The sequence below is a fragment of the Hemiscyllium ocellatum genome, chromosome 34 (genome assembly GCF_020745735.1).
Source record: "Hemiscyllium ocellatum isolate sHemOce1 chromosome 34, sHemOce1.pat.X.cur, whole genome shotgun sequence".
Lineage (NCBI taxonomy): Eukaryota > Metazoa > Chordata > Chondrichthyes > Orectolobiformes > Hemiscylliidae > Hemiscyllium > Hemiscyllium ocellatum.
In genome coordinates, this window is record NC_083434.1 from 12,658,006 (window position 1) to 12,730,094 (window position 72,089).

Consider the following 72,089-nt stretch of genomic DNA (forward strand, 5'->3'; position numbering starts at 1 on the left):
GAACCAAGAACCTAATGAAGTCCAGAGTGAATGGTTCTTCATGAACACTGAGCATTGATAAACAGCGCTGTTACCTAAGTGGCACAAGATAGTATTTTCAACAGCAACGGCTCTGATGATTGAGATGGAGCACATGGGACTGATGGGACAGGAATTAGCCAGGTTGGGTTAATTCAGAGTTTTGTGAAGTGGTCATAACTGGGCATTTTTTTCTCGCTGTCAGGTGGATGTTAAAGTTATAGCGGTTCAAGAATACCTTGGCTAGGGGTGCAAATAGTTTTGGAGTCCTCAACAGAACAGCAGAGGTTTTGCTGGAGTCTATTGCTATACACAGGGGGCTAAGCAGTTTCTTCATTCTTTCTTGGAATGAATTGAGTTGGTTGAAGACTGGCATTTGTGACACCAAGTCTGACGAATATGGGGATTATAATAATGAAGTAACCAAATATTTAAATGAGATTTTATATATTTGCATTCTGGAATATGGATGGATGAAACAAAGTCAATTGTAAAATAAGAAGCTGACTTATTTGATATCCAATGGAGTACATTTCTTCACCAGTGCAAAAAAAAAGAAGGCACAGTTATACATCTTGCCACATAGCCTCTGAATTTTTCATTTCACTCAAAAATAATGCAGAAAATAAAAAAATAGTCCATCCTATTTCTGTTAGCAGTTAAATACATTTTCCTGACTAGTAAGTTCTCTGAAACTGGTGGACACTAAACATTAGTAACGAGTTTGCACTTTCTGAGTCTGACTTAGATCCCAAGCTTCTACAGACTTGGGCTGCAGCTTTACCAGTTTGGAACGAAAGTTAAAAAGCTTAACTTCTGATCTTCCTCCACCTCTCAATGGTTTGCTCATTTGCATTGGCAAGTTAATCTGCTCTTATCCTCCTTTGTCTGCACTCCAGGCAGTCAAGTTGGCAAACTCACTTGTATTGGGCCACCTCAAAATAATTATCTGAAAGTTTACTAGTACGTTTCTTTTAACAAGTCTCCTTTGTGTCAAACTGATGTGGGGTCACCATTCAGGATACAAGAATCTTCTCATCTAATCTGAATTCTGAACAGTATTGCTAGTAGGACTAAATCCTTTCTTAGCAAAATTTAACTTAATAGCAATATCTTGCTTTACTTTACCCAAAGTTCCTCCTTCTGTTTGACATGAAATATTCTTTCCCCACAGATCTATATGTTTTCTCTGATACAAAGCAATATTCATTTTACTAAGTTTACAATTCAACCTAGATGTGAAATCCTCAATTTCAAATTTAGATACTCCCTATTCAGAGCCGTTCCATCTCACTCCATGTAGCTGAATTGTACTTGCTAAAACAGGCAGAAGAAGTTGAAAATCTCACTATCGCAAAGTTACTTTAAAAAATGCCTGTACATACATTTTCTAAACAGGCATAGAGTCATAGAGATATACAGCATGGAAATAAATCATTCAGCCCACCCTGTCCATGCCACCAGATACCATAAATAAATCCAGTCCCATTTGCCAGCATTTGGCCCACATCCCTCTAAACCCTTCCTATTCATATACCCATCCAGATGCCTTTTAAATATTGAAATTGTACCAACCTCCACTTCCTCTGGCAGGTCAGTCCATATACGCACCACGCTCTGTGTGAAAATATTGTCCCTTAGGTCCCTTTTAAATTTTTCACCTCTCACCCTAAACCTATGCCCTCCAGTTTTGGACTCCCCATCCTACGGAAAAGACTTTGCCTATTTACCCTATCCATGCCCCTAATGATTTAATAAACCTCCATAAGGTCACTCCCCTGCCTCCAACACTCCAAGGAAAATAGCCCCAGCCAACTTAGCCTCTCCCTATAACTCAAACCCTCCAACCCTAACAACATCCTTATTAATCTTTTCTGAACCCTTTCAAGTTTCACAACATCCTTCCGATAGGAGAGAGACCTGAATTGCACGTTATGTTGCAAAGGCAGCTGAACCAATGTCCTTACAGCTGCAAGATGATCTCCCAACTCCTATACTAAATGCACTGACCAATAAAGTCAAGCATACCAAACACCTTCTTCATTATGCTATCTACCTGCAACTCCACTTTCAAAGAGCTATGAAGTTGCACTGCAAGGTCTCTTTGTTCAGCAACACTCCCGAGGACCTTACCATTAAGTGTATAAGTCCTGCTAAGATTTGCTTTTCCAAAATGCAGCACCTCGCATCTATCTGAATTAACTCTATCTACCACTCCTCGCCACATTGGTCCATCTGATCAAGATCCCTTTGTATTCTGAGGTAACCTTCTTTGTTGTCTACTACACCTTCAAGTTTGGTGTCATCTGCAAACTTACTAACCACACCTCATGTTCACATCCAAATCATTTACATAAAAGACAAAAAGCAATGGACCCAGCACTGATCCTTGTGGTACATCACTGATCACAAGACTCCAGTTTGAAAAACAACTCTCCACCATTACCCTCTGTCTGCTACCTTCAAGTCAGTTCTGTATCCAAACGGCTAGTGATCTGACCTTACTAACCAGTCTCCTATGGGTAAGCTGTCGAACGCCCTACTGAAGTCCAAATAGATCACATCCACCACTCTGCCCTCACCAAATCTCTTTATTACTTGTTCAAAAAACTCAATCAAGTCAGTGAGACACGATTTCCCATGCACAAATCCATATTGACTATCCCTAATCAGTCTTTACTTTTCCAAATGCATGTAAATCCTGTCCTTCAGGATTCCCTCCAATAACTTGCCCAAAAACGATGTCAGTCTCACCAGTTTATAGTTCCCTGGCTTCTCCTTATAAGTTTTCTTAAATAGTGGCACCACATTAGCCAACCTCCAGTCTTCCAGTACCCCATCTGTGACTATCGTCAACATAAATATCTCAGCAAAGGGCCCAGCATCCTCTTCCCTTGCTTCCCACAGGGTTCTAGGGTTCAAGTCCCTGAGATTTATCCATCTTTATGTGTCTTAAGACATCCAGCACCACCTCCTCTGCAATAGGGACATTTTTCAAAATGTTGCTATTTATTTCCCTAAGTTCTCTAGCTTCCATGTCCTTCTCCACAGTAAACACTGCTGCAAAATACTCATTTAGCATCTCACCCATCTCTTGTTGTTCAATGTGGTGAAAATCATTTCATCTGCAGGAATAAAGAACCATCTACCTTTTGTGGGCTTGCTTTTGCAAGTAATCAGATGGCAAAGATTAAATCTGCCCACCAATGAAAGGCACAAAGGCTGCCTTGCTAATCTTTATGGGGCCCTATTCTCTCCATAGTTACCCTTTTGTCCTTAATGTATTTGTAGAATCCCCATGCATTCTCTTTAACCCTACATGCCAAAGCTATCTCATGTCCCCTTTTTGCCCTCCTGACTTCACTCTTAAGTATATTCCTACTACCTTTATACTCTTCTCAGTATTCACTCGAACCCTGCTGTCTATACCTAACATATGCTTCCTTCTTTTTCTTGACAAAAACCTCAATTTCTCTCATCATTCAGCATTCCCTACACTTATCAGCCTTGCTCCCTCACCTTAAGAAGAACATACTGTCCCTGGACTCTCGCTGTTTCATTTTTGAGTGCTGCCCATCTTTCAGCCCTTTACCTGTGAACATCCACCCCAATCAACTTTGGAAAGTTATTGCCTAAGTCAAAATTGGCCTTCCTCCAATTTAGAACTTTAACTTTTAGATCATGTTTTATTAAACTTCACCAACATTGCTTCCGGTCGTCATTATTATCGAATCCCTACAGTGTGGAAACAGGCCATTTGGCCCATCATGTTCACACTGACTCTCCAAAGAGCATCCCACCCAGGCCCACCCCTATCCTGTCACCCTGCATTTCCTGTGACTAATCCACCTAACCAAACATCCCTGGACACTATAGGCAATTTAGCAAGGCCAATCTACCTAACCTGCATGTCTTTGGACTGTGGGAGGAAACTGGAGCGCATAAAAAAAATCCATGTAGACGCTGGGAGAATGTACAAACTCCAGGCAGACAGTCGCCCAAGGGTGGGATCAAACCCAGATCCCTAGTGCTGTGAGGTAGCAGTATTAACCACTGAGTCATTGTGCCACTACTTGGGGGCATCAATAAGATATGGTTCAATGGATCTCCATCCTTCATTCAAATTATCATTATCAGTGAGTAAAACGGAGAACTGGAATTTTCTGGGCTTTTGTCAGAAAATATGGCTGTGCATGATTTCCACAGACTCAGGTAATTCTGCTGGCATCTGACTGCATTTCTCTTGGGAGAGATTGGGGAGTCTCATTTAAAAAGCAAGATAGGAGTAGAGAAGGAATGTTGCTCCTGGGTGGTTGTCTATCGCTGTGAGGGTGGAACATTGATCCAATGGTAGCAGACAACAGGCTGCTGTAAGGACCAAAATAACAGATGGATGAAGAAGCGACAAGCGAGGCGCTGGGGACGCGAAGAGTGGTGGAGATGGAAGTGGAGGTGGACCAGGCCTTCCCAAACAAACAGAGTTTAGGCTCGCAGTCTCCAAAGTTAAGTGATGACAGCTGCAAGGTTATTTTATATGTTTTTTTTCATTGGTGGGCAGATTTAATCTTTGCCATCTGATTACTTGCAAAAGCAAGCCCACAAAAGGTAGATGGTTCTTTATTCCTGCAGATGAAATGATTTTCACCACATTGAATTCAGTCTCCATTCATGTCCCGAGCTCAACAGCTGAAGCCACCACCCTTCCCTCACCCCACTATCCATTCCCTGGGCTCACAAACACATATGTTAAAATGGCATCCCCACCAGAATATAAGTGAGAGGCACTGAGGTGGAATATCACTTAAATATCATTTTAGAAGTAACAATATCAGAAGACTTTATAGTAGCTAAAACCCCAAACTCTTAGAAGGAAAAACAAGGTGAGAAAGAATATTTGGGGTGGATATCTGTAATTTGGGCTTCACCCATTTCTGATGTTACACTGTCCTTACTGCCATCATTTCACCCTCTATGTCCTTGTGATTATCTTGCCAAAAGAATTGATATAATATAATCACAAGACGGAAATCCATTATGTCTAAAAAGGCAGCTCAATTTAAATTTTCTACTCAATTCAGCAAGTCTCCTGTATTGTAGCCTTCATCTGGAACATTGTTATCATGTGCAACATTGCACCTTCTGGACTAAAGTGGTGCTGGAAAAGCACAGCAGTTCAGGCAGCATCCGAGGAGTAGGAAAATCGACGTTTCGGGCAAAAGCCCTTCATCAGGAATAGAGGCAGAATGCCTGCAGGGTGGAGAGATAAATGAGAGGGGGATGGGGATGGGGAGAAAGTAGCATAGAGTACAATAGATGAATGGTGGTGAGGAAGGAGGTGATAGGTCAGAGAGGAGGGTGGGGGTAGGTAGCAAAGTGTACAATGGGTGAATGGGGTGGGGATAGAGGTGATAGGTCAGAGAGGAGGGTGGGGGAGGGTAGCAAAGAGTACAATAGGTGAATGGGGGTGGGGATGGAGGTGATAGGTCAGAGAGGAGGGTGGAGTGGATAGGTGGAAAGGAAGATAGGCAGGTAGGACAGGGTGGTGCTAAACTGGAAGATTGGAGTTGGGGTGAGGTGGGGGAAGGGGAAATGAGGAAACTGGTGAAGTCCACATTGATGTCCTGGGGTTGAAGTGCTCCAAGGCGGAAGATGAAGCATTCTTCCTCCAGGTGTCGGGTGGTGAGGGAGCAGCAGTGAAGGAGGCCCAGGACCTCCATGTCCTCTGCAGAGTGGGAGGCAGAGTTGAAATGTTGGGCCACAGGGCGGTGTGGTTGATTGGTGCGGGTGTCCCAAAGATGTTCCCTAAAGCGCTCTGCTGGGGGGTGTCCAGTCTCCCCAATGTAGAGGAGACCACATCGGGAGCAACGGATACAATAAATGATATTAGTGGATGTGCAGGTAAAACTTTGATGGATGTGGAAGGCTCCTTTAGGGCCTTGGATGAAGGTGAGGGAGGAGGTGTGGATGCAGGTTTTGCAATTCCTGTGGTGGCAGGGGAAGGTGCCATGATGGGAGGGTGGGTTGTTGTGGGGGGGGCGTGGACCTGACCAGGTAGTCATGGAGGGAATGATCTTAGCAGAAGGTGGAAAGGGGTGGGGAGGGAAATATATGCCTGGTGGTGGGGTCCATTTGGAGGTTGTGGAAATGTCGGCAGATGATTTGGTTTATGCGAAGGTTGGTAGGGTGGAAGGTGAGCACCGGGGGGTTCTGTCCTTGTTACGGTGAATCCCACACCTCCGCCCTCAGATCCCACCCCTCCAACCGTAACAAGGACAGAACCCCCCTGGTGCTCCCCAAATGAGCCTTCCATATCCATCAAAGTTTCACCTGCACATCCACCAATATCATTTATTGTATCCGTTACTCCCGATGTGGTCTCCTCTACATTGGGGAGACCGGACGCCCCCTAGCAGAGCGCTTTAGGGAACATCTCTGGGACATCCGCACCAATCAACCACATTGCCCTATGGCCCAAAATTTCAACTCCCCCTCCCACTTAGCTGAGGACATGGAGGTCCTGGGTCTCCTTCACTGCCATTCCCTCACCACCCGACGCCTGGAGGAAGAACGCCTCATCCTCCGCCTCGGAACACTTCAACCCCAGGACATCAATGTGGCTTTCACCTCATTTCCCTTTCCCCCACTTCACCCCAGTTCCAAACTTCCAGCTCAGCACTGTCCCTATGACTTGTCCTACCTGCCTATCTTCCTTTCCACCTATCCACTCCATCCCTCTCTCTGACCTATCACTTTCATCCCTACCCCCATTCACCCATTGCACTCTTTGCTACCTTCCCCCACCCTCCTCCCTGACCTATCACCTCATCCCCACCCCCACTCACCTATTGTACTCTATGCTACCTCCACCCTCCTCTCATTTATCTCCTGATCCTGCAGGCAATCTGCCTCTATTCCTGATGAAGGGCTTTTGCCCGAAATGTCGATATTCCTGCTCCTTGGATGCTGCCTGAACTGCTGTGCTTTTCCAGCATCACTGATCCAGAATCTGGTTCCAGCATCTGCAGTCATTGTTCTTACCAACATTGCACCTTCCCAATTCTTTCTGATCTCTTCTAATCCCAGCTGATCTTATTCAGCTAGGAGCCTGGTTTAATAGATCACATTTTGATTTCTTTTGCTTTTAACAGAGTAGTCTCCCACTGAAACAGAAGTGAAAGTGAGGACTGCAGATACTGCAGATTAGAGTCGAGAGTGTGGTGCTAGAAAAGCACAGCAGGACAGGCAGAGTCCAAGGAGCAGGAAAATCGACGTTTCGGGCAAAAGACCTTTCCTGCTGCAGATTTTGGCTTAAAAATAAACCTAAGTACATTAACAAATGAAATTAAGACAAAATAATATCAACTAAGCTATCTACTTCAAATACAACTTCAAGAATGGTTAAACATAATAAAATATATTCCTCTCAATCCCAAAATACTCCTTCATAAACTGAAAAGAAACAAAACAGCTTTTGTACCATTCTGAAAACACAGCCCTGGTCCAGTGCCCAAATAAACCACTTGTACAATACTCACACCATAATCCTTGTATCAAACACCTCAGTAGATTTAAACAAATTGCATCTTCAACTTTTAGACTAAAACAACGGGTAGCTTCTTCTTAGAGCTTTTGTAGACTTGAGCTTCAAAATATCAGTTTCAAAGGTTTTATGATAACATTCTGGTTGAGGCTAACTCCTGGGTAACTGTGTCCACTATAGCGACATCTCTTCTCAGGATCATGGGTTTGTACAGATATCCTATTCCAAAGACTGCACAGGATGATCCCACGGAAAACTGAAACACAAAAAACTCCATTGCTAAGCCTAAGAAGACAAGTTCCAGATGTCTCTGACATCTCGAGGGCCCGTTATTTGCCATGCTGGGTTGCAAGACAATCTTAAATAAGCAAAAGTTTATGATGGTGCACAAAACCAATTCACTCTCAAGCCAAGCATCAGAACAGCTTTAAAATAAATGGCCACGGCTATATAAATACTTACAAATCACTTATCAACTTCAGGAAACCCACTGATTATAAATTCTAAACCCAAAAACCCAAATTTTGCATAAATATAATCCCAGTTTCCATGACACCTCCCCCCAAAACTGTAGCTGAAAGACAATTTCCATTATTCATAAGTAATAATCTTACCACTAATACTGTGACATACTAACACAAATTACATGTCAATATTGATTATACACTGTGCCCCAGAGTCATAGTGTCATAGAATTATAGAGATGTACAGCACGGAAACAGATCCTTTGGTCCAACTTGTCCATGCCGACCAGATAGCCGAAATAAATCTAGTCCCAATTGCCAGCATTTTGCCCAGATCCCACCAAGCCCATTCTATTCACATACCCATCCAAATGTCTTTTAAATGTTGCAATTGTATCAACCTCCACCACTTCCTCTGGTAGTTGATTTCATACACACACCACCCTCTGCATGAAAACGTTGCCCCTTAGATCCCTTTTATATAGTTCCCCTCTCACCCTAAACCTATGCTCTTTAGGTTTGGACTTCCCCATCCCAGGGAAAAGACCTTGCCTATTTACCCTATCTTTGGCCCTCATGATTTTATAAATCTTGATAAGGTCACCCCTCAGCCTCCAACTTTCCAAAGAAAATATCCCCAGTCTAGTCAGCCTCTCCCTATAACTCAAATTGTCCAATCCTGGTAACATCCTTGTAAATCTTTTCTGAACCCTTTCAAGTTTAACTACATCCTTCCTATAGGAGGGAGGCCAGAATTGCATGCAATATTCCAAAAGTGGCCTCACCAATGTCCTATACAGTCGCAACATGACCTCCCAACACCAACACGCAATTCTCTGACCAATAAGGGCAAGCATACCAAATGCTTTCTTCACTATCCTATCTACCTGCAACTCCACTTTCAAGGAACTATGAACCTGCACTCCAAGGTCTCTTTGTTCAGCAACACTCTCCTGAACCTTACCATTAAGTGTGTAACTCCTGTCCTGATTTGCCATTACATAAATGACAAAAAGTAGTGGATTCAGCTGTTGCACACTGCTGGACACAGGCCTTGAGTCCGAAAAGCAACCCTCCTCCACCACCCTTTGTGTCCTACCTTCGCACCAGTTCTGTATCCAAATATCTAGTTCTCCCTGTATTCCATGTGATCTAACTTAGCTAACCGGTCTCCCATGAGGAGAATTGTTGAATGCCTTTCTGAAGTCCATATAGATCATGTCCTCTGCTCTGCCCTCATCAATCTTCTTCTTTACTGATTCAAAACTGAAATTAAGTTATTGAGACATGATTTCCCACACACAAAGCCATGCTGACTATCTCTACTGAGTCCTTGCCTTTCCAAATACATATTAACCCTTTCCTTCAGGATTCTGTCCAAAAATTTACCCACCAACAATCTCAGGCTCACTGGCCTATAGTTCCCTGACTTTTCCTTAGCACTTTTCTTAAATAGTGGCACCACGCTAGCCAACCTCCAGACTTCTGGCTCCTCACATGTGGTTATCAATGATACAAATCAGTAAGGGGCTCAGCTGCCCACAGTGTTCTCGGGTATACCTGATGAGGTCTCAGGGATTTATCCACCTTTATACCTTTTTAAACATCCAGCACCTCCTCTCTGTAATATGAACATTTTTCAAGATATCGCTATTTATTTCCCCGAGTTCTATATCTTTCATATCCTTCTCCACAGTAAACACTGATGCAAACTATTCATTTAGTATCTGCCCCATCTCCTGCAGTTCCACACAGAGGCAGCCTTGCTGATTTTGAGGGGTCGTATTCTGTCCCTAGTTACCCTCTTTCTCTTCCTGTATTTGAAGAGTCCCTTTGGAATATCTCTTGAAGCAATCTCATGACCTCTTCTTTTGTTTCCTTATTTCCCTCTTAAGTATACTCCTACTGTCTTTATACCCTTCTAGGGATTCACTTGATCCCTGCTATCTGTACCTAACATTTGCTTCCTTCTTTTTCTCGACAAAAACCTCAATTTCTTTTAACATGCAGCATTGCTTACACCTACCTACCTTGCCCTTCACCCTAAGAGGTACATATTGTCTCTGGACTCTCGTTTTCTCATTTTTGAAGGCTTCCCATTTTCCAGTCATTCCTTTACCTGCAGAAATCTGACCCTAATCAGCTTTTGAAAATTTTTGCCTAATACCATCAAAATTGGCCTTCCTCCAATTTAGAACTTTAACTTTTACATCCAATCTATCTTTTTCCGTCACTATTTCAAAATTAATGTAATTTTTGTCACTGGCCCCAAAGTGCTCCCCCACTGACACCTCAGTCACCTGCCCGGCCTTATTTCTGAACAGTAGGTCAAGTTTTGCTCCTTCTCTAGTAGGTACATCCACATACTGAATCAGAAAATTGTCTTGGACACATTTAACATATTCTTCTCCATTCAAGCCCTTAACACTATGGTAGTCCCGGAATATGTTTGGAAAGTTAAACTCCACTACCATAACCACCCTATTGTTCTTACAGATAACTGAGATCTCCTTACAAATCTGTTTTTCAATTTCCTACTGACTATTGGGGCATCTATAGCACAATCCCAAAAAGATGATCATCCCTTTCTTATTTCTCAGTTCTAACCAAATAACTTCCCTGGATACAGTCCCAGGAATACCTTCCCTAAGCACATCCGTAATGTTATCCCAAATCAAAATGTCACTCCCCACTCCTCTCTTGCCCCACTTTCTAACCTTCCTTTAGCATATATACTCTGGGACATGAAGCTGCCAGTCCTGTCCATCCCCGAACCATGTTTCTGTAATTGCTATGATATCCCAGTCCCATGTTCCTACCCATGCCCTGAGTTCATCTGCCTTCCCTGTTAGGCCCCTTGCATTGAAATAAATGCAGTTTAATTTATCAGTCCTACCTTGTTCTCTGCTTTATCCCTCCCTGCCCTGACTGTTTGACATGCTTCTTTTCCCAACTGTACCAGTCTCAGATTGATCTCTTTCCTCACTATCTCCTTGGGTCCCAGCCCTCCACCTTACTAGTTTAAATCCTCCTCAGCAGCTCCAGCAAATCTTCCTGCCAGTATATTAGCCTCCTTCGAATTTAGGTGCAATCCGCTCTCCTTATTATAGGTCACCTACCCCAGAAGAGATTCCAATGATCCAAAAATGTGAATCCTTCTCCCCTGCACCAGCTCCTCAGCCACGCTTTCGTCTGCTCTATCCTCCTATTCTGACCCTCACTAGCTCATGGCATTGGGAGTAATCCAGATAGTGATACCCTCGAGGACCACCTTCTTAAATTCCTGCCTAACTTCCTATTTTCATTAGATTAGATTACTTACAGTGTGGAAACAGGCCCTTTGGCCCAACAAGTCCACACCGACCTGCCGAAGCGCAACCCACCCATACCCCTACATTTACCCCTTACCTAACACTACGGGCAATTTAGCATGGCCAATTCACCTGACCCGCACATCTTTGGACTGTGGGAGGAAACCGGAGCACCCGGAGGAAACCCACGCTGACACGAGGAGAACATGCAAACTCCACACAGTCAGTCGCCTGAGTTGGGAATTGAACCCGGGTCTCAGGCGCTGTGAGGCAGCAGTGCTAACCACTGTGCCACCGTGCCGCCCATTTTCTCTCCTCAGAATCTCATTCTTTTCTTTTCCTCTGTCATTAGTTACAATGTGTGCAATGACCTCCTGCTAGTCCCTCTCCCCTTTGAGAATATTCTGCACTCTTTCTGAGATATCCTTGATCCTGGCACCAGGGAGGCAACACACCATTCTGATGTCTTGCTGTCAGCCACAGAAATGTCTGTCTGACGACAGATACCCCTGTCACAATCGATTGCTTGGAACTTAATGTATCCCTCATTACATTAGAGCCAGTCTTGGTACCAGAAAGCTGGCTGTCAGTGCTACGTTCCCCTAAGAGTCCATCAGCCCTTTGTTTTCCTAAATAGCATACTTATTTGAGATGGGGATAGCCACAGGAGACTCCTGCACTACCTGCCTCCCTCTTCTACCTTTCTTGAAGGTAACGCATCTACCTGATTGTATTTTCAGTTTATCTCCTTTCCTGCAACTGCTATCCATCACACCCCCTAGCTCCTGTAAATTCCTCATCGCCTCTAACTGCTGCTCCAACTGATCCATGCGATTTGTTAGGATTCGCAATGAAACACACTCCTTGCAGACAAAATCATCAGTAACTTGGAGAATCTTCCTAATCTCCCACATCCAACACAGTAGTATCACTCTACTAAATATCATCTTTGCCCTTTAACAATCTAGAGCAATCATTTTGACATATCACACAGTTTCTGGCTTGTGGGCTTTCAATAAAATGGCCACAATTACATTTTCTTTTCCAGGCACATGAATGTTTTTTCAAACTATATGGTTGAAGAATTAAGCTCCATTGAAATAATCGTAAGTTATTATCCCAAATGGTTTACAGAAAGATCAAAGTATTATAGTTGATATAAACAACAGTTTGTCCATTATTTTTGGCAATATTGCAAAAGAACCAGTACAAGACTCAATGTCTCTTTTTCATTGTTTGAATATTTGTCTTAATATCCAGTAAATGTCTTTGACAAATACTAAACAGGCCATTTAATCCATGTCTTGCCCTCTTGCAATAAAACAGCCTCTGTACTAATGTCTGATATCAATAGTCAATTTGAATGGCTTTGCATAATTTAATGTGGCTAAAACTGGTGTTGTTAGTCCAATATTCAAACGTTCAAAAGCAATTTGATACATTCTGTCCATTCAACTGTTGTGCTTGTTTTAATCAAGTTTGTTAAGTGTGCAACTGAAGTTTGGAACCACTCATAACAGAAGACTTCACATTTTGTCTAAGGCATGGGAAAATACAGAAATGTTAGCAATTTTATGTTCCTAAGAGTAACCTTTCCTCACAGTATGGACCAAATAAGCCATCTTGGCCTGAGCAAACTCATTTTTGGCCAAATTGATAACCAAATTGGCTTTTTGTAGCCAGTCAAAGAGTTCTGTCAACTAGTATAAATTCTCTTTCTAGGCATTATTTCCCAATTTATTTTTTCTGATGCATAGAGCTCTGAGGTCCATGTACAGTAGCGATTTCCAGAACTGGAAGTCAATTGGTCAATGGCGGTCCATTGAACATCGGAGTGGCTGCCCAGTTTTGTAATTTAGTGGGAATGTTGTTCTTCTGTTTGGCTAAAATATACCAAATCATCAATGCAAACAATATGTTTCCCAATCCCTTTGATGACTTTATTTTCTAACTGCTGAAATGTTCCTTGCTCATTTTACATTCAGAACAATGTGGCTTTTCACTGATTATGTCCATCCAGTGTAACAAAGGATGAGATTTCTTTAGGTTTCTTGGTTACAAGACCTTGCCAATACTCCTTTAGCAAGTTGCTTTTTGTGACAAACAAAGCACATCCAATTCAGTCAAAGTCCAGAATATGAGTCCCCTTTCTTTACCAAGTTGAGTTCATGATAATCAATGCTAAATGTTTGTGATTCGATTGGTTTTGGCACCATCACAATAGATGAATTCAGCTTCTTTGACCTTTTCAATAATGTCATTGTCCATCATAAACTTAATCTTTATTCTCACCTGAGCTCATCTGACTGCATTAACTCACTACAAGTGTTGCTTTATAGGGAATTTTAGATTGCATTCCCCACTTGAACAAGAGGAACAGCCAAAACTATTTCTCCTGGCCTATTCCCACAAATTGTTTGATAACTCTATAATAGCCATTACAGGTTATCTCAATAATTTTCTGGAAGTTAGGACATAATGCTATTTAATCTTTTGAGTACCTCTGTATTTTGCAACCTGATTGTTAGAAAGTTAACTTTTGAATTTTCCATTCCAGATTCAAACTTTTATTACCCTAATGTTTCCATTTCACTCCATACTTCCTTCGCTGCCATAAACACACTTTTATTCTATCACCCCAACATATATTTACAACATGTTAACATGACACTCTCACTGATCCTTTCTTTCGCCTCGACTACTCACTACATAATTTACATCACTGGATTTCTTCTTAATTTTATAGGGTCTGGTGGACTTTGCATTTAATGATTCATAAGATATGTCAAATACGCTGACACTTTGTCTCCTAATAACCAATATTTTGAATAGTGATCTTTTCATCTGCTCCAGCTTACATCACTTGTTTAGGTTCCTTCAAATGTTTTAGCCAATTCACATGCATTGGTCACTTTCGCTCCAAAAAACTGGGATGTAAATTAGAAGCTCTGTTGAGTTTTAGTTTATCACGCTTCTTTAATTAATTTGTGGTCTTCTTACCTCATGTCCATAAATCAGTTCAAAAGGACTAAATCCTATGGATTTACTAGGAGTGTTCCTAATAGCAAATAGTAACAAATGAATTCCCTTATCCGAGCATTATGATATTCCTGGCAATAAACTGTAATGATGGTCTTCAAAGTTTGATATCCCCTTTTCAATACACCTTGAAATTATGAGCAATACAGAGGCAATGTGAATTATTGTAAGTATCATTACTGTAAATATCTGCATCATAACATTTGAGCCCTGATCTGATTGTATTTCTTTGAGTAATCTATATTTTGTATAAACTTGAACTAACATAAGTGTTATAACATTTGCAATCATCTTCTCCAAAGAGTCTGCTTCAGGAAAACCTGTGGAAACATTCATAATCATCAAAAGATATTAGTTCCCATTCCTGGTTTGGGATAGGGGTCCTACACAACTTGTTAACCCCAGTTAAATAATACTTCAGAAGTTGATATTAGAATTAAGAGGCTGGTTTAAATAATGGTTAGTGTTACCCCCCCCACCCCACCTCTTTATTTTAAGTTTTCTTTGGATTTCTAATGTTCTCTAAGCTCCTTGCATCTTTGGAGTTTGAGTTTTCTTAATCTCATCTCGTTTTGCATTTCTCTCTGATTTTTTTTCTCTTCTCTCCATTTTCCTCTTCTCTTACCCCTGAAATTCAAGCCTTTTAATTTATTTTTCTCTGTCTAAGTTGTCTTAAAAATTTTTAAACAACATAAACTTTAATTCTGATAATCCCAAAATACTCTTTTATAAATAAAAAATAAACAAAGCAGCTTTTGTATAGCATCAAAACACACTCTTGGTACAAATTCATCGAGTGCAGAAAAGGCCCTTTGCCCATCAAATGTGCACTGGCATTACTACCACAAAAAATGCTCTAATTCCAATTTCCTGCACTTGTCCACTTTAATGTTATGGTATTTGAAGTACTCATCTAAATATTTTTTAAATGTTGTAAGGTTTCTCGGTGGTACATTCCAGATTGCCATCACCTTCTGAGTGAAAACGTTTTTTTTTCCCCAAATCCCCTTGAATCTCCTGGCACTTACCTTATAACTATGCCTTCTCATGACTGATCTCTCAACTAACGGAAACAGTTGCTCTCTATTCACCCTGTCCATGCCCCTCTTCATCCTAAACAATTCAATCATTTCCCCCTTAGGCTTCTCTGCTGTAAAGAAAACAATCCAAGCCTATCCAGTCTCTCCTCTTGTTCAACTCCTCCATCCCAGAAAACCTCTGTATGCCCTCTAGTGCTACCACATTCACCCTGTAATGAGGTAACCAGAACTGCACACTGTACTCCAGTCACAGCCTGACCAACACTTTGTACAACTCCCACAGTACCCCCTTGCTAGTATATTCTGTGCCAAGACTAATGAAAGCAAATGTCCCAAATGCCCTCTTAACTATCTATTCACGTGCTCTGTTAACTTCAGGGATCTGTGCATTATTATCCCAAGATCCCTCTGCTCCACTAAGCTATCCAGTGTCCTTCTATTCATTAAACACTCCCTCATTTTATTTCTTCTTCCAAAGTGCATCACCTCACACATTTGGTGTTAAATGCCATCAGGGTTAAATGCTACTGGTCATCCCATCTGACCAACCCATCTATATCTTCCTGTAAACTATAACCATCTTCTTTGCTATTAACCACTTTACCAATCTTGGTGTGGTCTGCAAATTTGCTTAACATTCCCCCCATATTTTTATCAATATCTTTGCTGTTGATAACCAACTACAAGGGTGCACTGCTGGACACTGGCCCAGTCACACAAACAGCCTTCTACCACTACTCTTTGTGATCTATTACGAAGCTAGTTTCTGATCCAACTCTCCAAATTTCCCTCAATTCCATGTGCTTTAACCTTTTCAATCCCGTCTTCTATGTGGAACTTTGTCATAACCTTTGCTAAAATCCATATAAACCACATCAACTGAACTCCCTTCATCCACACATGATCACATTTCCAAAAACATTCTAACAGATTTGTTAGGCATGACCTCCCTCTGACAAAACCATGCTGACCTCCTCCCACCCCCACCCCCACCCCCCGATTAACCCATGCCTTTCTAAATGGGTATTAATTGGCTCTTTCAGAATTTTCTCCAATAGTTCCCCTACCAGTGACATGAGACTCACAGGGCTGTAATTTCCTGGTTAGTCTCTACAACCCTCTTAAAACATGGAACATCACTAGCCATCCTCCAGTCCTCTGGCACTTTCCTTGTGGCCACAGAGAAATTAAAATTTGTGTCCCTGCCCCTGCAATTTCCTGCCTCGCCTCCCACTGCAGCCTGAATTAGAATTAGAACCCCTACAGTATGGAAACAGGCCCTTCGGCCCAGCAAGTCCACACTGACCCTCTGAAGAGTAACCCACCCAGGCCCTTTCCCTCCCCTATATTTACCTCTGACTAATGCACCTAACACTATGGGCAATTTAGCATGGCCAATTCACCTGACCCGCACATCTGGGATGCCGTTCATCTGGGTCAGCTGATTTGTCTGTTTTTAGGCCCCACAAAGCCTCCAATACCACTTCATTTCTTATGCCAAACTGTGCAAGTTCCTCACAGTCCCTTTTCCTGAATTCCGTATTAATGTGCTCCTTTTCCAGAGTGAAGACCGAAGAGAAGTATAAATTCAACACCCTTCTAATATCCTGTGGCTTCACGTGCAGGTTGTTCCCTTGGTCCCGAACAGGCCCCACTCTATTCCTGGTTAACCTCTTCCCTTTAATGCATTTAAAAACCATCTTTGGATTTTCGCTAATCCTGTTCACAAGTTCTACTTATCCCCATTTGCTCTTCTAATTGCTTTCGCAACTTCCCTCCTGCACTTTCTGCATTCCTTTGGACAGGCTATAAGTCCTACTCTTCTTCTTTATTGAGACCTGTATTTTCTAAACATTCAGGGATCTCTGAACCTATAGTTCCTACATTTCTCTCTAAAGGATATATGTTGGACTGATGATTTCCCCAATCCCTTTTTGAATGCCACCTGCCTCCCCCCCCCTCCCCCACAATCCCTTGCTCCACTGTAAACTTACCCATAAGTACCCATAAGAGTAACAAGAAGATGGAATACTGGGCTAATGGTCGGATACTTGGTAGTGTGGATGAGCAGAGGGATCTTGGTGTCCATGTACACAGATCTCTGAAATGTTGCCACCCACGTAAATAGTGCTGTGAAGAAGGCATATGGCGTGCTGGCTTTTATTGGTAGAGGAATTGACTTCCAGAGTCCTGAGGTCCTGAGGTGCAGAGGAGGTTTACCAGGATGTTGCCTGGAATGGTAGGAATATCCTATGAGGAAAGGCTGAGGCACTTGGGGCTGTTTTCATTGGAGAAAAGAAGGTTTAGAAGTGACTTGATAGAGGTGTACAAGATGATTAGGGGTTTAGATAGGGTTGACCATGAGAACCTTTTTCCACATATGGAGTCAGATATTACGAGGGGGCATAGCTTTAAATTAAGGGGTGGTAGGTATAGGACTGATGTTAGGGGTAGATTCTTTACTCAGCGAGTCATGAGTTCATGGAATGCCCTGCCAGTAGCAGTGGTGGACTCTTCCTCTTTATGGCCATTTAAACGGGCATTGGATAGGCATATGGAGGATAGTGGGCTAGTGTAGGTTAGGTGGGCTTGGGTCGGCGCAACGTCGAGGGCCGAAAGCCTGTATTGTGCTGTATTTTTCTATGTTCTATGTTCTATAAGGAGCTATTCCCAGCTCCAGTCTATTGTGGCCAGATCCTGCTTTATTTTAATAAATTCTGCCTTCCCCCAAGCCAAAGCCATCCTTTGCAGGCCATCCTTTTCATTGTTCAGAATAAATTTGAACCCTACCATGCTGTGGTTGCTATCGCCTAAATGTTCCCCCACTGCCAAATACATGCCCAGCTTCTTTCCCCAGAACAAGATCCAGCACTGTGCCATTTCTTGGTGAGCCTTTGACACAAAGATTGATACAAAGAGCTCTCCCAGATACATTCCAAAACATCTGACACCTCTAAACACTTTACACTATGACTATCCCAACTTATGTTGGAATTATCATTCTTAAACACCTGTGTGATCTGTCAACATGTTTGAGCCTCTTTTTCTTGTTGACTCTTTGGGGGTTTATAATACACTCCCAGTAAGGGAGCTGCCCCCTTAACCTTCTAAGTTCCACCCACAAAGTCTCATTTGAGGACCCTGCCAAGATATCATCTCTCCTTATTGCAGCAATTGACCCCTTCATTAGTAGTGCTACACCACCACCCTTTTTACACCCTGCTCTGTCTCACCTAAAGATCCAATACTATGGAATGTTGGGTTGTCAGTCCAGCCCTTCCACTGACCATGTTTCTATGATGGCAAATATATCATACGTCCATGTGTCAATCCACGCCATTAACAAAATACTTGTACAATACACACACAAGCATCCCTCTAATTTGTAATATCAAATTTTAACCTGGAGCTGCAGATATATTTTTCCTGGAGCCATTGAACTCCTGAACTTCAATGTATCAGATTTATGTAATTTCTTCAGAGTTTTAGCCTAATACTTTTGGTCTGGAACTAAGACAAACATTTCACTCAACGGTAGCCTAGCTCATTGCATTGCCTTTTCTTCTCAGGAATATGGATCTATTTAGCCCTCCTTCTTCAAGGACTGCATTGGACTGCTGCACTGAAAACTGAAACCTAAAATTCTGCCTATCTAAGCTTTGGGTGTTTCCTTTCATCTTAAAACAAAAACAAGTTACAGAAGTGTACAATAAGGATTATATTCTATGATTCTAAACTTTTAACAAACATTGAAGCACCATTATTTACAACATGCTGGTTTGCAAATAATCCAAAATAAACAAAATAACATTAGTGATGCAAAAAACCCATTTAATCTAAAGCTAGGCCTCATATACATCAACATGAAATCACCATGGTTGCAGAATTACTTATAATTATTAACTTTAGACACGCAGAAGGCCCACCAGTTACTAACTCAAAACCCAAATTTAGAATTAATATTTTTTTTAAACAAACAGAAATCCCATGGCTTACATCACAGACATCATACTGGCTTATCTGGGCAGATGAGTGAGTCATGGGCACAAAATCCACACAAGTAAACATCTAGGAGGGAATGCTCAATGGACAATAGTCTGAAAGTATCACTTCTTATGCTAAGGCAACTGAAACCAATTGAAATCTTCCCCTGCCACAACACAAATGTGAATCAGACTGAGGTCAATCCTTGATTGTAAATCCAATTTAGTGAAAGGAAAAGTCGATTCACTTTTTCCCCATAATTGAATTGACATATACATTACATATGAATTTTAAAGTAATCTACGCCCTTTCATAAAAAATAGTCAATTGGGAGATCACTGTGAGGTGAGTTTAAAAATATTAAACATGATTTTTAAAATGGATATGTGTGCCATTTTCCTCACTTGTAGGTTTTGGCAAGAAACACTTTTTAAAATTCTGTCTATGTGGTGCTAACATGGCCCAGATCAGAATGACATCTGTAAGCAATCTGGTGCTACTTCACCATGATCATTTCCTCAACAAGGCTGTTTCTGAGTCAGAACAGCTGTGGACCCAGCAGTAGCTACTCAGACTGAAAATATGTGAACAAAATACAGATTGGGCATTGCTGCATCACAGACCACAGATAAAAATCTCAAACAGAATCTGTCGCAACTCTTTACCTATCTGACAAAATCAAATTATTTCAGAAGAGGCCTTTTATTTTACAAACAAGACCATTGTTAGAAGACAGACTTATTAACAGTAACTTTCCTCAGCTCCTCACTCACCCACCGAGCCCTCAATTCTGTGCAAAGAGAACAGTGAGCTAGAAAGTTGACGATATTTTTAAAACCATTCAAATGTTTTATGCAAATTTGAATCCCAGGATGCTGAAACTGAAAATGGAAAAAAATACTTAAGGGCCTGAATTTTCCCTTTTTTTGAACCAAAGCTATTATCGAGAGATTCATGACAGCTGGCACACCATGGACTTTTTGACTTATCTCTTACACAATCTTTTGATTTTCAGTTCGTTAATCACACAACTGCTCATGTCAACATATGTTTTGTGGAATTGGGGAACAGAAAAGGCAAAGGTGCTGGCCGCTGCTAGGACTTTGTGACGTCCGTGCTGCTGGTGCCATACTTACACCAAAACCGCTGTGCACTCAGACACTGCCAGCCAGGAACTACCCCTCTTATAGTGGTGTTCCAGTGTTACCCAGAATGCAACAGCCCAGAATGAAAGTTAGCTTCCCAACTGTTGAACAGGGACCTTCAACTTGGATAGAGTGGTGGACACGAGGGCTATCCTTTCTCCTGTTGAACACCAAAGAATGCCGTGACACCAGAAACAGCCAACTTGGACTGACATAACGATCTGCGTCAATGCAGTGCCCGGGGTGGAATGGAATTCACAGAAAGAGTAAGTGTCACTATTTTCTCTCAGGTACCTCCCGCTCACAGGGCCACTTCTCACTTGAACTCTCCCATGGCAAACACCTTTCATCAAAGTTCACAACCTATAATTGTGGTGGCAGCGGTAGCTGGGACATCCTCCTGGCGTTTGGGACTGGAGGCAGCAGCAGTGGCAAAAGTTCCTCCAACGATTGGAGGCGTTGGCGTCTGCAGACCTTTCAAGATGACAGCGCTGGCAAGGTGACATCTCGGAGGAGCGAAACTGGAGCTGGACTGGTGACAAAACGACAGTGACGGCTTGGTCTGGCAGTGGAGCCAAGGCCTCCTACCTGCAGAAGATCCAAAGCGGGGACTCCCGGAGCTGGGATTCCTGGCATCATCAAGGGGACAGCAGAGTCAGGGACTCATGGTTGCGGGGTGAATGTGGGTTCAGCATGGCACCCAGCAAGGGCATTGGTAGCAACAGCAGGTGAGGTGGGCCTAGTTGTAGATGGTGTCTACAGAGTGGCAACCCCTACACTGGTGGGCCAGCAAGTCAGTGGAGGAGAGGTATCGCAACAGATGTCAGTAAGCTGGCTCAGGGCTCAGGACTCTCTTTCAATTATGTAGTTTATCCTTTTTTTTTCTTAAACTATTCTCTTTCAGTTATATCTTTTATTCTTTTTATTCTTAAACTGTTCAAAATGGCACCAGATTCTGGCAACTATTGAAGCTTTGCACTGTATTTTACTGTAGTATTCACTGTAAATGCAAGTGTCCACAAATAAGTTGTTCATCGTAACTCTCACCAATGCAATGCAGCATGTCTACTCAATGGTTCTCACCCACCTCATCATTCCAAAAATATTTCCTGCCCAACAGCCCTTGTATCAGCATGAATGACTCTCTCATCCATGTCAAGCTTATTCAGCCCTGTCTTTATCTTATTAAAAGAAAAAAAAATGCTTTACAACCAGGTCAGGAACAGCAGCGGGTGGGATGGGGGGTGGCAGACATAAAACTCCTCACCCCATATCAGGAGAAAAGCGTTTGATTTGGCCACAGAAGCATCTGGGGCCATGGCACACAAAACCAATCCATTGAGCTTCTCTGTGGCATGCTGTATTACTGTTCCACTAGTGCCAGTGTTAACTCATTCAGCACAAGTTTTCATTCCTCTTTGACTAGTAGTTCCTTCTTTTCTCTTATATAGGCACCAACAGCAGGCAGTGATCCTCAGCCAAAAAAAGCCAGCACGAGAGATCCTCATCTCCACCTCTACCTCTGAGGAGAAACACGCTGAACTCAGATTCACTTGCACTCTCCACCAACTCAGAGAGTTACGCCTTCATGGTTTTTCTATCCAGATTAGACTTAGGAGCATAATCTGTGATAATGACATAAGACATAAGAGCAGAATTAGGCCATTTGATCCATGAAGTCTGCTCTGCCAATCGACTGTAGTTGACGTTTCTCCATCCCATTCCTCTACCTTCTCCCTGTAACCTTTTATCCCCTTTCTAATCAAGAACCTACTCTTCTCTGTCTTAAATACACAGAATGACTTGGCCTCCACAGTTTTCTGCAGTAATGAGTTCCACAGATTCAGCCCCCTCTAGCTGAGTAATTCCTCCTCATCTCAGTTCTAAAGAGTCATCTCTTCACTCTGAAACTGAGCCCTATATCTCATATTACTCTGTAACTGACTGAAGAAGAAACATCTGAAGCCTCTGGCACCCAGGCAGAAGATGATCTCAGGGATTCAGCCATAAATCGTTTTGACAATATACACAAACAGGTACAGGAAGAGCAGGTAGGTTTGTTGGCAGCAATCAGTAAATCGGATTGAAGGATGGAGAAGTTCACTAGTGGTACCAGTACTGTGCTGGCTCTGGTATGTATGAGTGCAGCTGTTTCCATGGACAGGCTAGTTGTTGTCATCGAGACCCAGGTCTAACACCCTCAGAGTCAATAGATGTGAAGCTGGAAGAGCGCAAAGGGTCAGACAACATCTGAGGAGCAGGAAAAGCAACTTTTGCACCCGTAACATTGATTTTGCTGCTTCCCGGGGTCTGTCTGACCTGCTCTGCTATTCCAATTTCACATCTATTGACTCTGACTTCCAGCATCTGCTAACACTCTCAGTTTTGTATGATATGCATGTGGACTCCAGACGTAAATGCTCGGTGTGTCAATGAGAAGGCAAAAGGATGATAAAGGAGATTGGTCTCACTTCAGGTCCCCTATCTACTTGGGTACATAGGCTGGTGCAGCAGGCACCCACAAGACAGAACATAAGAACTAGAGCAGGAGTAGGCCACCTGGCCCTTCGTGTATGCTCCACCATTCAATAAGATCATGGCTGAGTGATTCATGGACTCAGTTCAACTTACCCGCCCTCTCACCGTATCCCTTAATTCCTTTATTGTTCAAAAGAATATCTATCTTGGCTTTCAAAACTAGAGTAGCGTCAACTACTTCACTGGGCAGGAATTCCATAGATTCACTACTCTCTGGGTGAAGAAGTTCCTCCTCAATTCAGTCCTAAATCTGCTCCCACTAATTTTGAGGCTATGCCCTCTTGTCTAGTTTCACTTGCCAGTGGAAACATCCTCCCTACTTCTATCTTATCCAATGCCTTCATAATTTTATATGTTTTTAGAAGATCCCTCCTCATTTTTCTAAGTTCTAATGAATATAAACCAAGTCTACTCAGTATCTTCTCGTAAACCAACCCCCTCAACTCCAGAGTCAACCTAGTGAACCTCCTCTGCACCCCCTCCAGTCCCAGTTCTGCGGTTCTCAAGTAAGGAGACCGAAACTGTGCGCAGTACTCTAGGTGTGGCCTCACCAGCACCCTATACAGCTACAACATAACCTCCCTGCTTTTAAACTCAATCCCTTTAGCACTGAAGGACAAAATTCCATTTGCCTTCCTAACTACTTGTACCTGCAGACTAACCCTCTGTGACTCATGCACAAGGACACCCAGGTCCCTCTGCACAGCAGCATGCTGCAACTGTTTACCTTTCAAGTAATAGTCCTTTTTACTGCTTTTCCTATAAAATGGATGACTTCACATTTATTAACATTGCATTCCATCTGCCAGACCTTTGCCCACTCACTTAAAGTATCTATGTTCCTCTGCAAAGTTTCACAGTCGTCTGAACACTTTGCTCTGCCACTCATCTTAGTGTCATGTGCAAACTTTGACAAACTACTCGTGGTCCCCATCTCCAAATCATCTATGTAAATTGTGAATAATTATGGTCCTTGAGGCACATCACTAGTTACTGATTGCCAACCATAATAGCATTCATTTATCCCCACACTTTGCTTCCTGTTAGTCAACCAATCCTCTGTCCAGGCTAATACATTGCCCATAATGCCATGCATCTTTACTTTACTACCCTTTTCATAGGAATGCATTTCCATTCAAGGCTGGGAGGTATACAATGGAAAGTTCATCTCTCAATTCCCCCTCATGGTGTACGGGCCTGCTGTGAAAAGCTAACTAAAATGCTGCTTGTCTCAAGTTAAATCAGTTAAGTATTTAGGGCAATTTAGCAGTGTACACAATATTAGTTTTCTTTACTTTTGATTGTGGACTAAAATGGGGAAAGAATGTTTTAAAGCCAGGAATTGTGGAAAGAATTTTAAAAACAAGTTACTGGAGCTCATTGTGAGTTGCATTTACACCATTACTTTGTAAGAAGTGGGAAGGAGAGATAAGACGCCACAACGTCATGCACACACGACACATATAGTGTGTGTGCAGAATAAGATTCAGCAGCTGATTGGTTTGTGCAACTGTGACAGTTGTAGTTGCTGTAAATCATCAGCTTGATGACAATTCTGACTGGTTCCTGATCAGGTGAACAGTTTGAATCTTGATGATACAGACGAAGCCTGCAATGCTGAAGGAGCAGATTCTGTGTCTCTCAACTCTTTTCTGTAAAAATAATGAACCACAAGGAAAGCTAACTTTTTCCAATTAGTTGCTATAAGCTGTTGCCTTTAATTAGCATCTAAACAACTTCATAATTAGTGAACCAACAGCCCTACACATCTTCAGAAGAAATGAACGAACCTAGAATAGGATTTCAGAGAACAGAAGGTTGAAGGAAGCAAAAGGAATGTCTCATCAAATCTTGTGGACTGTTGCTATTGGACTGTGCTTCCCACTTTTTCCCTTCCACTCAGAACAGCAATTTGGTTTTTTTTTATCTGTATCTGCCTGCATTTATGTATGTTTTTTTAAAAAGAGGAGGAAGAGTTTTAATATGCAAAGTATATATTGCTAGCACATTGTTTTGTTTAGCTAGAGTCTATTTATTTGTATTGAACTGTAAACCTGAGTCTATCAATCAGGTAGATTTCAGCCTTTGCATACTTCATTAAATCAATAACTTTTGCGGTGATCCTAGGAATAATGGGGCTCAGGAATCACTGCACTTTCCCCAAGAAGGGTCATAGCAGCAAATCTGAAAGCAAATACAGCAGTTGTTTTCCAATGTCAGGTATGAAATATAATACAGATTTAGCAAGCCCAGGTAAAACATACAAGTTAGCTTCTGAATACATTTGCCTACCTGACAAGACAAGGAGGCAATAAGTGCAGTGTATGTAATCGTGATAATTGTCTGAGGCCATCATTTGTAATGCTTTTTTTTGTGAAAAGAATTTCCTGCTAATGAAACGCAATATGAAGTTAGTGGGTGGTATTACTGAATTAGTGGATGCATAACACTCCGAGAAGGGTCATTTTTTAAAAAATTATACTCTACCCCCAAAGAGAAAAACAGTAACCCACATTGCACACTCTGGGTGTGGCGGCAGCCATCTTGTGCTGTTGAAGGTGACAAGGTTCCATCTTCACATCATTGTGATTTCATTGCAGGCTCTATCCGAGGTACCCTGCCCTTCATGTTCTTTTTGGAGTTGTTGTCCCTAAGTCCCCAGTAACCTTTTAGTGTCCCCAGTAACCTTTTAGTGCCACCACCTCTCCAATTTCCATTCATCCTCCATATGATCCCTAATGCCCCTAATTCATCCCCTGAGCACAGGGCTTTGTAAATTATCTGCCCTTGTAAACCATACACTTAGCCAGAGTGATTGTCAGTTGTGAAATCCAACCCCTGCCCTAGGACTTCCTGTTCCCCTCTGAGCTCTATGCTGTTCCACTCTTCTGTCTTGAATTGCCCTATTTCACTGTAAATCATTTCCTCAGTAACCATTATCATTGAAGCCCATCCCAAGACATGAGCTGCCCCCATGTCTCCAGCGACTTTACCCTGATAAACTCCTGATCATTAATATACAAATACCCCAGGACTGACCATGACACACTCACATACTGACTTGGCAGGATAGCCTTTACTGACAGTAGCCCAGCCCAGAGACTATGTCTCTGCAGCATGCCCGACTGACATACCTCTAGTTCCCAGACTGGTACCCAATTCCTGATTCTGGAAGGATCAAATGCCTAACGGACTATAAATCCGGGACAGGAATCAAATGAGACATTTGACTATGATATTATTCCCTGACTGCTCATAGTTGCCCTTCAGCCCATCAAGAACTGCTCCCTTTTGATTTTCAGACATGGCCATTTTGTTGAAATACATGCAGTGTGTTTGCTGCTTAAGATTCTGGCGCATCTTGCAGGTGTAGCATTCACGTAGCTTGATGTCATATAGCAATATGTGCATCCCATTTGACTGTTCAGTGCTCCAAACCATGAAATTGCATCTCACACTCTCAAATATAATTGAGTTTTTGCTTTGAAAAGGTGGCCAAGAAGGTAGGTAAATGCAGCTCAGTAGTAGTTGTCTCCATGGACTTTAGCAAGGCTTTCGATAAGGTTCCACATGATAGACTGATTAGAAAGGTTATACCACATGGGATCTAGGGAGAGCTGTATACAAAATTGTCTTGATGGTAGGAGACAGAGAGTTGTTGTTCTGAATGGAAGCCTGTGACAAACACTGTGCCACAAGGATCAGTACTGGGTCCACTATTGTTGGTCATTAACCTAAATTTGGATGAGAAGAGGAGGCATTGTTAGTAAATTTGTGGATGACACCAAAAGTGGTGAAATAATAGTGAGGAAGGTTATCTAATAGAACAATGGGGGATCTTGATCAACTAAACCAGTGGGTCAAGGAATAGCAGATGGTGTTTTATTTAGATAAATGTGAAGAGCTGGATTTTGGTGAGACAAACCAGGGCAGGATTTACAATGTAATGGTTGGGTCTTGTGTTGTCAAATATAGAGGCCCAGATGTGCAGATACATAGTTCCTTGGAAGTGGCATCATAGATAGGGTAGTTAAGAAGGCAGTTGGCACAATTTTCTTCATTGGTCAGAACATTTGAGTATAGGAGTTAGGATGTCATGTTAGGTCTTTACAAAACATTAGCAAGGTCGCATTTGGAGTACTGCGTACAACTTCTATTCACCCTGCCATAGGAAAGATTTTATTAAACTGGAGAGCGCGTGAAATCAGATATTACACAGATATTACTGAGAGTGGAAAGTTTGAGTTATAGGAATGGGTTGGATCGGCTGGGACTTGTTTCCCCTGGAGAGTAGGAGGCTGAGGGGTTACCTTATGGAGGTTTGTAAAATCATGAGGGGCAAAGATAAGGTCAATTGCCAAGGGCTTTTTTCAGGATGGGTGAGTCTAAAACGAGAGGGCATCGATTTAATGTGAGAGGTGAAAGATTTAAAAGGGACCTGAGGTGCAGAGGGTGGTGTGTATATGGAATGAGCTGCCAAATAATGTGATAGAGTTGGGTACAATTACAACAATTAAAAGATATTTGGACAGATGTATAGATAGCAAAGATTGAGGTATATGGGCCAACCACAGGCAAATAGGACTAGTTCAGTTTAAGTTCGGCACAGATGTGTTGGGCCATAGGGCCTGTTTCCGTGCTGTACGACCCTATGACCAGATGTATGCCTCCTCCTCTGCAATAAAAAGCAAGGCAAACCACACAGCTTACAAATTAGAATCAAAATGTCTAAACATTAAAAAGCAATCCAAACCACAGAGGATGGCAGTTTTCAACTAAATGCAAAGCGAGTGATGCTAAGAAACTAAAAGCCATAAGGTGCACCATGAGTCGATGCAGCAACCTGTCAGGATCAAGTCATATGTGTCCTTCAGTTAAAAAGTGAAGCTGTACGATGATGTGAGAAGATTAGTGGTTTGGTGATGCCCACTTGCGTGAACAAAGGGTGGAAAAGGACTGTGTCTGTGAGCATGCACGGTAATGGTGGTGAGGTGGAGTTGTGCAAAAGGCCCAGAGAAGGAAATGGCAATCTGCTGCTGCCAGGTAACAATGCTAACTTCCACGTGGAGAATTGATGGCATCTAGTTTCTCAGGGAAGTCGAAGAAAATTGGGATCTGCACTGAAGTGCGACAAGTTTTGTTATTAATAAGATTTGAATACTTGGAAATAATATTGTTGCTCATTAGTGAGATTCAGAACATACTGTTTTCAAGGAAAACTAGATTTCTTTTCTCAATGTTAACCATTTGATTTCCCATTTTTACCAAATTTTCCCATCACTGACCACATCGCTCAAGAGTTGGGTAAATTTCACCCAAGGAGTTTGATTTGTTATTGCAATCCACAAAACGATACATTTTTTAAACCAATAGCTTGTCCTTTCTTGTTTATGCATTTATAGCAACCTGCTAAAAATTAATAACATTAAACAAGACTCAGAAATACAATGTGCATTAATGGATTCAAGAAATTACAATGTAAACATGGGAATAATGGGTCAGGTCAGTTCACATTTCCAATTTGAACAGAAAAGACTTGGGGTTCTGTTCATAAAATATAACGAAATCTGCTTTGCTAGTTTTCTCTCAACAAACTTTTATAAGATCACCAAGGGGTTCGAAATGTTTACCGTCGTGAGCTGTCAACACACCCTCGAATTGGATCAAATTGTCAAAACACAGCCAATGGTTTCCCAACATTCATTGGCCTTTTCAAATGTCTTACTCTTGTTCTGAAAGAACCCAGTAATTTTAGAGGGCAAGAAAGAAGCCAATACTTATTTACCCACCTCCCCATCCTCTTCCATTCAGTAAGGCGTCACTGTCACATGAAGATACACACACGCCTACAGCTAGGTTTCCGAGCCCTTCTCCTGATTGGAGCTGACATGCTTTGGGCTATGATGGTTATTTCTTGCCCTGTACAGGTTCCTGCTCCTCTCAGTTTTATTTTGGCTCTCCTCTCCCAACCCTTTTTTACTTTTGGCAGCTCTCCAGTGCCTTGTCCAACTGAGTTGGTGCCACATCAACAGGTCCATTCCATTGTAGATGCTCACAACTGCCCTTACCCAAAATGCACTTCAGTTCTGAATGGAAATCAGGACTGGATCAATAGTCTTCAGTTAAAGATGCATTATGTTGACCTTTGCTCTTGCTCCATATAATCATTACTTTTAAGCAGACCAAGTCAGTTTGATGCTCACGAGTTCTGAATGTCATGGTAAGTTATATTTACTTACTGGATTACAAGCATGTATGCATTTTGGGACTTTTAACAACACTTCACTATCAGATTGTGCCACATAAACAGATACTAAACAGGAAAAAGATAGGTTATAAGGAGTGCCTTAAAGCAGCAGACAGAGCAAGATGGAGAGATTTGGGAGTAGATGGAATTAAAAAGCTAGGAGATAGACAGTTGTCAATGGTGGAGCAAAGGAAAGTGAGAATACAGAAACAGCCAGAATGAGAGGAACACAATTTTTTTAATAAGAGGGGTGATGTTACAGAAAAATGCTCTTAAGGGATTTGAAGACAAAGATGAGTTTCCATTTCAAATTATTGCGCCAGGAGCTATAAAAAGCCAATGAGCACAGGGGTAATGGGTTAGCTGGATTTGGTGATTGCTAAGATGCAGAAAACATGCTGAAGTTTACAAACTGTAGAAGCAAAAGGTCAACCACGAGAGCAGAGGAATGCTTCTTTCAGTTAAGCATCAAATAAACTTTTGATACTCATTTCATATTCCTCTTTTTTTTATGATATTAATTTTCCGTCTCCTTTTGGTTTACCTGACATTGGGCCCAATAAGCAGTGCTGAATAGCCTGAAAAAGCAGGTGCATTAATTGCACTAAATATCACTAAGGGCGGCACAGTGGCTCAGTGGTTAGCACTGCTGCCTCACAGCACCAGAGTCCCAGGTTCAATTCTGGCCTCGGGTAATTGTCTGTATGGAGTTTGCACATTCTCCCTGTGTCTACATGGATTTCATCCCGCAGTCCAAAGATATGCAGGTCAGGTGAATTGGCTGTGCTAAATTGCCCATAGTGTTAGGTACATTAGTCAGAGGGAAATGGGACTGGGTGGGTTACTCTTCGGAGAGTCAGTGTGGGCTTGTTGTCCGAAGGGCCTGTTTCCACACTGTAGGGAATCTAATCTACTAAAGTGTGGTGATCTCAGTCAGGTGATTTTGCAGAGGTGGAGGGTGCACTTCCCTGCTAAAGCTGAACAGTTAATACCATAGAACATTCATCAAACCGCCCAACAGGTCATTTCATTCAAAATGTCACCTTTCCAAGTAATTTCTTCAGTCATATTTTAAATTATGTTTGCCCAATAAATGTGCTTCAGATGAAGTTGTTATTTATCATAAGGGTTCAGCTCGCAGCAAGTCACCATTTGGAACAGCTCTTCTCAGAACTAACTTCACAATGAGAGAAGGATTGCTTTAAAATCAACTTATATACACACTTGGTGAATGTTTTTTTCTTTATTTTACCTTCCACAACTAATGCAAACTTCTCACTTAAGAATAATTTTCATTTTTTGTACCCTACAGGAATATTTGATTGTATAAACACCTTTAACTGACATTCAAAAAGTGAGCACAGCTGCTGAGTTTGTGATGAAGAGTAGTCTTGCTTAGAAACAAAAACAAGCTTTTCATACAGCTCTACAGTACTTTAAATAAACTTTTACTGGACTGAGCAAACCACAGCCGAAGGGCAACAAATCGGTTTATTTTTTTGTGCACATGTTTACTTCACTTGAGATGAGGTCTATTTTGTAAATTACATCCTAACAATTTATTTCAATTACAACTTTTAATTTTACAATGTCTTGTAACAAGCAAAACGTGTACAACGTAACTGGTTAGCAGTAACTGCTGCATTCTTAATTATTTCCACAAAATAGTTCAGTGGATAAACTCAATGCCTGATGTAGGACTGACGTATGAAGGTGTGTGAAAATCTTAAATCAAGCCAATTTCTTACACTGCATTGGTGTCAGTAGACCCCAATGAAGACCATTGACCTTCAAGTCCCCAGATTAAGGAGGAATATTATTGCAGCCAGAGTACCTACTCTGTCTGCTGACTAATAACCCCCCCTCCACTTTTGGATAAGGACAGGATTTGGCTAAGCTACAGATAATTCATCCTCTCTCAACACGTTGCTGATAGTCAAGCATGGATTTTCGCCCTTCTGCATCTCACATTCGGCATTGAGGCAATGCAAAGATTTTCAAAAATGAAAGGACTGTCTTGTCTAAGTTTATTCTTACTGGTAATGTTACAGGACAGGTGCTACAGCAAAACTGCAACTCAGTAAACTAATTACCACCAGGAACCCTTTAAAAAATACTGAAACAAGAACTCCAGAAGATGAGGCATTAGCAGCTCTCAGGGAAATAAATGAAAATAGTGCCCATTGCTGGAATCAATCCCATGAGAAATCTTGTAGTTAATGGTAATACGGTCAAATCTCTTGCACTAACCTGCACATTGATGCAGGAATAGGAGTGATGGCTCAGGAGCACGAGGAGAAAGTGAGGATTGCAGATGCTGGAGATCAGAGTCAAGAGTGGTGCTGAAAAAGCACAGCAGGTCAGGCAGCATCATAGGAGTAGGAAAAATGACATTTCAGGCAGAAACCCTTCATTAGGATTCGCCTGCTCCGCGGATGCTGCCTGACCTGCTGTGCACCACTCTCTCGACTCAGGAGCACTAGTCTGGAGTCAAGACTGAACAAGTGCTGCACCATTAGAAGTATATTGTTTCAGATCAGACATCAAATCGAACCCATTCTGCCATTTTTCAGAGATGTAAACTTTTCATGAGATGCACTTCATTGGAACAAGATTTTTCCCCAGCATACTGGACAATATGCAAACCTCAAACAGTTTATTTTAAGTGATGTAGGTCGTTATCACATTCCTGTTTGTGGGACTTTGTTGAGTGCAATTGGTTGCAATATTTCTTGTGATTTATTGGTTGTGTTTGAAAGATGATATGATTGTGAAAAGCCCTTATTTAAGTATAAAAAGATTTTCTCAATTACAACTTTAAATGGACAGGTTCATAAATGTGGGCTTGACATGTTTTTTAAAAATGACACTGATAACAAACATTGGACAAGCCACCACCTCTTGATCTATCGTAAAATTAATCACAAAGTATAATTCCCAGATACTGCCTGTCACATTTTGATATTTGTATACTGTCGACTTTTGCCTTCTGAATATCTCCATGTAAATTAAATCTTAGGCTCCACTTTATTATTTTTTGGGCACTGACATATGCAAGAAAAAATTATGAAATTTAAACACAGTAACCAATCTTCCTGTTGTGTCTATGCAGTAATGTCCAACAATGTACATTATCAATATTCATCAGTCCCATAAACTGAATTGTTTGAACAGTACATATTATCGAGTTTGAGTTTTCTTTGCAAAGTCCACTTGTTAAACAGGTTTGTTCTTGCTGAAGTGGGTCATCTTGCAACATGCCCTATGGGACATTTTTCTACATATTTCAGCTGTAGTTTTTGCATCATTAATCTGTAAGAGTGACACTTGATACTGGCACAACAAGCAAGTAGTAAGGGCAACAGGATGTCCTCAGTGAGTAGTGGGATCAGCAGCATCTGGCTCGATCCTAAGAAAGGTAAAGATTGAGAATGAAACAAAATTAGGAGGATGAATCAAGAGTACATTAAAAAAAATTAAATAGCACGCTTCACGAGCAGACATCTAGCTCTTTCCAATCAATTAGGTACATTTGATACATAATAATGTGAATGTTGTATCAGCTAATTTCCAAAAGGTAAGCTCTCTCAGAGACTGATTTGGAGGTGCCGGTGTTGGACTGGGGTGGACAAAGTTAAAAATTACACAACATCAAGTTATGGTGCAAGCACTCGGTTTCAAAGCACTGCTCCATGACCTGATGAAAGAGCAGCTCTCCAAAAGCTAGTGCTTCCAAATAAACCTGTTGGACTATAACTTGGTTTTGTGTGATTTTTAACTCTCTCAGAGAGGAATGCGATAATAACCAGATTATTTGGGGTTTTGTTTAGTAAAGTTGATTGAGGGATAAATATTGGCCAGTACACGAGGAATAGCTCCCTGCATTTCTCTGAGACTGTCTTGGAATATTCATTTAAGCAGGCAGTGAGTTAATGCCTCATCCAAACTGCAGCACCTCCAACACTGCAGCTGCCCCTTCAGTGTTTCATCGAATTGTCAGCCTTGACTTTGATGTTGAAGCGCTGCAGTGAAACTTGAATCTGGATTTGACATGGGGGTCACAAGATGCGAATACAGATATTTAAATAAAATAAATCGAGGAGAAAACTCGAGGAAAAAGGTAAAACCAGAAAAAAAATTAAATTACCAAAAGAATCCATCAACAGAAAGAATGAGATTTCAGCCTCAAATGGTTGATTGCCAACGCTTGTATTGCTAGCTAACAGCACTACCTTTCTTAAGCAATTAAAAATAGCCAGGGTGGTTGAGGACTATTTCAATGGCACTTAAATGAACCAGCAAGTTCTGAAGATTCACAACTCATGGTGCATCTCTTAATCCCCTGCATTTGTTATGTGGTTTGCATGTCAATAACAGTGGCTTGTTAATACACTTATCTATCCAGCAGGATTCGACTTGTGAGCACTGTCATCAGTTTCATTAGATACTACTGTTGCCCCATGGCAGCCCATCCTAAATTGTGACTATACCTTCATCGTTCCAAATCTAAACAAAGTCCTTCCCTCTCTCAGTCATTTTCAGATAACATCAAGGACAGCTCAAATAATTAGAAATCAGTAACTGGCCTGCTGACCTATATAGATTAGTCAGAATGTACCAAGGAGACATTTTATCTTCACATTCTTTTCTCATTACAGATCACCTGGATCATGAAACTTCAAATTCCCTCATCAGATCTCTAGCATTGCTATTGACCAAGATAGATAATACCTAATTCAGACAAAAGCCTATTCTAAGCAGTTAAATGGGTGCAATCAAGTAATATTTAAGAGCAATGGGGTGCATTTAGATTAAGACTGTTCAACAGTCAGAAACAGGCAGAAATGAAAAGGGACTTAAATCAGTACATCAGATTCTGGACCTGTTGATAGTGATTATTTTTCACTTCAATGAGAATTCCTCAAGTCCCAGTGATTCTCTGTAATATTAAATTGGAGTATCAGCATTAAAACTGACATTACAGAAATAATGTTACTCTGAAAACTGCAGTGGAGGATCAGAACATAAATGTAAAAATATTTTAAAATTATCGAAATTTCAAAGGTCATCTAATCGAGGCAAAAAAATGATGTACAAAAGAAAAACATCTGCATATCTGATTGCTAGATAATTATTCCACTAAGTTCAATTTTCCCCATTACGGCCAAAATTTCACTCATAACATGGCCCAAGGATAAGATTAGCCTACCTGTCCCTTGAGAAGCTCTTAACAGACAGCTTCATCTGGCTCAGTGTCTCTATTTACATCCTGGCTGCTCTGTGATCAGGACAAGAGAGTGTGATACATCAAACTACATACAGGGAAAGCTCCTCAAAGTGACCCAAATTGTAATCACAAATATAGGGTGAATTTTCACAAAGGTGATGGTAAGCAGGATTTGGGCAAGTTCCAAATTTCACAAACCTACTTCTATTAAGAGGAGGCACCTGCCTACCATATTTTTATTCTGGGGATTCCACAGTGAGATGGATGCATCAGCAGATTAGAATACCTGCCTTCAGTTACTTTGACAGAGCTCAACTGTAATCACAAATGTCAGGCCCTTAAACCCTAATCCACCAGCACCATCCCCATATCTCCCATGTCCCTCCATGCAACCTCCAGACCCACTCTCCCAATATCCACTGTCTAGCCAGGACCAATAAGCCATCGGCAAATCTGGCAATCTTTGTAATGTTCAAACTGACAAAATAAGCAAAGCTTTGAAAAATCTGAGAAGATGCATAGCCTACAAAACGTGTCAAACAACTACAGCCATTCACAGTGCCAATGTCAAAAATCTTTATCCACTTTTACTTTAATCATGTGTAAATAAATATATGAATTGAAAAAAAATTGTTCGAAAGAAATAATAACTTGTGACAAGGTGATAAATGTTTTTGCTTTAGACAAGGGGCAGCTAATCTTATCCTTGGGTTATGAGTGAAACTTTGACCTCTGCAACAACATCAATATGGCCTGCTGAACCAAGTGTATTAGCTATTTTTGGAGATTAGGCAGACACCCATAATGAAGCCAAACATTAACTTTAATTAAAAGAAACGGTTAGAACACATGACCAGATGGCTGCTTTTTCCAAATGGCCATTATGAATCAACCCCAAGTGATCAGTACCAGTGGATCTGCATCAAATACTTCCTTAGTAAGGTGTAGCAATATCCAAATGGCAGTAAATTAGTCTGTACCATAACACCAATTGCAACAGAGTTACTCATTACAAATACCCAATTTGATAATCCTTTTTCTCTCCTGTCTCTGCCTCCCTCTTCCCTTTCCTGGCAACGCTTACAGATCCAAGTGCATTCACCAAATTGTGCAGTGATATATGTGCAAACTCACCTGACAATCCTAGTAGTTGTTCATAATACAAATGCTTTGACAGTGTGGTTAAATCAACTAACTGTAAAAAAGATTCCAGTTACAGCAACCAAATCTCACATTAAAGGCATTCTCAAAAAAATGATAAGATGTGGCTTAGAAATACTTACCAAAATAGATCAATTAAAACCCAAAACAATGGATAGACCCAATAGGAAGAGACAGCATAGTCAGAACTGCAGAGGACAAATTCAAGACAGGAATCAGGGAGGTACATCTTTGCAAATTGTGCGAACACCAAGAAAAATTAACCAAGTACCAGACACTGAACCCATTCACGAAAACACAATGCTACATTGTCAAGATTATCATTAATTATCATCAATATTTCTTGACTATGCAAAATGCACTGCTAATCTACAATGGCTGGAGTGGCGAGGAGCACGTAATGCATTTTCTATGCAGATAATGGAAATATAGGACTTCTTGCTCTGATAAATCAGCTCATTGACAGTGTAGCTCTTTTTTCGGTTACCTCACACATAAATGAACTCTGCAAATATCATTTCTAAAGATATGCTTTGCATTCTTACAGAAGGATATTTGTTGCAGTTCTGATAGATGATAACATCGGATCAGGCTGCGTGTACGATCTGTTCTTTTCCTGATTCATGTTCCATAAATTGAAAAAATTGATGATAGCAACTGTATTCCATTTTTCTGCAGGGAAATAAAAATCACGTTATAGTACAACATTAATTCAACCAGTTTGCACATCAACACTTACCTACAAAGGCCATCGATACTATAGAAAATATGGTGATCTATATGCCGACCAATCACAAGTTGAATATTTAAAACTTAGACCACACTTGAAACTGAATCCTACTGATTGTAACAAGAGTTAAAGACACTGAAGCAGAAACTACGTCAACTTTCAACATGGTTTTATAGACAGCTGGAGGAATATAGAATAGGACTGGAAAAAGCTGAACACAGAATTAAGATAGTACTCTTGTTGCTGTGTATCCACATCAAGTAACAGTTATGCCAAAATATCATTTCTATTTTGTAATTTCTACCCAAGATCAACCTCAATTTGCAACACAACATTTCTGGTCTCCTTTCTATCGGAAGGATATTGTGAAACGTGGAACGGTTCAGAAAAGATTTTCAAAGATTGCCCAGGGTTGGAGGATTTGACCTATAGGGAGAGGCTGAATAGGCTGGGGCTGTTTTCCCTGGAGCATCAGAGGCTGAGGGGTGATGTTTATAAAATCATGAGGGGCATGGATAGGATAAATAGACCAAGTCTTTTTCCAGAGTCCAGAACTAGAAGGCTTAGGTTGAGGGTGAGAGGGGAAAGATATAAAAGAGACCTAAGGGGCAACTTTTTCACGCAGAGGGTGGCAGGTGTATGGAATGAGCTGCCAGAGAAAGTGGTGGAGGCTGGTACAATTGCAACTTTTAAGAGGTACCTCAATGGGTATATGAATAGGAAGGGTTTAGAGGGATATGAGCCAAATGTTGGCAAATGGGGCTAGATTTGGTTAGGACATCTGGTCGGCATGGATGTGTTGGACTGAAGTGTCTGTTTCCACACTGTACATCTCCATGACTCTGTTTGGCCACATATTACACTAAAGTCTGGTTGAAGATTTGTAGCTCGGGTATCCGTTGTTGTGGTTCTGTTCGCTGAGCTGGAAGTTTTTGCTGCAAACATTTTGTTCCCTGGCTAGGGAACATCATCAGTGCTATTGGAGCCTCCTGTGAAGCGCTGGTATTTATAAATACCGGAAGAAACATCAAAGCAGCGCTTCACAGGAGGCTCCAATAGCACTGATGATGTTCCCTAGCCAGGGAACGAAACGTTTGCAGCAAAAACTTCCAGCTCGGCGAACAGAACCAAATCACATATTACACTCACATCCACAACATAAAAGATCATAAACTACAATAAAAACATTGTTAAGAAGTTGATCCACTTCAGACACATAACAGTTTCAAAAGAACTGTTTGCTGGTTGTGTTGTACAGGAAAATAAAAATCCATTAAAAGATTTGCAGACATCTTGTTCCTACTAAGATGTTAAAATAGGGACAAGTGTGACAGCAAGGTTTGGCTGGAATTTAAATCCAGCCTATGACTGTATTATCAAATCTGGAATTGAGAAACAGATCACACAAAGAGACTAGCAAAAGGATAAAATAAAATTTCAGCTGCCACTTGTGCAATATTTTTCCATATATATTATTCCCCATTAAATTTGAAATACTCGTTAGAATCACTAAGGCACCTGGATGGTTATATGAAAATGAACAGTTTACAGAGATATGGGCCAAATGCTGGCAAATGGTATTACACAGCTTAGGATATCAATTCAGCATGGAGGAGTTGAACTGAAGAGTCCGTTTCCATGTTGTACATCTCTATGTAATTTAGTTCTTCTTTGCACATTCTCTCCATGACATTATCACTCCAAATCATCAGCATAACTAAGTTCCTTCCAAACTGTGTACTGCCCTGATGTTTTCTACATGTTAACATAAGGATAGGCCTCTGCCACAGGCCACTCAACTTACATATAAAATTTAAAATACGAAGATACAGAAACAAAAGCACAAAAACAAAAGCATGCAAAACACAATATGACTGATAATATACAATACCATATATAGCACCTTCAAAGTCAAAAATGGTGATGGGGACTTTGCAAAGTCTAGACTGCAAGGTACATCGAGCTGGAGAAGACTGCAATATAGGGCAAGTTCAAGTCACAAGGATGAGAAGTGACTTCTCAAATATTAGGGGACTCGATAGGTCTATGTGCACATGGAGTAATAGCCAAATGTAACGTGTGGGTTAGGATGTATGCAGGGGAGCTTTTGAAGGACAAATATTGATTTCACACTAAAGTTTGTCACAGTAAACAAGGATATTTTTACAATTAAGCCAAATAAAACAAGGTTGTGTGGATGGGTGTATTTTGCCCGCTCAGATTATTTAAAGACAAAAATACACCATTTCCCTCTTCAGATATATGTCACATTTTAGCGAAGTTGCTTCTTTCAGGCAATGTCATAAAAGAAAATCCAACCCTAATGAATCTTAGAAATGGCAACAGCAAAAAGGCAGCCACTTGACCCATCGTTTACATGGCAACTCTATGCAAGAGGACATTAACCATTCCAGCTCCCCAGCCCTTTCCAAAAGTGGGTTTCCCTTCAGATAATCAACTAATTCTCCTCTGAAAGTCACAATCGGATCTAATTAAATCACGTGCTGAGGCAGTGCATTCCAGATCCTGGGGGCGGGGGGGGGCGCAAGAAAGAGTGCAGCTGGAAAAAGCACAGCAAGTCAAGCAGCGTCAGAGGAGGAAAGGAGTCAACATTTCGGATTGGAATCTTTCATCAGGACAGGGGGAGGGGGAGGAGGCTGAGAAATAAGTGGGGACATGGGGCTAGAAGAAAGGTGGGTGAGATGGCAATAGGCGGACGCTGGTAGGCTGTGATTGGTCAACAGGAACAGTGGAATGGATAGGAGCTTTAGGACAGAGGAGATGACCTAGGGGGAGTAGTGGGAGAGAGACCCATGGAGATCGTTGTGGAGAGAGGAGGAAAACTTCTTCAAGTTAGGCATTCTTGGTAAAAACTTTGTAATCTGATGTTCAGCAACTCGGAGACAGTGAGAACTGCAGATGCTGGAGATCAGAACCCAGATCCTAACAACTGGTTATGCAACACAGTCTCTCCCTTTATTGTTGCGTGTTCTTTTGTTATTCATCTTAGTGTCGTATGGTTCTGGTTGTCCATGAGACAATATCCCTCCATCTGTTATCTTTATCAAATCTCCTCATCATCTTCTCCAATGTACCTACCAGCAAATTCATGTTTCCTGTGACCATTCCGGTAAACCTTCCCTACATCCGGTCTAGAGTTCCACAGTCTTCCTAATGTGGCTCCTGAACATTAAATAGAACATTCTAATGAGTTGAATCAGTGTTCAGTATAACTTTCTTGTTTTTGATCTTGTGAGAAGTTATTAAACCTGGATCTTGTAAGTGTGTTTAACCACTCTCTCAATCGGCCTTGGCACCTTCAATGACTTTTGCACACATACCCCTCAGTCTCCCTGATCCTCTGCCCCCTTTAAAACTGTCTCCTTCATTTATACTGCCTCTCCTTCTCCCCAAGGTGGAGCACTTCACATTTCTCTGCATTAGATTTCATCTGCTACAATTGAACTTGTACATCAAACCGGCCATGTTCTCTGAAAGTTTATCACTATTCTAGCTCAGAATACAAAGATAGATAGCAAAAGCTTCCACAAATATAGTAAGCAAAAAAAAAGTAGCTAAAGTAAACATTGGTCCTTCAGAGAATGAGAAGGGGATTCAGTAATAGAATATGAGGAAACGGCTAAGGCATTGAATAGCCCCTGTGTTGGTCTTCACAATGGAGGAGACTAATAACAGGCCAGTAATTGACAAAGGGACAAAGGGAGGTGAGGGCCTGGAAACAGTCATTGTTATGCAAGAGGTAGTGTTGGGCAAGGTAATAGAGCTAAGGGTAGGGACGTCTCCTGGTTCTGATGGAATGTACCCCAGGATGCTAAAAGAGATCACGGGAAAAATTTGGTAATATTCCAAAATTCGCTGGACTCTGCAGCAGTTCCAGCAGATTGGAAAACTGCAAATGTGACGCCACTGTTTGAAAAGGGAGGTAGACAAAAGATGGGAAATTATAGACCAGTTAGTTTAACTTCTGTAGTGGAGAAAATGCTTGATTCCATTATCAAGGAAGAAATAGCAAGACATCTAGACAGAAATTATCCTGTGGGCAGACACAGCATGGGGTTCATGAAGGGCGGGTCATGTTTAACTAATTTTTTGGAATTCTATGAAGACATTATGGGCATGGTGGACACAGGAACCCAGTAAATGTGGTGTATCTAGATTCCAAAAGGCATTTGACAAGGTGTTGCACAAAAGGCTGCTACATAAGATAAAGATGCAAGGCGTTGCAGGCAATGTATTAGCATGGATAGAGGATTAGTTAATTAACAGAAAGCAAAGAATGAGAATAAATGAGTGCTATTCTGGTTGGCAGTCAGTGAGTAGTGATGTGTCTCAGAGATCAGTGTTGGAACCGCAATTATTTCCACAATTTACATAGGTGATTTGGAGTTGGGGGACCATGTGTAGTGTGTCAAAGTTTGCAGATGACACTAAGATGAGTGGTAGAGCAAAATGCGCAGAAGACTGTGAAACTTTGCGAAGGGACATAGGTAGTTTGAGTGAGTATTCAAAGGTCTGGCAGATGGAGTACAACTTTAGTAAATGTGAAGTCATCCATTTCGGTAGGAATAACAGTAAAAAGGACTATTGCTTGAAAGGTAAGAAATGTCAGCATGCGGCTGTGCAGGAGGGTTCTGGGTGTCCATGTGCAAGAGTCAGAGGGTTGGTCTGCAGGTACAACAGGTAATTAGGAAGATAAATGGAACTTTGTCCTTCATTGTGAAAGGGATTGAGTTTAAAAGCAGAGAGGTTATGTTGCAGCTGCATAGGATGCTGGTGAGGCTACACCTGAAGTACTGCGTGTGGTTTGGAGTCCTTACTTGAGAAAGGATGTACTGGCACTGGAGGGAGTGCAGAGGAGGTTCACCAGGTTGATTCCGGAGTTGACGGGGTTGGTTTGTGAGGAGAGACTGAGTAGACTGGGATTATATTCATTGGAATTTAGAAGAATGAGGGAGGGATCTTTTCGAAACATATAGAATTATGAAGGGAGTAGATAAGATGGAAGTAGAGAGGAGGTTTCTACTGGCAGGTGCAACTAGAACAAGAGGGCATAGCCTCAAGATTAGAGGGCGCAGAGTTAGGACTGAATTGAGATGAAACTTCTTCACCCAAAGGGTTGTGAATCTATGGAATTCCCTGCCCAAAGTAGTGGTGGAGGCTTCCTCAGTAAAGGTTTTTAAAGCTAAGATAGATAATTTTTTGAACAGTAAAGGCATTAAGGGTTGTGGTGAGAGGGCGGGTTAAGTAAAGCTGAGGCCACAAAAAAAAAATCAGCCATGATCTTATTGAACACAGGTGCATGCTTGAGGGCCAGACGGCCTAGCCCTGATCCTAATTCTTACGTTCTTTCACATTGTTCACAATAAGTGAACGGTTTGCCTCATCTACAAGGATTTTATCTTATCCTGTACACCCAAGACCAAGTCATTTGTATACATCAAGAAATATAGTGGCCTGATGCCAATGGTTGGAGAGCTCCACTGTATATTGCCCTCCAGTCCAAAACAAATTCACCACTACTGTCTGGCTCTGTCACTCAGGCTAATACATATTCGTATTGTTATGAAGTTAAAGGCGTGTGGTGTACCTTAAAGAGAGGGTGTTCTGCACTGAGAGCTTACAAGCACCGGTAATATGTCTAGCTAGCAATCCCAAAGTGTACTGGAAAATTGAAAAATATGCAACATTTGGCTGTGAAATGGATGCCTAAGTTGGTTACTGTTTTGACAACAATTTGAATTAAACCAATCAGTTTAAATTATGCCTCAGGATTCTAAAACTCAATCGAGTTTGAATATACTGTTCTGCCAGCCTTGAAACAACGAGACGATCCGATGTTGGGGGTATAAAAAAGTCAGGCATCTTGAAAGTCAGACAGAGCAACTGCCATTGAGATTGTTTCAATGTCTTGGGTCTCTCTCTATCAACGGTACCTTTTCATATGAAACATATTTGCAGTAAAAGAATGAAGACGTCCCAGAGAGTCTTCAGTTGGAAGAAGAAACTCACCAGAGATGGCAGCTGCTTTATAGTATTGAAATTAAGTTGATGTAATTCTAATAAGTGTTTTATTGGAACAGTATATTGTTATAGAGTTGGAGGCAGATACTAATTGTTAAAGAGAAAGGGGGGCTTAGCGTTGGGAATAGTTATTGTTGAATGTTCACTTTTAGAGTAAAAGAATAAATTGGTATTATTTTCTTTAATTAGTGGAATTTGGCAGTCCTCTGTCACCATATTTTAACAGATTACAAGGCGAGGTGAACTTTTCTGGATGTTAGGTTTAATTATCAGAGGAGTTCACCCCCGTGTCATAACAATTTGGGGGCTCATCTGGGATTTGGGCAGGCTAAACAGATTGAGATTTGGACACATTTGAACAGATTTGTTGCACAAAAGATCCCATCAGTTTGAAACACTTGATGATTAGTCTAGGTCTTTAAATAAAACATAGGTGAGACAATTTGTTTAATTTCAGTTACTTGTGGTTGGTTAAATTGAAAGTGAGAGCAATGGCTCTTAAGATAGGTTCTAGGGTTTGAGGATGCTTCCCAAATTTGCCAAGAAAGTTTAGAAAAACAGAAGAAGGACATACTTTTAGAATTAGCAGATACGTTAGAATTGGGTCTAACCAGGGACAAAAGGAAAGCTGAAATTGTAATGGAGTTAGTCAAGCACTTAGGTGCATCAGAGAAACAGACAAGAGCAGTAGAGTTAAAGAAACCTAAAGTACAATTGAGGCAAATGGAGTTGGAAGTTGAAGAAAGGAAAAGATGAGCCATGAGAGAAGACAGACAGAGAAAGAAAGAGAGGGAAGGTTTTTAGCTGAGCAAAGAGAGAGACAGAAGAAAGAGAGAAAGAAAAGAGAAGAAAGAGAAATGGAGAGAGAATTTATACTTCAGAAGTTGTGAATTTGTCAGGAAATTCAAGTTAACAGGACAGAAAAGAGAGAAGGTAGTGATGAATACAACTATATTAAAACATTGCCCCACATTTTGATGAGAAAGTTGTCGAAGCCTTCTTTATTTCATTTGAAAAATTGGCTAGGCAGCTGGATGGTCAGAGAACTTGTATGTAATGCAGGTTCAGACTAAGCTGGTAGGCAGAGTTAGTGAGGTATTTGTAGTGCTGTCAGATGAAAGGTCAAGAGATTATGAAGAGGTCAAACAGGCTATTTTGAGTGCTTGTGAATTGATATCAGAAAGGTATAGACAGTAGTTCAGAAACATAAAGAAGGAACCAGATCAGACTTACTTTGAGTTCAAAAGAATTAAACATCATAATTTTGATAGATGAGTGTGGGCCTTAAAAATAGATAAGACCTATGAGGCTATAAGAGAGATTATACTGTTGGTGGAGTTTAAAAACTAACTTCCAGAGATGTTAAGAATTCATGTGGATGAACAGAAAGTTCAAGAAGTGAGAAGAGTGGCAGAGATGCCAGACAAATATGCATTTGTGCATAAGGCAAAGTTTAGCTTCTGGCAGGAATTTCACCCTATGAGGGGTAGAAATTGGGAGAAGGGAAGATCCTACACTACAAAACAAAGAATAGAGCACACTGGGAATAGTTTGCCACAGGAGAAAAAAAGCCCAAGAAGGTGGGAGTGATGACAAGAGTGTAGGTTCCAGGAATTCAGTTTGTTCTTGGGAATGATTTAGCAGGATCCAAGGTGGGAGTGATAGCCCTTGTTGTGGAGAAACCAAAGGAAGGCCAGGAAACTGAGGAGTTAAAAAGGAAAATACCCTGGAATTCTTCCAGTCTGTGTAGTAACAAGATCCCACTATCGTAAGTCACAGTACAAAGCAAAAACTAAAAGGAGATAAGGTTCAGTTAGCGGACACCTTGTTTGATGTAATGGTGCAGGAAAACCTGAATGGGCAGAGGGTCAGACAGACATGTTTAGTTCTGAAAGACTAATGGATTTATAACAGAAAAAGATATATATATTAATGCATACCCAGAAAAGGAATCAGAATGTATTCCTGAGGGTTATTATCTTAAATATAGAACCCTAAGATGAAACTGGAGACCACAGCAGGCTAGTGCAGAGGAGAAATGGGCAGAAGTGCACCAGATTGTGTTGGCGGTAGTACACAGACAGAAGGTGCTACGGGTAATTTTAATGTATGAATTACCAGTAGGAGGTTGCCTAGATGTGAGGAAGACTCAGGCTAAGGTACAAAAGCACTTCTATTAGCTGGAATACACAACAATGTGGTTAACTTTTGCCATACACGTCATACGTGCCAAATGGTAGGTAAGCCACAGCCTGTAATAAAACCAGCTCCTTTGTTGCCAATTCCCGCATTCAAAGAACCTTTCATGCAGGTTACGATTGATTGTGTAGGTCCCCTCCCGAGAACTAAAAGTAGGAACAAGTACTTGCTAACCATAATGGATGAGTCTACCAGATTTCTGGAGGCAATTCCTTTACGGAGTATTAAGGCAAAAAGGGCGAGAGAGGAGTTAGTCACTTTCTTCATGTGGTATGGGCTACCCAGAGAAATTCAGTCAAACCAAGAGTCTAATTTTACTGCTACATTGTTTAAGGATGTCATGGATCAAGTGCATACCATTCTGAATCCCAGGGAGCTTTGGAAAGGTGGCGTCAGATCATGTTAAGAGCACACTGTTTCAGATAAAGGATTGTACCTGTATATGTGTGTAGAAATTCATATGAATGAAGACTAATGTCCTATGTATTTCATTGTAATAGGATTAAGAATTAGAAGAAAAATAATGAAGCCATCTTTTCATTATAATGGTTAATGTTTTTATTAAGGGGGGAGGTGTTATGAAGTTGAAGGTGTGTACTGTACATTTAAGAGACCCTATTCTGCACTAAGAGCTTACAAGCACCTGTTATGTGTCTACCTAGCAGTCTCAGAGTGTACTGGAAAATTGAAAATACATAACATTTAGCTGTGAAATAGATAGCTGAGTTGGTTGCTGTTTTGACAACAATTCAAATTTAAAATTCTGCCCCAGGATACTAAAGCTCAATCCTGTTTTGCCAACCTCAAACCAACAAAACAATCCTATGTTGGGGGTATAAAAAAGGCAAGTCAGTTTGAAAGTATCTGCCATTGAGAAAGACCCAAGATATTGAAACACTCTCTATCAAAGGTACCTTTTCATATGAAACATATTTACAGTAAAAGGAAGAATACGACCGAGGGAGATCTTGAGCCGGAAGAAGAAAGACACTGGAGGTGACTGCTGTTGTATGGTTTAGAAATTAAGTTGATGTAGTTTTAATAAGTATTTCACTGGAACAGTATATTGTTATAGAGTTGGAGGCAGATAATAAGCAGTTAAGAGAAAGGGGGCTTAAAGTTAGGACTAGTTGTTGTTTAACGTTCACTTTTAGAGTAAAAGAATAAATTAATATTTTCTTTAAATAGTGGAATTTGGGAGTTCTCTGTCACTCAAAATTTAACAAATTACGAAGAGAGGTGAGCTTTTCTGGGTGTTTTGTTTCATTAACTGAGGGGTTCAATGTTATGTCTTAACAGTATCCATGCTATCATTGTTAATGTAATTCCATGGGCTTCAACATTGCACTTTATCAAATGCTTCTCACCTCTAAGAGTACGATTCTCACTTTGGAATAATCCGGTGAACAACAGACCAGAGAACCCAGTTTCAATTCCTGGTCAAGTCCTCATTAACTGTCCATCATTGTGCGAGTTGTCAGTTTCATCTTGCTTATAAAAGGTCTGGCTGAACCCTGAAAGTGACAGAATCGGAATGGTCACGACTGACAGAGGTCCAGGCAGAAGGTTGTGATGACTTAGCGTTACATTTGTGTTGCATGATGATGGCCACACTCAGAAATTCAATACAATATAACACTATGAGGAAAGGCAGAATTTTACAGTTGCAGCATCCATCAGAAAGCAAAGTTAACTTCTAAGTTCAAATAAGAGGGGGAATTCCACCTGTAGTACCTTTTCACAAGGTTCTCAATGAACTAATGAGAGTCTATTAACATGTGCTGAGTACATCTGAGGTCAGTGAGCTGCAACAGATGAATTCTAATAAGACATGCATGTATAATTTATATCCTCAAAATAAACAGATTTAAAAACAAATCAAAAATTCAAGTCAGTTAAACATTACTTTCTTTAACAAATCCATGCTGTCTTCTTTCTTTAATTCAACCCCACAAATCCAAGCCACTTAATTTTTTTCCAGACCAAACACTTGAAAAAAAAGTGTTTTAATCTTCGAAGTTCAAATGTCTGGCTTAAACTATCAGGGTTATCTGTTCACTTTTTCTTTGAACAACAATGCAACATTTGCAATTCCCCAGCATTGTTGCACTATCCAAGAAAAACTAACAGATCGTGGTCAGTGTCTTTGTAATTTCCTTACTTACTCCTCTCAGCATCCTCAGATGTGTCCATCAGCTCCTGGTGACTCATCAACTTTTAGGTACAGACAACCACTCTAACTCTTCCACTTACTCAATTGTTAGTCCAGCCAATGTCTAAAACACCACCTCTTTCACTAATTTAGTTAGCAAATTCTTGAATTTCCTTGAAATGACAGATGCGAAACATTTAGTTAGCACCTCAGCCATGCGTTCTGGCTCCAGGCACAGATTGTCTATTTCACCTTATTATTTTTTAGCATCCTTGATGAGCCCCCTGAATTTGTTGCAGTCTGGTTTGGGAGAAGTAACTTTTTAAATTAAAAGTAGATTCCAAGCATTTTTGAATTGCGATTAGATGCTCCACAAAGCATCAAACAGCAAATGCAGTCATTACAAATTTTATGGATCTCTCAGCAAACTTCCTGCACATTAGCGATATTGTGGGTCGCCAAGTCTCTTTAAAATTTTGTCTCTTTTTAAAAGGGATCCTATTTCTTACTTTCAAAAGACCAAGCTTTAGAACTCCCACAAAATCTACTCTGTCACAAACTACTCAAATGCTGGTTGTTTAATTACCTCCTCTGAGATTGGGTTCCCTGGTGCTTACTCATGCACATTTCTAATTGGTTTGCAGACAGCTGACTTCACTAAAGCCTCAGACTTCTTAGATCTCCGCATTTCTAACCTGCACCGAGCAGGTACTGCATGTGGGCTTTTTTCACAACCATTCTCAGCTGCACTATCAATGCTTGCAAGTTCTTCTGAGCCTTAATTGTCCGACACAGAGCCAGCCTCTTTTTTACCATTTTTTCAGCTGCTGGGACTTCTTTCAAGGTACAACTGCATGGAACGATCAGACAGTTCCTGGAACTTCATCCTGAACCCAAATACAAAGAGTTAGTGGCCCTCGGCTGTCTTCCCAGCAGCACTTTAAAATTCATGGGTGGCACGGTGGCACAGTGGTTAGCACTGCTGCCTCACAGCGCCTGAGACCCGGGTTCAATTCCCGACTCAGGCGACTGACTGTGTGGAGTTTGCACATTCTCCCCGTGTCTGCGTGGGTTTCCTCCGGGTGCTCCGGTTTCCTCCCACAATCCAAAGATGTGCGGGTTAGGTGAATTGGCCATGCTAAATTGCCCGTAGTGTTAGGTAAGGGGCAAATGAAGGGGTAGGGGTGGGTTGCGCTTCGGCGGGTCGGTGTGGACTTGTTGGGCCGAAGGGACTGTTTCCACACTGTAAGTAATCTAATCACTTTTCCTACGTAAACCCCATTCCTCAGCTCCTCTCCATCTGACCAATCTTACCATGGGACACTCCTTTTATGGCTATTCCTGGTTGCCGGTTGGATTTTCACGCCATCAACAATCCAGCTGACCCACCTGAGGATGGCCAATATCTGCAGATGCATAAAAGAATGGAAAGGAATAGGAGGAATATGTTGTTTTGTACATGCTCAGTTTCTGATCATTCAAATTATAATATTGGGTTTCTTAGGAACATGCTTACAGAGGTCTTTTGAATTACCTTTTATTTGAACAGCCAGTCTATTTTCATACCCTCTGCTTGCCTCTCATTTCATTTTACACTTCATATGAATTTTATAAATCAAGTGTTTTTCCTTATTTTTTTTAACAGGAACCATCTTTGTTTTAAAAACGTCATGTTGTATGCTCTGACAGTTTTCAATTCCAAACTTGTCTGCACCAGATGCCACTAAAATTGGCCTCTCTCCAATCAAGTTGTTTATTCTAACTTGATATTTGTCCCGTTAAATAACTAAAGCTGACCACACAGTCACTGTTCACCTAAATGTTCTTCTACTGACATTTGATCCAGTCAACCCACATCATTTCACAGAACCTGATCCATCAACGCCTCCTTGCACAATGGGTCACATTAATCAAATACTCCTGAACATATCTGGTGATTCAGATCTAGAAAGTGAAGACTCAACATTTGAGCATTTTATTTTTCTGTTTCAATGTCATTCGTGCTTGTGGAAAGAGCGGTAGAAAGAAATAACGTCAGATTCTAGACTTCAGCTGATGAAGTAGGCTCTTTTCCTGAATGCTGTCACTTGCTGGAAACAAGAATGTACACAGCCACGTGGACCACATTGTTTCAAGACTTAGAAAGAAACCATATTACATGGAGATACGTTCAGCATGTAAACGTCGATTGATCGGCTTCAGGCCTGAAATTATTTGAAAGCGACTTTATGAATGTGCAATTAAATATGCAATAAACCTATACATTTCGAGGACCGCTTGGTAAGTAAATACTAGATGACTTCTTAAATTTTCAGCCGCCGTGCTGCATTTATGACCAAATATGAGAACTGAAAACTGTTTATAGATGTTACACATAGTTACAACAAGCCAGTGTAAGCTATAAATGCTATACTTGGCACACGGGCTTGGAGGGATATACACATGTGGCTATAAAGCTGCAGGAGAGAAGCAACAGCCAAGTTAATAGTGAACTAACCATTCGCAGCTGAGAGTGTAGGTAAACGCCATGAGGGTTTAATTGCGGCCACCACACGTGAAGCAAACTTTTTTTTCTAAAAGCGGACAATTTTTCGAAAAAAAACGAGCAGATACATACCACTTTCCTCAGTCCAAGGGGTTTCCAAGCTCCGAGAGTCCTGTAGCACTAAAGACTTCTTCCACCAGGGCCTGAACATCCAAACACATTCTGCATCCAGGCGGCTGTTTTAAACAAAAGCTGCACGGTTCTCAAGGCAATATTTCAACCCCGGGGACGAGGTAAAAGGTGGGGGAAGGGGAAAGCAAAACTTGCCTGTTTCTAACATAAAATTGCGACAAGAACGTGAAAGTCGCATTTACAATTAAGCATAAGGTGAAACTTCAGCTAAGTGTGCACGCGCAGCTGGATTTTAAAAAAATATAAATCTGTACAAACAGAAAAATGGTATTGTGAACGATAAGAGAGGATTTGCAGGTGTACAATTGCTCCCTTCAGTGCCCAGGTAAAAGGTACAGAATTAAACAATTCATTCATTCAGCGCGCGGGAGCTGCTGGCTACGTTGTGGCCGGCCTGTGATTGGCGTGCCCGTTGCCATGGTAGCCGCCGGGCCGGCGCCAGCTGGTGGGGGGGCGGGTTTGTGTGAATGGGTGACGTCACGGGCTTGGCGCCGGCCAGTCTGGGCGCGCGATCCCGCTGCCAATGAACTCCGCTGTCAGTCATTCATTCATTCATTCAGTCAGTCAGTCACAGGAATGCAGAGTGCACACAGCTACTCCCGTGCAAGGACCCTCCAAGGTGTGCGCCCTCTCCTCCTCAAGCAGCCCGTCTCCACCTTCGCATCTCACATATCTCTGACACGTTGTTACTGCAAGTGACGGGATATCCAAAACCAAAATTAGATCAAATAAAGGCTGATCTGTCACTGCCTCTCGCCCTCTCTGTGTGTCCCCTTCCCTTGGGGATAACACTTGGGAGACCAGAGGGAAGTGGCAATGTTTATGAAGGGTTTACTGTCCAAAGCATCGGAGTTTATAAGCAATCATTTCTCGTACTTGAAGCAAATTTCATCAGCGTGATGCATTTGATACGTCCCTTTTATTCAGAACGAAATATTTAACGTAATTGTTCTCGTTTGATGGAGATTTCATTTAAAGTGGATTTCCGCTCCTCGCCGCGGCGATTTACGTGTGGCTTTCTAGTACAGACAGCCCTGCCGATGATACAGTAGATACTTTGTGGTTAATGTTTCAGTTCCTGTCAAACATTGTGAATATCTATGTCGGCCGTCAAAACAAACAAAGGAGTCCAGGCGCTTCAACTGAGTTAAAAGTTAGTTCCTGATTATTTAGGGACGGAAACAGAAAAATCGCCTTTAAAGGCAAAAATAACAGGACATTATGTTTACAGAAAATGCCCGCGGGAAACAATAACCTTTTATTTTCCTTAGACGTCGTGCTTCCACAATTTTTCACATGTTTACGATTTTTTAAAATGTTATTGTGAATTTCATTATAGGCCGAAGGACAACAGCGGTAAGTGAATGATAAGATCTTGACATATAACCTGATTTAATAGAACAATATTTCCTGAGCACTTACTAATTGTCTTTATCTATGCATTGAACGCCGATTTAAATTGTTCACCAGAATTCATATGCAGTATTAGGGCGTATGTGTGGCAGAGACAGAACAGTAATTGCAAAGGAATACACTTCCACATTTTGGGTGCACTGTCTGAACTATTAACTAATGCATCCCAGATCTATCTCTGTGGATATAAACGTATGACTCTCATATTTTAAATTATACTCGAACGAATCGTAACTGGATGCAAAGATGCCTGGCGGAAACGGTGGTTGTATTTCATTATGAGCGATACTTTCCAATAAGATGTCAGAACAACCAGTACTCTCCTGTCTCAACAAAGTGCAGCATGTGCTAAAACTGCGTAAAACTATTCCATGAGTTTTTTTTTCAGCTTGGACAATGGATTTCAACATACAACAGTTTTCATTTCTAATCTTATCCATAATTGCGACTGTGGGCTCGCCATCTCTTTCGGATATAATTTTAACTGTAGATTTTGAGCTGTGAGATTAAATCCTGTTTGTTGGTGTTTTAAAGGTGACCAGGAATCCAAGAAGGAAGTAGATTTTAGCTCAGCCATTGTAATACACCTTCAGCAACTTGCAGCAATTCTAACAAGTGGTAAAAGCAATAAATGCATTCAATCAGTATGTAGAATTCAGTGTGCAGACCTTTCATTTAAAACAAGCTCCATTGAGTGTGACATTGTTTAACAATCTAACACTAGATTCCTGAAGCAACTATTTTGCTCAGAACCCAGTAATAGCACAGGTATTCTCAGGGCATTCCTGTGAGAGATCAAAGTTGCAATTTCCCAGTTTGTGACCAAGATTGTGAAGATCATTCATTCATTCTGTGTGGAGTTTGCACATTCTCCCTGTGTCTGCGTGGGTTTCCTCCGGGTGCTCCGGTTTCCTCCCACAGTCCAAAAATGTGCAGGTTAGGTGAATTGGTCATGCTAAAATTGCCCATAGTGTTAGGTGACGAGGTAAGTGTAGGGGAATGGGTCTGAGTGGGTTGCTCTTCGAAGGGTCGGTGTGGACTTGTTGGGTTGAAGGGCCTCCTTCCACTCTGTGAGTAATCTAATCCAAAAAAAAGTGATGAACACATTGAGAGTCTGCTTTGGAAACACACGGAGGGGACATTAAGGCATTGCTGAGTCTGCACAAACCTCCAAACAGCTCATCCACCCAATCCTTCAAGCACCATCTGCCTTGCGTATGGTGGGGTTTGCAGATCATGCATTGGACTTAACACATTTGGCCATTGCAGAAACTATTGAAGCAGATTGGACATTCCTGATGGACTATCAAAAAAAGGACTTTTTACATGAAATAGCCTATGGGTAAGACATTAGTATTACATAAAAGTACCATTGAATATTAAACGCAGTTGGACAATGACATGAAAAGGTTTGTGCGGACAAAATATCTTTGCAGTCTGCTCCAACAGACAGCATTTTGCATGCGACATCCTGAAACCCCTGTGGGAACATAGGGTGCAGGATCCTGCAGAATGGTTTCCTGAGTCAACTGGGACAATCATTTGACAAAATAACTCATCACTTGAACTTTCAATTCACCATTAAGGTAGAGCTTGACTAGTCATGTCAGACCCTTCCTCCACCCTCAGAATCTGAACAGTACAGCACACTGCTTCTGGTAGTACAGTTTAGAACAGAGACCACCATCTCCTTCTGGAATACCGTTGGTAAGAAGGTCTAGAAAAAGATGCAGTTTTTTTTTGTAGAGCTTTATCCCGACCAGCTTTATAACAGTAAACTCCATGCTCCATGATTGTTCCTAAGGCAAACATCAGCGGCTGTTGAAGGACTATCACTTCAGTGAAAAATGCTGCTTGGCCTGCCCAAAACTTATTGACCTTCCAGTTTAAGGAGCTGCCCATGACTGAGTGTTGAAATTAATAATTATATGCTGAGGGGTGTAACTAAAGTCTTGGGCAGCGGCCCCAAAGGCTGATTCGAGGAAGACCTTCTGCTCCGGTATACTGAGGGTCCGCAGCCCATAAGAAGTCCTTTGGGCTTTATTAGCCAGAGAACATTTAACAGGAATTGCAAGCTGTAAATATATCTACCAGCTGTAAGTATAGCAGGCCTCCCAGAATGCTACATATTGTATTCAAGGAAATGACTATACAGGTGTCCACCGCTATCTGAAAGTAGAGCGTTCCTGGGAAACCTTTCGGAAGGCAAAATTGGTGTAAAGCGAAGATGTATGATTTATATAGAAAAGTGTTTGCGATTGTTTTGTAAAAGCGAAATTCCGCTTCAGATTCATGAAAACAGGCACTAATGTCGGTCTTTCATGAAAACAAAGTGGCATAAGGCGGGGGATGCCTGTATTACAGTGTATGTTCTGTAAAATTTCAACTGTTATATAATGCGTTTTCCAAATTTTTATTGAAATATTGCATAAATGTATAAATTGTTAGCTCCATAATTTAGGAACATAGGGATCGATACTTTCCAATTCCTCCCGATGCAAGAGATACTCTGCACCTTGTTCCTTCTACCAAAGTGGATATCCTCATACTTATCCACATTATATTCCATGTATGATGCCTATTCTCTGAGTTCAAGTCCCTCTAAAATCTCTTTGCATTCTCCTCACAACTCAAGGTTTGATACAAAACTTGGAAATATTACATTTGGCCTACCACGTCAGAACCATTAATATAACTTGTGAAAAGCTGGGCCTCAAGTTCAGATCCTTGAAGTACCCGACTGATCAGATTGCCAACCTGAGAATGACTCACTTATTTCAACTCTGGTTTAGCTCAATTCAATGCATATTAATGACTAAATTCTTGTTTGGGACTTTACTAAACACCATCCACAGATCCAAATACACTACATCCACTGTTTTCCCTTATTACCTGTGTGAGTAATAACCTCAAAAAAGCTTGATCAGATATGGCAAGCATTACTTCATTCATAAATCCAAGTTGATTCTGCTAAGTCAGCTAATTATTTTCTAAATATCAAGTAATTAGATGCTTTATAACAGATTCTTGTATTTTCCCTAAAGCTGGCCATTATTTGTGAAGTTCCTAATTTTCTCCCTCCTTGTTTTAAACAGTGGACTTATATTTGCAAACTTCCAGTCTGACAGCAACATTGCAGAGTTGGATCTTGAAGTGCATCCACGGTCTCATAGCCATCTCTTTCGACACTGGGGAAAAGGTCATCAGGTTCTGGGGATTTGACAATTTTCAGTCTCATTAACTTCTCTAATACTATGTTTTCACTGACACTAATTTCTTTCAGTTCCACACACACATACAGACTCTGAGATCTTCATTATTTCAAGCAGACTTGTGTCCTCCTCTGTGAAATGAGGCACAAAAGACATATTTATCTTCTCTGCCATTCTTCCATTACCTCAAGTAAATTTTTTTGCCTATGCCTGTAATGGACCCAGTTTTGTCTTTACTGTTTTTTTCCTTTTTACAACCCTACACAAAAGCTTTTACAATCCATTTTATGTTTCTTCCTTATCTTCATATTTTTATTTTGATTTATCTTCGTGTTCTATTCTGTCTTGTTTTATCAACTTCTAGGTCTTCCATTTGCTGAATTCTAAAATTCTCTCAATTATCAAGCTTACAAATCTCTTTGGCAATTATGTGAACCTGCACCTTTAATCTATCACATCTTTAACTTGTCTTATTACCCATTGCTCTTTTGTATTTCCTGTTGGATATCTTTGCCTGATTAGATTGCATTTTCTTTCTTAAATAATGTATTAATTGTTCAATACAAACCATCTCCAATCTACTAGCAAATCTTTTATTATTTACTATGGATCTTAATCACATAATGTCAAAGTCTAAAAGTATGAAAAAAAATTATGCTTGTGAATACTTCATTGCTTTTAAGCATAACATACCATCTCATGGAAAAATGATGCCAGTTGAAATTTCCATGAGGCAAGTTGCACACACAGGACCTAGCTTTACAGGGAGCATTGGATGATCAGTCTGGCTACGTGTCTCTATACTGTGGCATTCTCTGTGCTATGATGGACCTGGAAAAAAAGCACACAGTGTCCCAACAGTTCACTTCACAACTTTCATAAGCAGGAGGCACTGCCAGAGCCGAAATATGAAGTAATAATTGAAAAAAGAAAAAGATGTAGAAAGTAATATTACTTAGAGTGCTAGGTTCCTTTCTTTTAAATGTTATGGATTTGTTATTCCCGTCTGGACAGGAGCTATGTTTTTCTTTTGGTTTCAACTTATGGCTCTTGGACAGTCCAGAATCTCTTAAAATGTTAATGAATAGAGGCATAAACAAAGTCACGAATGTGATAATACAGTCTATATGCAAAAGGTGTGAGCACCTAAACAAACTCAAAGTGAGTGCGCATTAAGAGAGTGATCAAACGGTGTTGAGATGCAGCCTGGTCCAATCTCAAAACTGGGTGCCTTTCCAAGCATTGCATTTCAAAGTGTTCATGCAGCAACTTTGCATTGCTAATTGTCAGTGCACCCTGAAGAGGAATATTGAAGTGCAGAAGCATTTCAATCCTGGATTAGAAAGGGGCCATGAAGACCATAAGACATAGGAGTGGAAGTAAGGCCATTCGATCCATCAAGTCGCTGGCATGGTGGCATGAAGGCTGGCAGGTGATTAAGCGTTTTTGAGGATGTGACCAAGAGGATAGATGAGGGCAGTGGGGTAGGCTTTGTCTAAATGGAGTTTAGCAAGGCCTTTGACAAGGTTCCGCATGACAGCTTAATAAAGTTAGATCACATGGGATTCAGGGAGAGCTTACCAATTGGATACAAAATTATCTTGACGGTAGAAGGCAGAGGTGTGTGGTGGAGGGTTGTTTTTCAGAGTGAAGGCCTTGTGTTCTACAAGGATCGGTGCTGGGTCCACCGTTGTTTGTCAATTTATATAACCGACTTGGATGATAATGTAAGAAGCATGGTTAGTAAGTTTGCAGGTGACATCAACATTGGTAGTAAAGTGGACAGTCAAAAAGGTTATCGAAGAGTTGAAAGGAATCTTGATGAATTGGGTCAATGGGCTGAGGTTTGGCAGTGGGAGCTCAATTTGGATAAATGTGAGGTGTTGGAGCTCGGTAAGACTAACAAGAGCAGGGCTTACACAGTTAATGATAGATCCTTAACAAGTGTTGTGGAACAGATAGACCAGAGGTTCAGGTGCATAGTTCCTTGAAAGCTGCCTCACAGCTAGACGGCTGAACATTAAGAAAATGTTTAGCATGCTTACCTTCATTGTTCAGGCCATTGGGTATAGGGGTTGGGATGTCATGTTGTAGTTGTACAGGATATTGTTCATCCACTTTTGGAGTACTGTGTACCGTTCCAGTCACCCTGCTTTAGGAAGGATACTATTAAATTGGAGAGGGTACAGAAAAAGTTTACCAGGAGTTTACAGGAAGGATTCGAGTAATACAGAGAGGCTGGATAGGCTGTGAGTTTTTATCACTGGAGCATAGGAGGTTGAGGGGTGACCATACAGAGGTTTATAAAATCAAAAGGGGCATAGATAAGGTGAACAGACTTTTCTCTGGGGTAGGGAAGTTCGGAACTAGAGGACATAATTTTAAGCTGAGAAGAGAAAGATTTGAAAGGGTCCTGAGGAAAATGTTTTCACCCAGAGGGTGGTTCGTATGTGGAATGAACTGCCACAGGATGTGGTAGATGCAGGTACATTTACAATATTTAAAAGACATTTGGACAGGTACGTGACTAGGAAAGATTTAGAATGATATGGGCCAGGCACAGGCAAATGGGACTAGCTTAATTTGGGAAGCCTGGTCAGCATGGACAATTTGGACTGAAGGATCTGCTTCAATGCTGTATGACACTGACTCTTTCTATGGTTAAGAGGTGTGTGCAGCTGCTGCTACGCGACATTGTTGCTGGTGTCCAAGATGGCTGCTTGAAGATGCAAGTCGCAAATTGGCGTTGCCAGGTGCCTTCTCAGACTTTCATGTCGAGGATTATCAACATGGGAGGCACAGTGGTTAGCACGGCTGCCTCACAGCGCCAGAGACCGCAACTGTCTGTGTGGAGTTTGCATATTCTCCTTGTGTCTGCATGGGTTTCCTCTGGGTGCTCCGGTTTCCTTCCACAGTCCAAAGATGTGCAGGTTAGGTGAATTGGCCATGCTAAATACCCATTGTGTTAGGTGTAGGGGAATTGTTCTAGGATGGTTGCTCTTCGGAGGGTTGGTATGGACTTGTTGGGCCAAAGGGCCTGTTTCCACACTGTAGGGAATCTAAAAAAAATTGAGTAGGAAAGGAAAATGCATATTAATGAGACATTACGAGCAAAAATCACCCTTATTGGGCATCTGTGTTGCCTAACAAGAATCTTATCTCAACTTACGGAATGCAATGAGTTGTCCTGATGTCGAGAAATGTTTGAGGTATAGGGAGAGTCTGAATAGGCTTAGGCTGTTTTCCGTGGTACGTCGGTGGCTGTGGGGTAATCTTATAGAGATTTGTAAAGTTATTTGGGGCATGGATAGGGTAAATAGACAAGGTCTTTCACCTGGATTGGGATAGTCCAGAACTAGAGTCATAGAGATGTACAGCATAGAAACAAACCCTTTGGTCCAACTTGTCCATGCCGATCAGATCTCCAAACCTAATCTAATCCCATTTGCCAGCACGTGTCCCATATCCCTCTAAACCCTCCCCATTCATATACCCACCAGAAGTACTGTAATTTTACCAGCCTCCACCACTTCCTCTGGCAGCTCATTCCATACATGCAGCACCCTCTGTGTGAAAACATTGCCCCTTAGATCCCTTTTATATCTTACCCCCTCAGCCTAAACCTATGCCCTTTAGTTCTAAACTCCCCTATCCCAGGGAAAAGACCTTGTCTATTTATGCTATCCATGCCCCTCATGATTTTATGAACTTCTATAAGGTCACCCTTCAGCCTCCGACACTCCAGAGAAAACAGCCCTAGCCTGTTCAGCGTCTCCCTATAGATCAAATCCTCCAGTCTTGGCAACATCCTTGTAAATCTTTTCTGAACCCTTTCAAGTTTCACGACATCCTCCCGATAGGAAGGAGACCAGAATTGCGTGCAATAGTCCAAAAGTGGCCAAACCAATGTCCTGTACAGCAGCAACATGACCTCCCAACTCCTGTACTCAATATTCTGACCAATAAAGGAAAGAATACCAAATGCTTTCTTTACTATCCTATCTACCTGCGACTCCACTTTCAAGGAGCTATGAACCTGCACTCCAAGGTCTCTTTGAACAGCAACAGTTCCCAGGACCTTACCATTAAGTATATAAGTCCTGCTAAGATTTTTCCCAAAATGCAGCATTTATCTAAATTTAACTCCATCTGCCACTCCTCAGCCCATTGGCCCATCTGATCAAGATCCCATTGTACTCTGAGGAAATCTTCTTCACTGTCCACTACACCACCAATTTTGGTGTCATCTGCAAACTTGCTAACTATACCTCCTATGTTCACAACCAAATCATTTATATAAATGATGAAAAGTAGTGGACCCAGCACCAATCCTTGTGGCACTCCACTGGTCACAGGCCTCAAGTCTGAAAAACAACCCTCCACCACCACACTCTGTCTTCTCCCTTTGACCCAGTTCTGCATCCAAATGGGTAGTTCTCCCTGTATTCTATGAGATCTAACCTTGCTAACCAGTCTCCCATGAAGAACCTTGTCAAACGCCTTACTTAAGTCCATATAGATCACATCTACCACTCTGCCCTCATCAATCCTCTTTGTTACTTCTTCAAAAATCTCAATCAAGTTTGTGAGACATGACTTCCCACACAAAAAGCCATGTTGACTATCCCTAATCAGTCCTTGCCTTTCCAAATACCTGTAAATCCTGTACCTCTGGATTCCCTCCAACAACTTGACCACCAATCTCAGGTTCACTAGCCTACAGTTCACTGGCTATTCCTTACCACCCTTCGTAAACAGTGGCTCCACGTTAGCCAACCTCCAGTCTTCTGTCACCTTAGCTGTGACTGTCGATGATACAAATATCTCAGCAAGGGGTCCAGCAATCACTTTCCTACCTTCCCACAGAGTTCAAGGGGACACCTATTGGGGTCCTGGGGATTTATCCATTTTTATGCATCTCAAGACATCCAGCACTTCCTCCTCTGTAATATGGACAATTTTCATGATGTCACCATCTATTTCCCCACATTATATATATTCTATGTCCTTCTCCACAGTAAACACTGGTGCAAAATGCTTGTTTAGTATATCCCCCATCTCCTGCGGCTCCACACATAGGCTGCCTTGCTGATCTCTCTCTAGTTACCCTTTTTTCCTTAATGTATTTATAAAATCTCTTTGGATTCTCCTTATCCCTATTTGGCAAAGCAATCTCATGTCCCCTTTTTGCCCTACTGCCTTTATACTTTTCTAAGCGTTCATTTGATCTCTCATGTCTATACCTGACATATGCTTCCTTCCTTTTCTTAACCAAGACCTCAATTTCTCTTGTCATCCAACATTCCCTACACCTACCAGCCTTCCCTTTCACCCTGACAGGAATATACTTTCTCTGGATTCTCGTTATCTCATTTCTGAAGGCTTCCCATTTTCCAGCCATCCTTTTACCTGCGAACATCTGTCCCGAATCAGCTTTTGAAAGTTCTTGCCTAATACCATCAAAATTGGCCTTCATTCAAGTTAGAACTTCAACTTTTAGATCCTGTCTATCCTATTCCATCACTATTTTAAAACTAATCGAATTATGGTTAGGTGGTAGTGTGGAGATCGTGAAAAAAAATATAACCAGGAGATTTAGAGAATTAAAAAAAAACACAGGAGATTTAGAATCTCCTCAGTTTAGGGGACTGACTCTGTGCTGACTGGGCCACAGTCAGTGTGTTGCTGTTGCTGTTTTTTTTTGGGAGAACCAGATTCCTAAACTGGCTTAAAAAAAATTGAATTATGGTCACTTTCCCATAGTGCTCTATTACTGACAGTGTGTTAACTTTTATTGGTAGGGGGATTGAGTTTCAGAACCATGAGATCATGCTGCAGCTGTACAAAACTCTGGTGCGGCCACATTTGGAGTATTGCGTACAGTTCTGGTCACCACATTATAGGAAGGATGTGGAAGCTTTGGAAAGGGTGCCAAAGAGATTTACTTGGATGTTGCCTGGTGTGGAGGGGCATGGTTCAGTTCCTGGTAGAAGTCGGAGAGGTCATGAGATCACCAGGGAGCAGCGGAGCCTGTCGGGATAAGTGATTATACGGTATAAATGATTACTTTTAGCTCGGGTGTTGTTCAGTTCTTGGCAGCAGTCAGAGAGGTCACAAGGTCACGAGGGCGCAGCAGAGCCTGAGGGGATACGCGAGTATGTGGTATAAATTACTTACTTTTAGCTCAGACTCAGTTCCTGGTGCCAGTCAGAGAGGTCACGAGGTTACTTATTTGGGCGGTTGCTTTACTCGAAACAGAACTCGGGTTGTGTCTTTCACCCATCCCTCCTCCTCTAACCAAAAAGAAAGTTCTATGCATTGGTTGGTAAGGTGCCAAGTGTTTTATTTCGTATTTCATTTTGTCAGCGGTCTTTTTCGGAATTTAGAATAGTGGGAATGGAGGTTAGGGCTGTTGAATGTTCCTCCTGCAGTTGGTGGGAGGTAAGGGTCACCTCTAGCATCCCTGCTGACTTAATTTGTGGGAAGTGCACCCAACTCCAGCTCCCTGAGAACTGCGTTAGGGAACTGGAACTGGAGCTGGATGAACTTGGATCATTCGGGAAGCATTACAAGGAGGTAGTTACTCCACGTGAAGTAGCTAGGTGGGTTACCATCAGGGGTAGGTAAGGGAACCGGCAAGTAGTGCAGAGATCTCCTGTGGCCATTCCCCTCAACAAGTGTATCATTTGGATACTGTTAAGTGGGGGGGACTTATCAGGGGTAAACAAGGGCCACTGGTCTCTGGCACCGACTCTGTCCCTGTTGCTTAGAGGGGAAGGGGGAAGAGGAGCAGAGCTTTAGTCATTGGGGATTCCATAGTTAGGCAGACAGATGGGAGGTTTTGTGGGAACGAGAGAGACTCACGATTGGTGTGTTGCCTCCCAGGTGTCAGGGTTCATGATGTCTCTGATTGTGTTTTTGGAATCCCTGAGGGGGAGGGAGAGCAGCCCCACACAGGCAGGATTGACATAGGTAGGAAGAAAGGTGAGGATCTAAGGCAGAAATTCAGGGAGCCAGAATGGAAGCTTAGAGCTAGAACAAACAGAGTTGTTACCTCTGGTGTGTTACCCATGCCATGTGCAAGTGAAGCAAGGAACAGGGAGAGCACGGAGATGAACACGTGGCTGCAGGGATGGTGCAGGAGGGAGTGTTTTGGATTCTCAAATAATTGGAACTCTTTCTGGGGAAGCTGGGACCTCTACAAACAGGATGGACTTCACCTGAACCAGAGAGATATCAATATCCTGGCGGAGAGATTTGCTAAAGCTCTTTGGGGGGTTAAACTAATGCAGCAGGGGGATGGGAACCTGAATTGTATTTCCAGGGTATAGGAGTTTGAGGGTAGTGAGGTCAGGGATAGGTTTACAAGGTCATGAGAGGGCACTGGCAATCAGGGTGTTGGTTTGAAATGTGTGTACTTCAATGCCAGGAGCATCTGGAATAAGGTAGGTGAACCTGCAGCATGAGTTTTTACCTGGGATTTCAATGTTGTGGCCATTTCAGAGGTATGGCTAGAGGAGGGACAGGAATGGTTGTTGCAGATGCCAGGATTGAGCTGTTTCAGTAAGAACAGAGAAGATAGTAAAAGAGGGGAAGGTGTGACATCGTTAATCAAGATTAGTATTATAGCAGCTGATGTAACGTTTGAGGACTCATCCACTGAAGTAGTTTGGGCTGAGGTTAGAAACAGAAAAGGAGAGGTCACCCTGTTGGAAGTTTTCTATAGGCCTCCGAATTATTCCAGGGATGTAGGGGAAGGGATAGCAAAGATGATTCTCGATAGGAGCGAGAGTAACAGGGTAGTTGCTATGGGGAACTTTAACTTCGCCAATATTGACTGGGAATACTATAGTTCAAGTAGTATAGATGGGTCAGTTTTGTTCAATGTGTGCAGGAGGGTTTTCTGACAGTGTATGTAGACAGGTCAACAAGGGGTGATGCCATATTGGATTTGGTACTGGGGAATGAACCTGGTCAGGTGTTAGATTTGGAGGTAGGTGAGTACTTTGGTAATAGTGACCACAATTCGGTTATGTTTACAATAACAATGGGCAAGGATAGGTATATACCGCAGGGAATGAGGTATAACTGGGGAAAGGCAATTATGATGCAATGAGGCAAGATTTAGGATGCATTGGATAGAGAAGGAAACTGCAGGGAATGTACATACTTGAAATATGGGGCTTATTTAAGGAACAACTACTGTGGGTCTTTGATAAGTATATACACCTATCAGGCAGGGAGGTAATTGTCATGAGAGGGAGCCACAGTTACTGAAGAAGTTGAAGCTCTTGTCAAGAGAAAGAAGAAGGCTTATATAAGGATGAGACGTGAAGGATCAGTTAGGGGGCTTGAGAGTTACAAGTTAGCCAGAAAAGATCTAAGAAGAGCCAGGAGGGGACACGAAAAATTGTTGTCAGATAGGATCAAGGGAAGCCCTAAGGCTTTCTATAGGTGTATCAGGAATAAAAGAATGACTAGAGTAAGATTAGGGCCAATCAAAGACAGTAGTGGAAAGTTGTGTGTGGAATCTGAGGACATAGGGAAAGCACTTAATAAGTACTTTTCGGCAGTATTCACATTGGATAAGGGCACTGTTAGTGAGAATATGGAGATACAAGCTACAAGATTAGATAGGATTGCGGTTGACAAAGAGGAGGTTTTAGCAATTTTGGAAGATCTGAAAATAGATAAGACACCAGGGCCGGATGGAATTTATCCTCAGATTCTCTGTGAAGCTAGCGAGGAGATTGCAGAACCTTTGGCTTTGATCATTATATCATCATTGTCAACAGGAGTAGTGCCAGAAGACTGTAGGATAGCAAATGTTGTTCCCTTGTGTAAGAAGGGGAGTCGGGTCAACCCTGGTAATTATAGGCCAGTGAGTGTTACTTCAGTTGTGAGAATGTGTTGGGAAAGGTTATAAGAGATAGGATTTATAATCATCTGGAAAGGAATAATTTGATTAGGGATAGTGAACACAGTTTTGTGAAGGGTAGGTCGTGCCTAATGAACTTTATTGAGTTTTTTTGAGAAGGTGACAAAACAGATGGATGAAAGTAAAGCAGTTGATGTGTATATGGACTTCAGTAAGGCATTTGATAAGGTTCCACACGGCAGGCTATTGCATGGAGTTTTGGGATTGAAGATGATTTAGCGGTTTGGATCAGAAATTGGGTAGTTGAAAGAAGACAGAGGATGGTCGTTGATGGGAAATGTTCATCTAGAGCTCAGTTACCAGTGGCGTGCTGCAAGGATCTGTTTCAGGGCCACTGCTGTTTGTCATTTTTATAAATGATCTGGATGTGGCCGTAGAAGGATGGACAAGTAAATTTGCAGATGACACTAAGGTAGGCAGAGTTGTGGACAGTGCCGAAGGATGTTGTGTGTTACAGAGGGATTAGCTGCAGATCTGGACTGAGAAGTGGTAAATGGAGTTTAATGCGGAAAAGTGTGAGGTAACTCACTTTGGAAGAAGTAACAGGAATGCAGAGTACTGGACTAAAGGTAAAATTCTTGGCAGTGGAGATGAACAGAGAGATCTCAGTGTCCAGGTGCATAAATCCCTGAAAGTTGCAACCCAGGGTGATAAGGTTGTTAAGAAGGCATATGATGTGTTAGCATTTATTGGTAGGGGGATTGAGTTTCACAGGCACGAGGTTATGCTTCAGCTGTACAAGACACTGGTAAGGTCGCACCTCGAGAATTGCATGTAGTTCTGGTCACCTCATTATAGGAAGGATATGGAGGCTTTGGAAAGGGTTCAGAGCAGATTTACTAGGATGTTGCCTGGTATGGAAGGAAGGTCATACGAGGAAAGGCTGAGGGAACTGAGGCTGTTTTCGTTGGAGAGAAGATTGAGAGGTATCTGAATTGAGATGTATAAGATAATCAGAGGGCTAGATTAGGTGGATGGTGAGAGCCTTTTTTCCTCGGATGGTGAAGGCTAACACGAGGGGACATAGCTTTAAATTGAGGGGTGGTAGATTTAGGACAGATATCAGGGAATCTGATTTCTTTACTCAGAGAATAGTGGGGGTGTGGAACAGCCTGCCTGCAACAGTAGTAGACTCGCCGACGTTAAGGGCATTTAAATGGGCACTGGACATACATATGGATAATAATGGAATGGTATGGGCTCGATGGGCATCAGATTAATTTCACAAGTCGGTGCAACATTGAGGGTTGAAAGGCCTGTACTGTGCTGTAACATTCTATGTTCTATGAAGGTCTTATGAGGAATGGCTGAGGGACTTGAGGCTGTTTTTGTTAGAGAGAAGAAGGTTGAGAGGTGACTTAATTGAGACATGTCTAATCAGAGGGTGAGACAGGGTGCACAGTGAGAGCCTTTTTCCTTGGATGGTGATGACTAACACAAGGGGACGTAGCTTTAAATTGAGGGGTGATAGCTATATGACAGATGTCAGAGGTAGTAGGTGCATGGAACTCATTGCCTGCAACAGTAGTAGACTTACCAACTTTAAGGACATTTAAATGATGTTGTAGGCATGTGGACGAGAATGGAATAGTGTAGGTTAGATAAGCTTCAGATTCGTTCCGCAGGTCGGCGCAACATCGATGGCCGAAGGGCCTGTAATGAACTCTATTGTCCTATATTCTGTGACACCTCAGTCACCTGCCCTGCCTTATTTCCCAAGAGTAGATCAAATTTTGCACCTTCTCTAGTAGGTACATCCACATACTGAATCAGAAAATTTTCTTGTACACTCTTAACAAATTCCTCTCCATCTAAACCCTTAACACTATGTCAGTACCAGTCTATGTTTGGAAAATTAAAATCCCCTACCATAACCACCCTACTATTCTTACAGATAACTGAAATCTCCTTACAGATTTCTTTCTCAATTTCCCGCTGACTATTAGAGAATCTATAATACACTCCCAATGAGGTTATCATTTCTTTCTTATTTCTCATTTCTCCCCAAATAACTTCCCTGGATGTATACCCAGGAGTATCCTCCCTAAGTACAGTTGTAATGGTATCCCTTATCAAAAATACCACTCCCCCCACCCCACCCCACTTTCTATCCTTCCTATAGCATTTTTATACTGGAACATTAAGCTGACAGTCCTGTCCATCTCTGTGCCACATTTCTATAATTGCTATGATATCCCAGTCCCAAGATCCTACCCATGCCCTGAGTTCATCTACCTTCCCTGTTAGGCCTCTTGGATTGAAATAAATGCAGTTCAATTTATTTGTCCTACCTTGTCCCTGCCTGCCCTGACTGTTTGACTCGCTCCTTTTATCGAATGTACTAGTCTCAGATTGATCTCTTTCCTCACTATTTCCCTGGTTCCCATGCCCCTACCTTACTAGTTTAAATCATCCTGAGCAGCTTTAGCAAATCTTCCTGTCAGTATATGAGTCCCCTTCCAATTCACATGCAATCCATCCTTCTTGTACAGGTCACTTCTATTCCAGAAGAGATTCCAATGATCCAAAAATGTGAACCCTTCTCCCATACACCAGCTCCTTTGCCAGGCATTCATCTGCTCTATCCTCCCATTCCCACCCCCCACGAGCTCATAGCACCGGGAGTAATCCAGATATTACTATCCTTGAGGACCTCCTTTTCAAATTCCTGCCTAACTTTCAATATTGTCTCTTCAGAATCTCAACTTTTTCCCTTCCTATGCCATTAGTTATAATGTATACAATGACCTCTTGCTGGTCCCTCTCCCCTGTGAGAACATTCTGCACCCTCTCTGAGACATCCTTGATCCTGGCACCAGGGGGGCAACACACCATTCTGATTTTTCGCTGCTGGCCACAGAATCGTCTTCTGTGCCTCTGACTAGAGAGTCCCCATCACAATCGATGGCTTAGAACCTGATGTACCCCTCATTACGTTAGAGCCAGTCTCGACACCAGAAACTTGGCTGTTCATGGCTGCATTCCCTGAGACTCTACCTCCTACATTTTCCAAAGCAGTATACCTGTTTGAAATGGGGCTAGCCACAGAAGACACCTGCACTACCTGTCTCCCACTCCTCCTTTCCTGGAGTTAACCCATTTACCTAAAAGTATTTTCAGCTTTTCTCCTTTTCTATAATTGCCATCCATCACACCCCCTAGCTCCTGTAAATTCTTCATTGCCTCTAACTGCCGCTCCATGTGATATGATAGGATTCGCAACCAAAGACATTTCCTGCAGACATAATCATTAGTAACATGGAAACTCTCCCTAAACTGCCACATCCATCAGGAAGTGCATATCACTGTACTAAAAGCCATCTTTGCTCCTTCACAATCTACACAATGCCAGAAAATGGTATTGTCTTTTTGCTCTAATAAACAGTGCTCCAGGCTAACTTACTACTTATGGTTTATATTTTTAAAATTTAATCCAAGAGACAGATCTCAATTAGAAGGCATAGGATTAGGATGAGAGGGGAAAGATTTAGAAGGGACCTAAGGGGCACCTTTTCATGCAAAGAGTGGTGTGTGTATGGGAATGAGCTACCAGAGGAAGTGGTGGAGGCTGGTAGAAATACAACATTTAAAAAGCACCTAGATGAGTATATGAATAGGAAGGATTTAGAGGGAAATGGACCAGGTGTTTACAAATGGGAGTAGATTAATTTAGGATATTTGGTCAGCATGGATAGGTTGGACCGAAGGGTCTGTTTCCGTGCTATATTTCTCTGCGACTGTACACGCATTGCTCATCTTCTCAATTTATTCCAACTTTCTCGCCAGATTTCATATCATTCAGGGCCCTACAAGATGCCATCCAAATAAATTGTTAAGGGTACAAATGAACAGATTAGGACTGTGAGTTTTCTCTTACTGCAATGCAGTATGAACATTTATTTAACAGTAATTACACTTTTAAGGAACAAATGTTTGAGCAGACTGGTACATTTGGTGTAATTCTCCTGATCTGATCAAATAGCTTACCCTCTGGGCTATCATGAACAAAAGCACAGAAGAATTCTATAAATCTATTTGGACAATTATTGTCTTAGTGAAGGGTAAGATCTGGACCTAGATTAGAAATAACAGTTTTCTCATTATGTATACACATTTCTGTGTCCACGTTTATAATGTGCAAATTTGTCACACTGTAATTATACTCTCCGGTCAGTGGTGGCACTGAGTTTATGACAGCATGAAAAGTTTACATGGGCAGATTCTCATCTAATTTTAGACACAGAATCATCGAGTCATAGAGATGTTCAGAACGGAAACAGACCCTTCGGTCCAACCCATCCATGCCGACCAGGTATCCCAATCCAATCTTGTCTTGTCCCACCTGCCAGCATCCAGCCCATATCCCTCCAAATCCTTCCTATTCATATACCCATCCAAATACCTTTTAAATGTTGCAATTGTACCAGCTTCACCACTTCCTCAGGCAGCTCATTCCATACATGTACCATCCTCTGCATGAAAAGGTTGTCCCTTAGGTCTATTTTATATCTTTCCCCTCTCACCCTAAACCTATGCCCTCCAGTTCTGGACTTCCCCCACCCCATGGAAAATACTTTGTCTATTTATGCTCCATGCCCCTCATGATTTTTTAAACCTCTGTGAGGTCACCCCTCAGAGACGCTCCAGGGAAAACAGCCCTAACCTATTCAACGTCTCCCTTTAGCTCAAATCCTCCAACCCTTGTAAATCTTTTCTGAACCCTTTCAGATTTCACAACATCTTTCGGATAGGAAGGAGACCAGAACTGCACGCAATATTCCAACAGTGACCTAACTGAAAGTATGTGATGCCAATATTATCAAGGCAGTGCAGGTTGATCTCCAACAGTGTTGTTGCTGGTCACTCAACCTAGCTACATTTTCAGTGAAGTGAGATTAGAGGATGAGGTAAATTTTCACTATGTTGAACAGGTATAATTTAGTCTGGATAACATGTTAGTACTGTTAGTTTTATATTTGATTTTGTATTGTAATTGATGGACGATTCAGTTCAAACCTTAAAATTCATGCATCTTCTCATTTTGTATCTCTTTTCATTGTAAATTTCCATGTTCAGGGAACCAACTAAGTATTTATATCACAAAGTAATTATATCCTTTAAGACGTTTAATATGGCTGCTTCAATGTATGCAGCTGTGTGAAGCCTACATGACAGGGAGTGGTAGATTATTGAAAATGTAATATCGATTGGCATTGGGCACAATTATAACTCATGCCAAACATTGATTGTGTTCTTAGCCAATTTCTCAGGGTAATTAATTGTTCAGCAAGCTTAGGAGTCATGGTTGGAATTTATGTAGAAGTCTGTCAGACTTTAGGCCAGTTTTTCAAGTACATTCAAAGAAAGACTTGCATTTAAGTCTTTAAGAAAGTCATTCTTTAAATTTACTTAAAAACTCACATTGTACATTTCACAATGAAGAAACTTTACAGCCGATTATACACATCTGAAATACATTCACTGTTGTATCATAGAAAGGCAGATTAATGGGATAAAGCAAACTATGATGATAGGAGACTAATAGTTCTGGAACATAAGCATAGAATGATAATTGGATATGCAGAAAAATGGATTAGCTGTGCATATAGAAGAGGCAGTGAAGTAATGGTGTGGGATAAAGAGCTTCTAAAACTTTCATAAAATCTTACACTGTTCATTGTAGGCCATGATTTTGCTTAATTCTTAATGGCTGATAGTCAAGAATGTTAATTGAAAAAAAATAGTTTTGACAAGGTAACAAAGTATATTTGATGAGAAAGAAGAGTATCATTCGTATTTCTGTTCTTTACGGTGATAGCATTTTACTGGTTCATGTTTCTATGTTTCTAAGCAGGTCTCGCAAGGTGGCACCAATTATCTTGGATGCACACAGTGCCAATTGTGCAATTGTTAACCTGTACCATCCATGTGTAGTACTTAATCATGCATGTACATATGTAAATTAAACTTTGTTAATTGCTCACTGTGCGCAGTTCACTGTGTATTTGGAAAAACAAATCCTTCCACAATTCCTAAAGAAAGCTTTGAATTTTTTTTTCTGTACTAAATTATGTTTAAATAAATTTAGCAAGCGGCAGATTTTGATTTTATTTAAAAACAAGTTTTCTTTGAGCCTTATGTGAGTAATTGCGCTGCAAGGTGCATTTCTGTTTCAAAGTCTTATCAGGCAGATCCTAGTTACAGTACTTGGCTTGGCTTGTGGTGAATTAGCTGGTATCAGCCAGAAAATAATTGTGTAACTTACTTGGCCTCAGCACCCTGACTGAGGAGGGAGTGAAAAATTACATGAAACTCTTGGCTCTGCAGAGACCCCTACTGGAAGTTGCAGTTGTACAGCTATCTTATAACAATGGCAATAAGGTGAGCTCTGATATCTTCCTCGTTAAATAGCTTGCCTTCCACTTCTCCTTTAAGCTGCTTTTTAAAACTTGTATCTTTAATCAAACTTTTGGTCACTTATCCCAGAAGTTTATTATGTGGCACTGTGCCAATTTCTGTTTCCTGTGAAACACCTTGATTCATTTACTATGTGAGAGGCGTTGTATCAATGCAAATTGCTGCTTTTAGCACTCAGTGTCTCGGCTAATTAATCATATGGCAATTTAGGGACATGGTACCTGTGAAATTATACCTCAACATGAGTAAGCATCTTTTAGAAAAAATACATTTTCTTATGTTTTAATAGAACACAATTAAATTTGCAACACCACTATTTAATTAGAAATAATGTTCCAATTTGTTTAACAAAATCATTTAATGTATTTTACAAACAGATAATCTATCCAATTGCATGATGTAACTGATGCATAAGACTGTACGTTCAACATGCTGTTAAAATTGGTATTGAGATGGTAGTTCATATTTAACCTGCACTGAGCACAATACAGGATCACGCAAGACCATGCCAAAACTACACAACAGTGCTTTGCTATTACAAGATAAGATGGCAGCAGAGGCCTATACAAATTTAGGAACAAAATGAAGATTGGGATAACAAATTCTAAAATGTATACGGATATAGATAAAAAAAAAGCTAAAAGGCAATGTAATTTAACAATGAATTAAAAATAATTGAGAGGTCTTAAAACTGTGACTCTTTACAAAGGAAGGTATTAGACACTCATTCAATATTTCTAATGCATATTCACACTAGAAAGTCAGATCATAACATAATTTGTACTGTCAGCAATCTCATGAATGGTATAATAACAATTGCCCTTAATCTACTATATGTTGAAGTCTACATAGAATTCCAATCTCCATCGCTTTTAACTCCCAATAATTGACACATCGAATTATGCTCAGGCTAAAACTAAGAATCAGCTATATTTACACATGGCAAATTGTGCAGAAGCAGATAGACAGGAAGATACTCAAAATCAATAAAGATTGACTGAATCCCAAGAGCACTAAATATTTTCTTCACAATACATTACACAGTTCAAGAGACTGCAAGAAGTTTGGAGGAAACAATCTTTTATACAATATTCTATCAAGTGTTTAGATATGAATGAAACAATATACTTGCACATGAACTCCAAAGAGAAGAAATTCAAACTGGCAATAGAATTAGAACCTGCACTGAAATATTGTCAAACTGAGATGTTTGCATGTTTCACATCCCAGGCTTTCCCAACTCACAAAAAGGACACACAGGAACAGTGTGACATAAGCAAGAAACCAGGAAAATTGTTTTTCCAGCAAAATTAAACTAAGTTCAGCATTTCACAATCTGATTCACATCTCCACTGAGAGACAAAAGTCTGGCTCAAAGTCATTGGTGAAATGCCTGAAGATTTTTTGGTGCTGGGTACTACCCTGAGCAACATCTTGGGACTCAGGTAATTGCCTTCATAGCATCTGACGATCAGAAGTTTACATTCAAGGATCAAGTGCTCATTTTCCTTCAAGGGAGAGCTAATTAAGTTGCTGCTTCATTCTCACATATATCAAGAGTTCTGCCAATGTATATGCAGGCAGCTTCTTGACTTGACAAAATGGGCTAGATTAATTTTATTGTATTGCTGATGTTGATCCTTAGAACAAGGGACTCTTCCAAACTCTGGCTAATTTACTAATGCCTTGTCTATCTAAGATTTTATGGAACAAATTATTGGAATTTCCCAATTTTGCACGGAAGAAAAACTGTTCTTTTATAAGCAGGAATCTTTTATTTTATAGATTGAAAATAACCCATTTAGGCCTTCGCATCTTTCCTGCTACTTTGTTTATCCTGCCTCATCTATCCCTCTCCTCTGTTTGTTTGTCATTTCTCTGTACCCGTTGTATTCTTACCTCTGCGCACCTTCCAAAATCAACATATATTTCCGTAAAGTTAGTGGATGCAAATGGTGTATTACCAAAGTCATATAGAAAAAAAATCATCACTTCCTCACATTTGAGTTCCAACACTTTGAGAGGGGTAGACATTCTTTTAGCTGTATTACTTCTTGTACCTGTGGACTAACTTGGCCTTTGCAGGCACCCAAGTCCTATTAACACTCCTAAGTTCCCGGCTTTGTTTCCTATCATTAAATATTCTGATTTGTCTTTTCAAATCCACTGACTGCATACTTCCTCATTTCAAAATCTATCTTCTGTAGTTTCTTTTCCCCATTGACTTATACCCTTTTGTAACTTAATGTTCTAAGCTCATACAATGCCTCCTAATATACTGTCATCTCAAAATTCAAATATGCAACTTTCTATGCCTTCACCCAATCATTTATGTGGTGCCAAGACTTAAATAAAGATCCCAGAGAATTTGTTTGTGTCAGTTCTGACTCTCAACAGCAGAGGTGATAACCATTTGCAGGATTATAGAACACATATTGTGTGCTAAGCCAAACTAGCAGTGTTAGAAGAAACTTAAACATCACAAATGTCTGAAAGCTATATCTGTGATTGAAGTACAAATGTTCATGCACAATTCTTGCAGAAATATAGTCAAGTTCAAAATGGCAATGAATAGGGAGAATTATGTAACAAAGT

The 72,089-nt window shown here is 41.1% G+C and overlaps 1 long non-coding RNA gene across 2 annotated transcripts; it reads right to left on the minus strand.

Annotated features, from left to right (window-relative positions):
- Window positions 1-30,638: 30,638 nt before the first annotated feature.
- On the minus strand, window positions 30,639-49,862 carry LOC132832235 (uncharacterized). 2 transcript variants are annotated; one of them, XR_009646916.1, is made up of 7 exons: window positions 49,455-49,862; window positions 48,152-48,243; window positions 46,053-46,199; window positions 39,544-39,627; window positions 36,260-36,386; window positions 35,837-35,902; window positions 30,639-32,735 (listed from the first exon to the last, which is right to left on the minus strand). It is a non-coding gene; the product is annotated as an uncharacterized LOC132832235 (long non-coding RNA). The 2 variants fall into 2 exon arrangements; XR_009646917.1 differs by lacking the exon at window positions 39,544-39,627.
- Between the last annotated feature and the right edge of the window lie 22,227 nt (window positions 49,863-72,089).